The sequence below is a fragment of the Brachycentrus maculatus genome, unplaced genomic scaffold (assembly GCF_059751285.1).
Source record: "Brachycentrus maculatus isolate JH-2025_06_01 unplaced genomic scaffold, ASM5975128v1 h1tg000049l, whole genome shotgun sequence".
NCBI classification, from domain to species: Eukaryota; Metazoa; Arthropoda; class Insecta; order Trichoptera; family Brachycentridae; genus Brachycentrus; species Brachycentrus maculatus.
The window spans coordinates 354,785-415,732 of NW_028280803.1; the positions used below are offsets into that span (position 1 = coordinate 354,785).

General features: G+C 32.9%; 3 protein-coding genes across 4 annotated transcripts; 2 read left to right on the plus strand and 1 right to left on the minus strand.

The window, feature by feature from the left end:
- The first annotated feature begins 4,668 nt into the window (after positions 1-4,668).
- LOC148312148 (heat shock protein beta-1) lies at positions 4,669-24,681 on the plus strand. The gene is made up of 3 exons (XM_088277673.1): positions 4,669-4,996; positions 20,477-20,669; positions 23,927-24,681. The coding sequence occupies exons 1-3, from the start codon at positions 4,809-4,811 to the stop codon at positions 24,119-24,121; spliced, it is 576 nt and encodes a 191-aa protein (XP_088133799.1). The 5' UTR covers positions 4,669-4,808; the 3' UTR covers positions 24,122-24,681.
- A 249-nt stretch (positions 24,682-24,930) lies between these two features.
- Positions 24,931-43,215, minus strand: Gasz (ankyrin repeat, SAM and basic leucine zipper domain-containing protein 1). The gene is made up of 8 exons (XM_088277672.1): positions 42,991-43,215; positions 42,118-42,244; positions 38,243-38,371; positions 35,115-35,338; positions 33,141-33,394; positions 29,544-29,795; positions 28,328-28,535; positions 24,931-26,167 (listed from the first exon to the last, which is right to left on the minus strand). Exons 1-8 carry the CDS (start codon positions 43,060-43,062, stop codon positions 26,024-26,026), a joined length of 1,410 nt encoding a protein of 469 aa, XP_088133798.1. The 5' UTR covers positions 43,063-43,215; the 3' UTR covers positions 24,931-26,023.
- Positions 43,216-46,165: 2,950 nt separating this feature from the next.
- On the plus strand, positions 46,166-60,452 carry LOC148312150 (lysosomal acid glucosylceramidase-like). 2 transcript variants are annotated; one of them, XM_088277675.1, is made up of 13 exons: positions 46,166-46,397; positions 47,861-47,997; positions 49,299-49,395; positions 50,345-50,474; positions 51,397-51,553; positions 53,531-53,691; positions 54,297-54,420; positions 54,850-54,966; positions 56,256-56,400; positions 56,983-57,059; positions 58,448-58,725; positions 58,999-59,094; positions 59,987-60,452. In XM_088277675.1, coding segments are annotated over exons 1-13 (1,581 nt in total). In that variant the 5' UTR covers positions 46,166-46,336; the 3' UTR covers positions 59,988-60,452. The 2 variants fall into 2 exon arrangements, with proteins under 2 accessions (XP_088133801.1, XP_088133800.1); XM_088277674.1 differs by lacking the exon at positions 59,987-60,452 and having other exon boundaries at positions 58,999-59,965.
- The last annotated feature ends 496 nt before the right edge of the window (positions 60,453-60,948 follow it).

Sequence of the window (60,948 nt, forward strand, 5' to 3'; positions counted from 1 at the left end):
TTAAAAATATTGAATATGAACTACTCATTTCTTTTGTCTTTATTTAAGTTTATAAAGTTGTTTATAATCTAAATCTCCAGTCACCATAATGATAGGTATATGTAAGATATATTTTAGAACATTGATATACATAATCTTTTACGAGACAACGGCAATGTTGTTTACTCTTCTGGCCCTTATCTGGTGCTGCATATGGCACTGCACAGGCCAACAGAATGTTTTAACTTTATGCTTAATAAACTTTTTAGTGAAAAATCTCTTACATTTATATTATCCCTGTGGGAATCGAACCTAAAACCCAGGGACTTGCCTCCCATATAGACAGAAAAGCAGTGCTTATCCTAACTCACCCATGTGACATAAAAATGCAACCAGTACCTTCCCTACCTTACTAAGTAATACCAGCTTAGCTTACTACCTACCTCTACTGCCTACCCTAGTAAGAAGTACCAGCTTACCTTACTACCTACCTCTACTGCCTACACTATTTAATTCTCTGTGCACGCCACTGCTGAAACCTACATGAAAGCCAAACCCCCTAGCTATTACACTATGATAGTAGACAGCAGAATGGCACTGCGTCAAAATAATGTAGAGATATTTTGATCATAAATTATATAAAACCAAGGTGATCAGTATTACGCTTCAAGCTCCATCGGGAATCAACTAGACAAAAATCCTTTATGAAAATTAAATTAATACTGGGTAAATAAGATAACGATATTTCTGTTTCTTTTCAATTATTACTTTGCCAATGGTAAATTTTATCTGCTTATATAGTGGAGTCGTTAGCGTGTTTAGCTATCAGGCTGGAGATCCCGGTATCGATTCACAGGTGGACAAAATAAATATAGGAGATTTTTCATTGTGAGATTTAATTGAAACACAGGACTGAACCCCTTGCCTTCATATAATTAACGATGAAATAAATGTGTCAATCTCTTGCAGTGCCCTACATATGATTAGGTCTATCCTACACACTGTAGTAGTGCATAGAATGGACAGTGTTCATTCGATCATGACTATATAGACACAGTGTTATCAATCCTCTGTTCCAGATTCATAAATATAAGATTGGAATATGTTTGTTTGTATGAAGATTATTTTTTTTAGATGGGAGTTGCATTTATAATTTACCTTGCTTATTATAATAATCTTGTCCGCCTCCGTAGGTAATCGTCAGCACGCTCGGCTACCGTTCTGGAGGTCCCGGGTTCGATTCCCAGGGGGGGTCAAATAAATATAAGTGATTTTTTTCACTCTAATATTTATTCAATACTACCCTGGACTGGTACTTGAAGCGGAGGGCTGATCACCTTTCCTTCATGTGTAAACGATAACATCAAGATAACACTGCGTTCATATGAAGCAGTGCCCTATGCATCATTGGGGTGCAAATAAGGGTTTTATTATTATTATTATTAAAATAATTATAAATTTGGATAACCTATATAGTGCCATTTTCGTAGAATACTACATCAAGGGCGCTTATTATGGGCAGTATTATGTACATACAAGGTTTATAGATCAATTTGTGAATTTTTGTTTCTTCTAGCTAAAAACATGTTTTATTTTAATCTACGTTGGGAACAGGAAGGATATACTTGTGTGGGCCAATCAGGAACTTCTCAGCATTTGCTCATTGCTGGGAGGAAACCATGTAAAACTCCTCCGGAGAAGCCGGACTGTTGACTGTCGTCGACAGGTCTTCCTTTCCACTAGTAGAAGGTTCTGCATTTTGTGTCCTAGCTTGGTTTATGGTACCAATACCCTCCACTATTTTTATCACACTATCTGCAGAAAGGGTAATTTTAACGTTTCACTCGACTGGTGGTGTTGGGCGGGAAGGGTAATTTTACCTTTTCACTCGACTCATCGTAAATTGCGTGTAAGTTATTTTTACGCATGACTTTTGTGGCATTTTTTGATCTCATATCGATGTATACAGTATGGTAAAATGTTATCACTTCTTTTCAGAGATGTTAATCTCTATTATGAGCGCGAATCCACCCGCAGATAGTGTGTTTTAACATATATATGATACCAGTTCTTGTGAGAGTTCCTTATAAACTAACACGGATCCGATTTCGGATAGGTCCTCACCCAGGCTCCTGCAATGCGCATCCAGCTGTTTTCTTTGAAAGCTGAAATGAGGCAAAGCATCAACAGGTGAGGGACATCTTGAGGTGACATATTATTTCATCATGTATGCAGATGACTATGGAAAAAAAACAAAAGAGAAATAGTAGGTAGTAAAGAAGAGTAGAGGAGAATAGCAGCATTTCTAGGGCACTTGGGGTTGCCGCAAACCCGTACTCTTACTAGCTTGTAAATTGTGTACTGCTAATATGTACAAGTCCATTTTGGTCATTTCATCATGGTCCATTTTATCATGAATGAGGCACATGGTACCTGAAGGTAGACTTATGCCGTTTACAATTTCTAAATGAAATTATTTAAAAAGTCAGTTACTTATTTATATAGTACGATAAATGGATTATTCATGTTTACATACGTCACTAAAAATGTTTTCTCTTTTTAGACTTAAAAAGCTGAACACAGGTTCATTCCACCTACACACATGTACATATATGTCCAGACAGACCCACACTATACGGTAAATGTGTATGCTGTTTTGTATTCAATGACACCTACACCAACATATTCAAATCAGAAAACCTTATTTGGTCTTCAATCCTGACGTTTTTAATTTTTACATCACACGTGATATTATAAAATTCTCCCAATATGTATTGTTGAAGTACTCCAATTCTAAAATTATTTTTATGATATTCGTACTTGCATATAAATTATTAATCATTTATTCTTGGAAGTTAAAAGTTGTAGGTGAATATAATTACATTGTAGGTAGAATTTTGTGACATTAACAACGGAAATGAAATTATTACTTCTAGATCAAAAGCCAAGTGGTGCATAGGGCACCGCATCGAATGGATAAGGTGTTAGCTTGATTATTGATTATCATCCTTATCCATATTACTCCAATTATTAATATATACTCCAAGGAGTTCAAAACGTTTGTTGGGATGCAGATGATGTGTGTGAAGGAGCTAAAAGCGAAGGACATTACTGCTTTATGGGAAAGAAAATGGAGGACGAATAAAGGTACTACAGGATAAGAGGAAATAAAATACCATCTGTCCACTTTTTCAAACTGGTTTATAATATACCTACCTACAAACCCTGATCAGTATCACGAGTCTGTGTTTGGTTGGTTGTAAGATATTTCTTGCAATGAATTTGGTTTCTAGTATGTAATTAGTAGACAGGCGCCGTGGCGTAGTTGGGTAGACGCTCGACTCCGAAACTGGCGTCGCGGGTTCGATTCCCGCCAAGTGCAAAATAATGAATTGAATGAATTCAAGAAAGATTTATATTCAATTGGTCTGGTTGTTTGTGATGTATTTTTCACATTTACCTTCCCTATCCTTAATATCCTACCTGCAGACAAGCTTCTTATAGAGGCTTTGCGGGTTATCCCTTGAATAATAATAATAATAATAAAAATAATATAAAATCTAATAAACTCAAAGGACCAAGCCATTTCTGCAAGTTTCTTTTTACTTTTGCACAAATATTATTGTTAAATAAAATACGACATATCAAAAAACTTGATTTTTCAGGAGAACGTTTTTAAAGTTTAAGAATAGAATGAAATGTATTAAAAATAAATATCAAGCCACTTTTTGAACTTTTTACTGTGCTACAGATCTTTTTAGGTAAAACCTGATTGTTTTTTCACCATTTGAAAAATATTAAGTATATTTAAAAAAATAATTAAACAACACCTTTTCTTCAAAATGCAAAAACAACTCTTTCTGCCCTGTAGCGGGTGTAAATATTAAGTTAAAAATATCCCGCTTTTGTTAGGATATAGTACATTTTTTGGGCATTCCGAAAATATGCACTGCTGAAATTTTGCGATTTTTGATGTTGTTGTGAGCGATATATATAATATTTGGTCAAAAATTCGCTCCACAGAAAAAAAATTGCGTTCAGAATATGTGATCCGTGACCATTCTTTGGTCGTCGATCCACTTTAACAAAGATATTTTTTTCATTGTTTTGGAAAAGTTATTATTTGTATAAAATATTTTATTAGTTATTCAAAGAAAGTTTTTGCGTCTGATTGCCGCAAACATGATTTTATGTGCAGAATAATTATACCTTGTAATTGCGTACGGGTAACCACGTAATAAAAAACTAATGTATATGAAAAAAAATATCGGGTTTAATTTAGCATTTTTAACATTTTCAAGTATGAGAACGGAGAATGTAAAAGAAGAAGTATAACAAATCCTTAAATGTTGTTATACAAACTATAATACGCTATTAAAAAGTGATCTCATGGCACATTCCGAAACTTTACTCATAGCTGCAAACAGACTGTCGCTTCCTACAAACTTCCTAATCGAATCGTACTAGAATCTACGTAGAAGACTGCAGACGATTCTGGATTAATGTTATGAATCATAGAATGCTGTTGATTCCTAAAGAATCCGATAGATATCCCTGATCCAACATCCGAGACAGCACTCTACAGACGTGGGAAGGTCCCCCCTACTCGGAATGGTGTACGTACTATGTACTAGGAGCCGAGCCAGCTAACATAAAGCTATTTAAAACTGTGCGCAAACTCTGAGCGTCAGACAGCCAGCGACCGAGCTAACGATCGCAGCGCCGCGCATTCATCAGTTGCATTACCCGACAGTGACTGCGTACCCGTGTGTTCGCTACCGGTGGAAATATTTTACCAATTCGTTTTTTTGTGCCAGTGTTGATCGAAAATGGCCGACGGTGGAATTAAAAGAAACGTCCCCATCAAGCTGGGCGACTTCTCCGTCATCGACACGGAGTTCTCGAGCATCAGGGAGAGATTCGACTCCGAAATGAGGAAGATGGAAGAGGAGATGAGCAAGTTCAGATCCGACCTCATGAACAGGGAGACCAACAACTTCTTCAAAAGCACAACAAGGTAGGTGATACTCTCCACGCTATTCTCGTGGGCGTGTAGTTTTGTTTATTTATGTTTCTATAACCGTACTTGGTCATGGTCTCCAACAGAAATATCTTTTGAACGTTTCTTCATATTACCTTTGATCGGTAGCAGACGACATCTAGGATTTAGAATCCAAAATAAATAGTTTTATTGAAATATAGTATTTCTGGATAGTTTTTATTGTAGAAGCAGTCTTCAAAACCATCTGGTTTTCAGATTGCATCCAAGGAGTTATAAAATATGTCATTTTTATTTTCTTATACACGCACAAGTCTCTTCGATATTTTTGTTTTTGGAATATAATAAAATGGCATTAATTGTCGTACGTTTGGCTATCATTCAAAGATCTCACAGGTCATCTGATTTCTGACTGGATAAATGAGGAACGTCGTGTTAAGACAAAAGCGTAAGACTGGTCACTTTGCCTTCGCCTAAGTTATTTCAAACTTCCGAAATGATAATGCACCTATGAGTGGAAGAAAAATAAAAAGAAGGTCGAATTAAGACTATTTTTATTCCGAAGTAAGTTTCTGATGGAATTGTGCAATTTATGTGCATATTGTGTGCAAAAACAGCTGGTTAAACAACAGTCGCGTAAAAATACCTGTAAATGTTGTTTTCAGATAAAGCGAGGCCTTGTTTTATTGTATTTAATTCATGTTTACATAGGTAAACAAGTACATAATATGTGCTTACCGCTTGCTAGATAGGTAATGAGATATTTAAGCCTTACCATAAGCATCTCGGCGGAGAAATGTCCGCAAAGGTTTTAAAAGCCATCTCTCCTTTTCGGGCATCACCTTGAGACTGCAATGCCAACGAGTTTACATACAGGTCATTCAAATCCCCTTTTGGGTTTTTAGGTTAACTGGTTACCCGGCGGCTCGTAACTAAAAACTTGCTTCATTTCAAGTCCTTTTCTTTTTTTATCTCGGAATATACCTATATGGCCAAACAGAGGCACTAAAATCATTTCAACGAATCCCGAACACTGAAATAATCTGAAGTTTTAACTGCATTTTACTGATGCGTTATGTAGACACCGCACAATATAACAAATACTCGACATAGTGGTTGACGAAGAAGTATCAATGTTCTTTTAATTTATCCAATAAAACCTAACTACTTTTGTAAATTGAATTATTAAATGACAACAATCGAATTATTGGATCATTACGAATGCTAAACTATTATTGAAATATATTTGTTCCGATTCTCCAATTTATTCAATCCCTCCTCACTCGCAGAGTGGGTCCAGGGGGTCCCCCTTATCTAGGAAACAATTCTTACGGTAAAAATCATTATACATCCTCATTATACACGTAAATATTTTCGCCAGTCTGCCATCCGGTTTATATTCACAGTGAAGACAAGAAGAAAATTCTGTCTCTGTCGATATTTAACTTAGGTGTTAATTTGTCGGAATTTACACTGTAACAACACAAATAACAACTAAACTTCCTATACTGACACATCGCTCACTCTTTTCAACAACGTCATATATCAAAAATCGTTAATTTTCAGTTGTGCATGTTTTTTTGGAATGCCCAGAAAATGTACTATATCCCAGCAAAAGCGGCATATTTTTTACTCAATATTTACCCGCTATAGGGCAGAAAGTGTGCTGCTTTTGCATTTTGAAGAAAAGGTATTGTATATTTTTTTTTAAAAATAAAGTAAATATTTTTCAAATGAAGAAAAAACATTCACGTTTTACCTAAAAAGATCTGTTGCACAGTAAAAAGTTCAATAAGTGGCTTGATATTTATTTTGAATACATTTGATAATATTTTTAAACTTAAAAAACGATCTCCTGAAAAATCAAGTTTTTTTTTTATATGACGTTGTTGAAAGGAGTGAGCGACATATAGGACTTTCCCGCCACCGGAAATCATAGATGAACCGAATTATCTGCCATTCACTTGTGTCCGTGCGCTATTGGAGAAATTCGCTTGGGTAGTGATATTTCTGGCAAAACAAAGCAATAGGATTGTCGAAGGGAGAAAGTTTCACTGAAATATCCGGTGCACTGGTTTAAGTCGTGCTCTCTACGCCATATTTTGAAATATGTTGTAGTCAAAGCCCGAATATTAGCTGCTATCAGGTTTGACTAGCCAATCCGGATTATTTTAGTCCAGATTCTCCTAGTAAAGCCGAGGAGTACCTACCTAAATAAATTTCTTCGGACTTTGACCCTCCAGAGATCCGTATAGTACGTAGTACCTACCTGATGTTTTATACAACGTAATAAGGGATCGATAATATTTATACAATGTCGTTATATTATTGATTAGGACATTACTCTAAGACTAGCTTAAGTCCGTCTCCGTAGTGTATCCATTTGATCCCAGGGGAGTCACTTTGCCTTCACATAATTGGCGATCAAGATAACACTGCGCCAATGCGATGTGGTGCCCGACGCACCACAGGGTACGGATGAACGGATGGTTAGAAGAAGAATTCTAAGTAGCAAAAACACAGACTGAGCTGATAGTTTTAATTTAATAATATAATAATTGACGAACTTTGATAACACCGTGTAGTAGAAAAATAACGGGTCTTCTGATGCAAAAGTTATTTTTTATTATTTTATTTCAAGAGCTGATGACCTCATGCTTATTTTATACGTACACAGGAGTACGACTTACGAAAAAATATTTATAGTAGTGTCTTGGAGACAACTCAGCGAGTGATAAATACATATTTATTTAATTATTTTAGTATGCATAGTCCGCGATCAGACACCTGTTTATTGAAAAACTTGATATAATAGGAACGTGTAAGTAATTTTAAGAAGACTCGATTGTTTTTTTTTAAATTACTTAACGTCCAAGTGACTCTGAAATCGAGCCACGGCGTATGCAACACCGCTTATCATGACCCTACTCAGGCTTCAACTTTTTAAGTTTTATAGCCTATGCCTACTCGTGAGTGGATTTACTCTTTATGTTTAAAGTTACTATAATTTCATGTAATTCATGATTGAAAATTGTAGGCAAAAACACTCGCTCTCGAGTATTGTTTACGTGTAGACACGCATTTGAGTAACAAAATCATTCCTGTTATCAGTGACACAAAGAATGCGTAACTAACTAGGTCAGTAACTTTCGCACCGCTTCCCCGTAGGGAGTATAGAACGCCACACGATGGTGTCTTTATAAATATTCTTCGACTCTTCCACATTCATGCATCTCTTCATACATACCCGCCGATTAGACTCCTGACCTGACCACTTTAGACGTCGGTACTTTCAAGCATTATGTAAATGTAGGTAGGTACCCAATATTAAGAGGAAATGTTTTATTTTTTATATTTTAAATTTGTCCGCCTCCGTAGTGTAATGGTCAGCACGCTCGGCTACCGTTCTGGAGGTCCCGGGTTCGATTCCCAAGGGAGGTAAAATAAATATAAGTGATTTTTTCACTGTAATATTTATACAATATTACCATGGACTGGTACCTGAAGCGGAGGGCTGATCACCTTTCCTTCATGTGTAAACGATCAAGATAACACTGCGTTTATATGACACAGTGCCCTATGCACCATTGGGGTGCGGATAAGGGTTTTATTATTATTTTTTTAAATTTACCTTGCGTTCAGACATATAAACCATGACAAGCATAAGACAAGCATATAAACTACTATAATACCATAGCACTATTCATACTTACACCCAGACAAAATATTAATCACATGCGTTTGGGGGGCGAAAACCAACATACAATCCACACTAGTAGAGCTGAACTTGTTTTTCTTCAGCCCGACTAATAACGCATGTGATGAGCATTTTGTGAAGGTGTAATGAGCGGATAGTGCAATGGTAGTGGTGTATAGTTTTACTTGAATGCTGGTGTAGTGTTTGACCTTATTAGTCGGGCAAACTAATATTTCGTAAGTGGTTATATAACATACGTTTTGTGATAATTTTTTGTCTATACTTAACTTTGTACCTACGTACCTACTAAATTATTGAATAATGTAAATATAACTCCACTCAAACGCGTACCTTTTATTGTGCGCGGAAGGTGCTATGGCGTAAATACTTGTAGTAGAGATAGGTACCGAGTTGACGTCACTAGGTCATGATCAATATTAATGATGATGACTACACCATAGACACTTTGTTAGGTACCCATTCAAGATGAGTCCGGCGAGATACTCTTTCCAAATTGCTCACTCCTTTCAACAACGTCATATATTTAAAAAAAACTAGATTTTTCAGAAGATCGTTTTTAAAGTTTAAAAATATAATAAAATGTATTAAAAATAAATATAAAGCCACTTATTGAACTTTTTACTGTGCAACAGATCTTTTTAGGTAAAACCTGAATGTTTTTTCTCCATTTGAAAAATATTTAGCATATTTAAAAAAAAATAAACAATACCTTTTCTTCAAAATGCAAAAACAACACTTTCTGCCCTGTAGCGGGTAAATGTTAAGTTAAAAATATGCCGCTTTTGCTGGGATAAAGTACATTTTCTGGGCATTCCGAAAACATGCACAACTGATAATTTACGATTTTGATATATGACGTTGTTGAAAGGAGTGAGCGAAATATCGCAATTATCGTATCGGTGTGTACGTTTTGTCGTGTGGCCGTGCATTGTATGGCACGTTTGCCGAGTTTCATAGTATGATGTCACACGTATAAATAACCACAGATTCTTCTAGAACGGCGACATGGGTCGTTCTAGAGTGGGCGACTTTGCTCGGAACTGCATGTGAAATAAATTATTTACGGCAAGCCGGTAACAATTTGCATAGGCGAATTGACCTGGTTGTTTGATAAATGAGCTGAGTGTGCAGTGGCACGTCAGCAGGCGTTCGTAATTAAACACAATGTGTTTTGAAAAATTACTATTTTTCAATAATTTCAACCTTTTCCACTCTGACCCACTCCTTTTCCATTGTCAAATTTCGGAAAGTCGTATATATTATATCGTGGGTGTAGGAACTGGCAAAAAACGTTAAGTCGAAAATATGCGATTTTGACATAATGATGCAGTATTATAAAGTTTTCAACGGCATAAACTAGCAAAATACACTGAAATGTCATATTTATGTGTTTTTATAAGTAAAGTCAACTTTAAGTTTAAGGGTGTGTATTTTTTTCAGGCTAAAAGCTTTAAATAGCAGGGATTATTCAAAAAGGGGTTTTAAAGTTCAGGGTTTTTGCCACCCACGATACAGACATCGCAAGTAGCAACGTAACATTTTTTGGAGACCAAATTCCATAGGTGACATTTTCGGTCAAAATTTGTAGTTTTTAGCAAATACGACACCTCCTTCAAACTATTACAAGTTTTATTTATTGTTTTCTTCTTCTTCTTCTTCTTCTTTATAATGGATTTTCACCCATCTTGAGCTTTCTAGCCAGTGTCGAGTTATTTACTTATTGTTTTTTATCTTCAGGTTTTTCAAAACATTATTAAAAGATATTTATTGTTTACATGGATTTTGTTGTTTGATTGGAGAAGTATTGTAGAAGAATTTGTATGTAACAGTAACTTCCTAGCAATTATAATGCGAGAATGATAATTCATTATAGCCTTATAAAGTCATCTCAATGTTGACTCCTTTATGTGCAGTGGTAACAGTTAACAGTGTGGGTGCTAGTTACACCCACATATATCTAAAACTGACTCAATGTGTTGATCTTGTCATCTAGAACACGTGATCAATTAATTATGACATTCCCGTATTAGCTATTTCATTACCCGAGGAATGTTCTTTACGCAAGTAAAAGTTTACGCGAATACACATAGTGGACCATCCGGTTATCTTTGATTCCCGGTGCCAGCGAAATCCTACCTCATTCGGAATATCAAATTTAGGTATAAACACAAATACTGAATAAACTTATTATCCTATATTTAAAAGTAAGGACACACGCATGACAGATCATCCGATTTTGACAGATTAGGAGTACATGGAGTAAGTATATGGTATATGTATAGTACTCTTTTGCAATGATAACAGCATTTGGGGCGTTAGTTTCAAAGCGAGTACAAAATGGCTAATGAAATTTTATTATGCAATAGAAGTATGAGGCTTACCACCAAATATTTAAACATCTTTCTAATTAATTCAACAGTCCAACTGACAACCGACGGTACCTAGCAATTTAATAATGCATCGCCGTATAAATTGGCACGGAAAATATATAATGTTATTGTTAGAGTGAGCCAAAATACACAGCGAAAATAATTTAATCACGTATTCACGGCCGAAGCCAATTTTTAAAAATTACACGAACATTTAAAAAAATAGTATAGTTTATTAAGAGTAGAAAGAACATATCGCTCACTCCTTTCAAGAACGTCATAAATCAAAAATCGTCAATTTTCAGTGGTGCACGTTTTCGGAATGCCCAGAAAATTTACTATATCCCAGCAAAAGTGGCATATTTTTAACTTAATATTTACCCGCTACAGGGCAGAAAGTGTTGTTTTTGCATTTTGAAGAAAAGGTATTGTTTAATTATTTTTCTAAACATACTAAATATTTTTCAAATGGAGAAAAAACCTTCAGGTTTTACCTAAAAAGATCTGTTGCACAGTAAAAAGTTCAATAAGTGGCTTGAAATTTATTTTTAATACATTGTATTATATTTTAAAACTTGCTCTCCTGAAAAATGAAGTTTTTTGATTTATGACGTTCTTGAAAGGAGTGAGCGATATGCAATTAAGGTAGGTGACATGGAGTATTCCCTGCATTCCTAGATTACCATTGTTTTATATTTTGAAATAATTCCGAATGTTCTAGAACAGTGCTGCCAGGATTCTGGAAAAGTTTTCAGTATTTTAGTATTTATCTCATAAACATTTGAAATTTGGCGGAGCGAATTCGCGCTATTTCCGATAGTACCTAATAAATTTCTATTTTGATCGTTTATTTATGTTATTCCGACGATCTATGAGGGAAACTCATGGCACCGTTTCGCAACGAAACTTAATCTTATTCATTTTCTACTAAATAATTGTATAAATATAAAAAATAAATGCTTACTTTTTCACAAAGAAAATACGTGAATACTTTGGATATTTTATGCATATAATTTACTTTTCAAAGACTTATCTTTGAAAAGTCTTAACAATATGAACGGTCCTTCGAAAAATTCATTAATTTGTTCGCATGTTCAACAAACAATATTAAGCATATAGTACTAAACATTAATTGCACAGTAATTAACCAAAATGTTATATGAAGAGCACAAACATTTTTGTTAAAGAACAACTCGCCCGCGGCCTAGCGGCAGACATCGAAACTAACTTCAGTATCAAGTTGAAATTTGAGCTTAATTTTGAATTTCCGTTGGTTGAAATATTATTAAAAATGAACCTTAGTGTGTAAAAGACTTTCAATATTCTCAAAAAAATATGTATACTTTTTTTAAGGGCCTTTTTATTCATTTTCGTTAGTTGATTGTCGTTTTGACGCCAATCTCATATAAGGAATCTGAAAATTGCCTACAAATGACCAACCATGACCTATTTTATAAACTTAGCTTAGGTAGGCGCAGAAATGTCTGAACTCATCTACCCACTCGAAATAATGTCGAAATCAGTGCTCGTCCATTTTCAGTTTCTCAGCAGTGCCATTTAGAATTTCAATAGATAATAATAATTAATTCAATAGATAATAATAATTAATCGTTTTAAAACATTACATGGCCGCAGAAAAACCCACTTGAAATGAAAAATAGCTTTTACGAAAAATCATGAACTTATGCAGACGTTTTAACTGTAAAAGTTTCATAATTTATCTCACAGCTAATCCACGGTAGACAGATAAATTCGCGAATTCAATGACCTACTATCCAATTTGTCTATGAAATCCTATATCAACAAGTACAAGAGTTTAGTTATAGTTTTGTCGATAACTGATGGTGCTTTATCTCCGCGTAAATGTTGACAAAAAGAATTAATACAATAAAAGCTGCACATAAAAATACACATATTTCATTATTTTTAATTTAAAAAAGTGGTTTAATATATTTAAAGTAGGTACCTTTTATTTTTATGATAGATATATAGGTGCCATATATCACCATATCGAATCGATGCGGTGTTAACTCAATCGCCAATCACTCGGAGACAAAGTGAACAGTCCAGCTCTCAGATATACTATGGGATACTAATTACGCAATAAGCGAAGAAAATCTGAGTGGAGGAGTGCTATATGACAAAGGAAATGAAGAAAAAATAGTAGACAAGAATAGGAGAATAGTAGTAATGGCTAGGGCACTTGGGATAGCAAACATACACTTATACAAACAATGATGTATTTTTCTGGTCTATAACACGCATAAATTACATGGGGGTTGGTATTCGTGAACTAGTTTGAAGTTATATTTTATCGATAGTTCGAGAGGGTCATAGCGTGTAGAAAGAAAGCAAGGTAGTTACTCGCATAGTAATAATAAAATTGGCACAATCGTGCTTAGCGCCTTAGATCCATTAGATTGATATGATCCAAGTACAAAGTGATCCAAGTAATAAAAGTAATATACCAAAAGTTTTACAATTTTAACTTAAGTTAAAAATAATGCAGCCACGTCCCTTATATCCCACCCCATCCGTTTAAAATCATTGTTTTATTTAACAAATTACTGTCTCTATACCCCATATTATAAAAAAAAACTGAAGCAGGCGCATCATTTTATTGAATGAAGCAACGCAGAAAATGACAGTTGATAAAACTACCCAGAAAGAAATTGTTTATGGTATTTTGAATCAGGGGTAATTTTCCATTGGTCGCGTCAAGATATATCTGTCAAAATGTTAAGTTAGGCCCTAATTTTTTATATTATGTTGATAATAGTATGACCATATTTTTTCGATTTAAGACCAATATGACATGGACATTTATTATACGGTACAGAAAATGACATAACATCATTTGAAGGATGCGTTATGTGAGGAACATGTAATTCGTTAAGTTAAAAATGAATAGTCAAATAAGTTTGCAGAATGCGGTCGTTTTTGTTTGTTTAAACATAGTTTGGATGCAGTTTGAAACACAATGCCTTTCTTATTTTTTATTATCATTCCTCATAGCGTATCATTAGAATTTATCAGAGAAAGACTGTATTGTTGCATTGTACAGTTTTAGTTAGTTTCCGTTCATATTGGCGCCCCAGATTCGGTCGGAAATAGTTCGCCGGGCCGTTATAAGGCCATAAACGCGATCGCACGACCCATCTACTTTCAAATTTCATTGTTCACGAGCATTCTAAGTTCATCTGAAGTTTGATTAAACCTCATTCTTACGCTATTAATTTTCTTGATATCGGATATCCGCGGAATATTTACAGAGATTGCTTCTTCTCTGTGTCCGTTAGTGAGAAGCAAATCAGAGTAAAACGGTCATGGGTATTAATTAATACCTATCCACTAATCGTGCGGCAAGCTTAAGACATAACAGACACACAAGTGGTGTATAGGGCACCGCATTTGATTATATGAAGGCGAAGTGATAAGTCCTGCGCTCTATGTAGATTCTTAGGAACTAGGAGTGAGATACATGTTTATATGATGGAATTTAGTGAAATAAATTAAGGCGAATGACATTAATGCTACGTGTGGGAAAGGTATTGAAGGATGAATAGTTAGTACTATTGTTTTTTTAAGCGCTTCAGGGTGATAAAGTAAACATTCAATATATTTATTTTGACATCTCTGGGAATCAGACCCAGGACCTCCAACATAAAAGCCAAACGCTTTAACTACTACACTACGGAAACGGTCAACTTTAAAAGTATAATTAAGAAATTAATCCTTTTTTACTTGCACCACATCTGACTGCAGTTTTGAGCGTATAAAAGTGTAGCAGGATCATTACCGCGCAACATGTGGGTACATTTTCAGTACAGCGTAGGATACAAGATGATGTTTGTGGAATAGTAGTAGATAATTGAATGGCGAGTTTAAACTTTTAAATAATAATATTATACCTAAACGAATTCACAAAGTATGAAGTAGGAGACTGCGGGTGAAGTGAAGCGTAAAGCCGGCCATACCCAATGCGGTCGTGACAATATAAAAATTGGTGTGAATAATACAATATATAATCTATGTTAGTTATGTGAACTCTATTTTGAGATTCGGTGCATTCCATTTTGAAATTCAAGGCATTATAGAACAAGTCCGTTTTGATTGTTCAAAAAATTATTGCACATTCTCAAAATATAATTCAAATACTAATTAAAACTAATACGGGCATATAATATAACAGTAAAATATGATGTATATGGGTAAAGAAATTATTATAAATTTATTATTATTAAAAATGTAGATACAATATTAAAACCTAACTCTTAAAATAACATTTATTTAATATTTTTGAGGCTTTTATTTTTTCTCGATCTTATCCATGTATAAGGAATTTCAGTAGATAAAAATTGAATTAAAAAATCTAAACCATGAAAAATAATAACGGAGAGATGTTTTTTTTGTCAAAATATGCATTCGCAAAAAAAAACTTTTTAATCATTCAAATCTTTAAACTATTAATTTCCAGATACGAATATGAGAGGATGTGAGTAAAAAATCAACAAATGCTTTTTTAAACCTAATCAATTCGTACTATTGCGATTTTTTTGCTTTTACGTTTAATTTTATATCCCTTTAAAAAAATACAAATTCGTTTGAATCATCAAAGACGTGTGGACCCGTCAATCAGTCTTGATATTTTTTTACTGTGTACATATATTTTTGTTAAATACTGAAATTCCTTGTGTCTGTCAATCAAAATAGCTGTGCTATAATTATAATAAATCTGGACTACGATCTCAGGTGTAATATCCACGTGATTAAGTCGTAAAATAACCCTGTTTCCTGAACCGCACGATTTTATCGGTGAATTTATTTTACTGGCGGGCCTTTATATGCGCCAAGAGTGAAATATATACCCTATGAATGTAAATATACATGCTTTCACAACATGTACTGCATCGCAATGGCAGATCTACGCCTTGGTAACATCAAATGTCAAAAAAAAGTTATGTTTGAAATTACGTTCGCGCGTGCGCAATGAGTAGCTTACATGGTCATGCTGATGATGTTATTTTTTTGACGTTTTGAGATCGGTGCAGTGGTTACGAGATATTCACAATGTCTGGTTAGAGAAAAAATAAATATCCATCTGTGATATACCTATTTTCACCACACTACAAATAATGACTATGATGGAAGCAAACCAATCACATATATTGTGACCCGCAAAGAAGACAGATAATGCGCTTATTCCTACGACTTAACCACGTTGATATACTTGGTATACCAGTACTAATAATGAGATCTTGAGGTAAAAGATCCTTGTAATTTTTTTAATTTGTTTTCGCTTTTATTGATGTATTATTTCTATGTATATGACATTTATATCTTCAATATTATATTATAATACATATTTATATTTGTAACATTAACAAGCTAACAATGCCGTGTTGATTTTTGCATGTCTTACAATTACGAATCAATGTCTTCGGGAGGATCAACATCGGCGAGTAAAACGACTACGAGGTGAGGTGCTTATTAATCTCAATTTTAACATACTGCATTCTGATCAGATCCTGTCTTGCTATATAATTATTTATAACAATTGTTTGGTAGACCTTAATTCACTATTTGATTTTGCATGAATTTCATAAGTTTATTATCATATATCATGTATACATTGTACATAGACTCGTATATGTTGTATGTATGACGTACATATATCGTACGGTTTATTATCACTTAAATGTCACCAAGGTTATGTTAATTTTTTGTATGCTCATTTTAAATGACAGGTATGAAATGTTTATATTATGAGTTTAAAAACCTTTGGAGAAAAAACATATTTAGTAAGATTCCTTACAAAAAAATTGTTACTAATATTGCACTGGATACATAAATTATGCAAAAATAAAGGACAATCTGGAATTTTATATGATATTAATTTTTTTTAAAACCCACTGACCAAATATATTTTTATCTTAAATTCTTTTAAAATATACGCGGAAAATATATATCGTAGCGGATTCCGACAAGAATCTGGTACGTCATTAATATTGGAAATATTGATGAATTCTTTCGTAGCTAGTGATTATAAAGTTATCCATGTGTTCTATTAAGGCGCGTTTACATTTATTGTGTAGCAGATCAGCTTTATAGCCCTACTATATATAGCTCTACTTCAAGTTCTTGAAAGCGCAAACTGCTATGTATCGTTCAGAAAACATTTAGAATGTTAAAATTGTAATCATTATTGTTGTCGACCATAAAAGTAGATATTACGTAATAGGTAATATGAATCGTTACAAGTGATACTCGGCATAATTACAATTTATCATAGGCATGCGCTTATGCATTGTTTACAAATGAGAATGTATCTCAGGAATTTAATAGCCGTGCACCTACACACGTTTTAAGTGAGTACTTCATCTTTAAAATAGTACTTCGTGTGTTGCCTACTCTGCAATTCAAAACTGCCTGATTTACATATATGCAAGAGTGACGCATTCCATTTTACATATAACGATTTATTTTATTTCGGTCTCGCTACATTTTCACCTCTTAACTAAAATTTTTCTTTCCTTCGAATAATAGAAAATTACGTTACTCTAGATATTCACATATAAATTTTCCGAATTCGTTCCGAAAAAAAACGTGTGGGAGCACAGTTTTTGTGTGGGTTTTGTCCAAGTCGGAAATCGAATCCGAAACAACAAAAAAAGACTTTATTTTGGTATGTTTAGTCTCTGAAAAAATCTTTAGACGTGCTGTGATTTTTTAAAGAGTTATTATAAAATTTTCTAACCCACGTTAGTTTTATCGTGAAATTGGGTCCAAATTCTCCATCCAATTAACATTGTCAGCATCAACCATAGAAACATAACCTTTAAAAGGTATAAGAGTTCTAGAATGAAAGTTTATTTATACTGCTATTGGCTCTAAAATCATAATAAGTCGAGAAGAGTTCAATTCGATTTGGTTTAGGTCATATTTTTACATATTTTTACAAGTATAATATAAATCTCAATTGAGACATGCAAATTTTTTTTGAACTTACCCGGAAAATTTCGCATTGACGTGTGTTTTTTAAATTTATTTTAATTATAGCTTTGTAGAAAATCACTAGATGTAGATACTTGAGATAATCATAATGTTAATATAAACTAAATTACGAATCTAGATTTTGTATTTCATCAATTATTTTACGGTATAAAAGTAACTTACATCGTAGGTAGGTACTGAATATAAGAAGGCTTGGCTCAACCAATTATAATCATCATTCTGTGGATACAATCATTTGTAATTTAACGTGTTTTTAATTCTTTGTTTTTGGTCGCTGTACGAACCTATCAATGCGTAACAAACAGGGGAGGTCATAAAAAATGTCATCATTATAATGTACAAATTTTCGATGTGTTTTCTAATATAGTAATTCTATTGTTCAACCGCGTCTAATGAAAGCGTATATTCAAATACAATTATTTATAATCTAATTCAGTAGCCAATAGCCCATGCTGGTTGTGTATTTATAAAAATAATACATACTTGCACAGTTGTAACGTCGGCCATTAGTCTATTTTTCATTATGAGCACCCGGGCCAACAAGAATGCACGCTACAACCATGGATTATCATACTAGCCACAATCCTGCACGTGCGACGCACAACGGAAGTTCAACATTTTTCAATCCATTAGGCGCGTATTAAAAATAAACACACTCCATGGAACATGCTGTGTTGGATATGACTGCATATCTGTTTCAGACATTTTTATTTATTATACCTTTCATACAGAAGTTTTTCTTATGAATGTCCTATGAGTGAGTAGGTAGATACTTAACGATTTGGAGGTATAGCTGTCAAGAAGAGTAAAAATTAAATAATTTTTAACTAAAATGTTGACAATGACATTACCATATTAGGTTCTTGTTATTGCCGTTAAAATTAGAAAATTAAAAAATATACAATGTAGCCTTAGAAATTATGAATATGTAATATTCAAAATTAGAATTCAGTTGAAATACTCATTTTATTTATTTTACTAAATAGATCGGAAATCATTTTAAGAGTATTGAGTCATAAATCTCTGACTCATTTAATTACTCGTCTTTGGGTATATTTAGTTAGCATGCATGTATTTTTATAAAACATTTTGTGATTCATGGAATCACAAAATATTTATGAATCATTTATTACCAGTAGAATATTATAGAAAATCAAACTTATGTTTTAGATATGTAGAATGAGAGTTTGTTCTCGGAAATAAAATTGGTGACGGTTTCGAGCGAATTGTGAGCTTTTCAAATTGATCCAAACATGGATTTTTACGATATTTTCTCACAAAGCAAATATACATAATTCATTGATGTATGCACATAATATTTTCGTAACAAAAATGTAAAGTTCAACGACCATTTTCGACAGAAATGGAATAATTTTGTAGATTGCACGATAAGGTGCTCGCGTGCAGACAACTATTAAAAAAAAGGCTAGAAAAGTACTTACCTACCTATGATTTTATTTCTTTGTTGGCAATGTTCCAGGAATTCAAATTTTGCGTGTTCGTAATTTGCCAATAAAAAATGCCGACAATGAAATATCGGGTACCTACTTTGGTTACCTGTTGTTTAAAATGATTATTATATTTCCACATTTTTTATTTACGTATCGTCCACAATACAGACAGCTGAATAACTAAAATACTATACGTAGATACGTGTTCAAAGTTATGTAACATTTTTTATGACTCATGAAAATATCATCACAGCCCATTATTGGAGAATGTTTGTGAGCTAGAACAAAGTGTCGAGTTGCCAAAAAACATTTGTTTTCATTATCACCGTTTTTTTTTTTAATTGGATGCCTTTTATAAATATATACATCGTTAATTATTTGCATGAGTATCTTAATATAAAAGTAATTAGAACTCTTTTAGAGGTGTCTAGTACCTACCGCGGAATATGTTTATTTTGATTTCAATGTTATTTTTTATCACATACGAGTACATCAAAATAATGTGACCTCACTGGGTTTTTCCCGTTCCAAGGGCACATTTTATTTTTATTATTAGAATTATTTATTAGTTCTTAGTCTCTCACAGGTCATGGAATCATAGATGACGTGGCCGAATGACACAATTTACTTCGTTTATACCCATCTCCATCATTAATTTATAATTAACTCTTTTACAAATACAGCAAATTAATTAATTTAAAAATTTTATGGGTAAAAAATCTTTCCAATTCCAAAATATGCTGTAAAAATCACTGTTTAAAAAGGATACATGCTGTGCCAATTCACAAGGCCGCCAACTGTACTATCCAAATTTACTAGAATAGTAAAGAATTAGAATGCAATAATTGGTTACATTAGTATTAGTAAATATATATTAATGATGCTCAATAAAAAGTTAATGATGAATCTTTGTGATTGTTAATACCTTTTTAATTTGTTTGTTTAGCTCGACAACATCCAGCAATGTGCACAATGACAACAGACAACTGGCAACAGACAGCGGCAACCAATGGATCGACAACATCAACTCCCCGCTGATCCAGGATGAGGGAGATGGCAAGTCACTCAAGCTCAGATTCGACGTCAGCAAATACTCACCCGAAGAAATCGTAGTCAAGACAGTTGACAACAAATTATTGGTAAAGATGAGTTTTATAATACTATACATTACATGTATATGTTTGTCCGCCTCCGTGGTGTAATGTATAGCGTGTTAAGGTGGAGACTGACCGGAGCATTTCGTCGTAACGTAACACGTTACGATGCGAGCATTCAGGCAGTCAGTACAGCGAGCCGAGCGCTCCATCCATAGTTTCAGATGCTCGGTGGTGCTCGCCGCGAGCGATGTTACGACGAAATGCTCCGGTCAGTCTCCACCTTTAAGCTATCGTGCTGGAGGCCCCTGATTCGATTCCCAGGAGGGGTAAAAATAAATATTAGTGATTTTACACTCTATATTTATTTAATATAACCCTGGACTGGTCTCTGAAGCACAGGAGTGATCACCTTACCTTGCCTTCATGTAAGTATCGATCAAGATAACACTGTGTCAGTACGATGCAGTGCCCTATGCACCATTGGGTACGGATAAGGGTTAGGTATACATTACAAATACCCACCTCGTTACCGTACACAAATTCCAGTTCAATTCTAGACAGGTACAAAATAAATTGAAGTAATTTTTTCACTGTAATATTATATCTAGGTCTGGAGGCACCTGTTTAAGTGCAGGACTAATTATCTCGTCTTCTTGTAATAAAAAAATAAAATTGCATCAGCCTACTGTAGTGCCCTATGCACCGATGGGTATGTTTAGCGGTTAGAAGTAGAAGATTATTTAAAGTATTTGTTAGTTTTGTGATTAAACATGTCTGTTTATTACTGACTTTGTTTTATGTAACAGTTTAAAAAATGTAACGGATGATTGATGGATATGTGTTCTCTTCATCGAAACACACTTTATACCAACATATAAATCCGTAATTCAGTACATCAAAACCATAGCACTATTAATATAAAATCACATGCTGTTAATATTAACAATTTTCAAGATACAATGGCTTTGCGTTGAATACAAAAATAAATCTTTAGTTATGTACTAAAAAATTGCTGACATTTTGTTAATTTTTATCCCCAATCTGATTGTCAAGTTAAAACTTCTTTTTAAAAAAAATTCTCATTTTTGAAGTAGGTAATTTAAATTTGCCACCAATTTCCCTATGCATTGCTCATATAGGTTTACAAAAATGTCCCAGTGTCGAGTTACAAAGCTTCTGACTTTTAATAAAAAATTTATATAATAAATAAAATCTAAAATATGCTCGCTCAATTAATTTGATGTCAACTTATCTAGAATTACATCAAGTTTTAAAAATACAACACTCGGCAACATTTTTAAATACACATATTTATTTTACCTGTGCTTATAATAACATTAATTAATTATGTTGATTTAATATTTATCTTGATGAGTTAAAATTAAGTTTCTTGATGTGTTAAGAAAACACACTATTAAATTTAATGTCTTTTTGAATGCTTGTAGCACCGACATAAAATTCATTTTCATATTTATGACAGAAATGAAAAAAAAATGTTTGAGACCACTTTATTTTTTTATAAAGACTCAACTATTTTCAGTATTTTAATTGCTTATTTTCTTTAGGGATATTTATGATTTGTTATAAGGTTTATAAAATCTTTAATGCCAATAGGTTCTTGCAAATAAAATTTTTCTAAATACTTAAAGGAAAGATAAGAAGCGAAATTTTAATTAAACTCAAATATGAATACATATATCGCTCACTCCTTTCAAGAACTTCATAAATCAAAAAACTTGATTTTTCAGAATAACGTTTTTAAAGTTTAAAAATATAATACAATGTATTAAAAATAAATATCAAGCTACTTATTGAACTTTTTACTGTACAACAGATCATTTTAGGAAAAACCTGAAGGTTTTTTCTCCATTTGAAAAATAATTAGTATATTTAAAAAAAATATTAAACAATACCTTTTTTTCAAAACTCAAAAATAACACTTTCCGCCCTGTAGTGGGTAAATATTTAGTTAAAAATATGACTCTTTTGCTGGGATATAGTACATTTTTGGGGCATTCCGAAAACATGAACTGAAAATTCACGATTTTTGATTTATGACGTTCTTGAAAGGAGTGAGCGATATCTGACTATATGATATATAGTCAGATTTGACAGAGAAAAATAAAGTCATCAAAACTATATTAAAAGTGCATTATATAACAATATTTTGTTCTCAATCCTTTAGTATTCATATCAATTCCCTTTCATTGTCTGATTTATAAAGTCGATTTTATTTTTAAAGTCACAATTCAAATAATTGAGGTGAAATGAATTACGTATTGTGTAAGCGGAGTGAAACAAAAATGTTTGTGTTATCCTGTGAAGTTTGAAGGCAACGTAAATCTGTTCATTAAAAAATAGATATAAGAAAAGCTTTGCACTATTAGGCACACCGCCAAGGCAGTTTATCTTTTCCCACTGTTGTTAGGTAGGTTATAAATAAATATAATGCCAGCTTTTTACGTTGTATATAATATTTGCGAGCAAAAAAAACTTTATAGCGGTATCTGATAACATTATGTAATCATAAGTATTTCATTAAAAATTCCAGAATTATGAATTAACACAGAAGTCAAAAGGGCAGAATAAATATTTTGATTGAGAATTAAGAGTACAGTTTTTTTTCTGCATCAAATGCAAATTTGTTTTATGTGATTCATCTAAAATCAATCGACCGTTTATGTGAAGATTAAACAGTTACAACGGAAAATTATTTTTCAGACACTAATGTCAACTTCTTTCAAAATTTACTTAAAATAATGCTGTGGTGTAAAGATCAAAAGCAGTTTAACTGGTGATATTGTTTATTCCACTAGCAACTGTTGATGTAATTTATTCCACTAGTAAAACAGAAAAAGTTCTTTGATTTGAACAAAAAAATATAAAAATATAGTGCCTTCAATGGTTTTTCAATAAAAAAAACTTTGAAGAATTCGGGAATAATATGATAATTTAAAATTTCGATCACTCTTTGGCCAAATTCTCAAAATGATTAAAAAGTGTGAAAAAAACTATTTACTGTGAATAAAAGAATGTACTAATTTAATTCCAGTCATTTTTTGTTGCTTGGTCTCAGTTTTTTACTGTAGTAATAATAATGGCAACCAAAATACTTTTTTTTTAAATTATGCGTACATTGTACATACTTACCATATCAAATTTCTCAGGCTTCATTGAATTCTTGGAAAACATTCAAGCAGCATTGTATAATTTTTGCAACCAATTGTAAAAAATTTAATTTTAGCATCAAAATGGATATACAAATGAGTAAATTAATTTATTATGTTTGATTTTTACAGGTCCATGCAAAACACGAGGAAAATTCAGACAACAAGGCTGTATACAGGGAATACAACAGAGAGTTCTTGTTGCCGAAAGGAACCAATCCGGAAGCGATCAAGTCCTCCTTATCCAAGGACGGAGTCCTCACGGTGGTGGCGCCCCTGCCCGCTCTAGCAATCACCGAACAGAATATTCCAATCAAGCAGAATTAATTTTATCAACTTACCTATTAAAAATTCTAAATTTTCACACGTATTTCAAAATTACTGTGGAAGCATGCCTTAAAATGGTCCTTATTTTTGCTGCATTCTTTGCGTATAACAAGTGATATTTATATATGATCTGTTACCGATGAATCTCATACAGACTCGGCAAAATATTACCGCTTTTTGGCGATCTTGTACTTATTATTAAAAACAAAATGTGCATTAATGTTTGTAATCTGAAATATCTACCAGATATTATTTATTTTGTATACTCGAGTGAATGCTTTTGATATTGTAATTTTATTACTCTCACATTGTTTCTCATGTGTTCTTATCACACCAGAATTAGGGACAGTCACAAATACATAGCTTTTTAGCAAACTTTTGTTAATGTATTTATAAAAAAAGTATATTATAATAAATTAACAGACTAATAAATAAATGAAACGTACGAGGGGAGCCACATATTACTATAAGTTTTATTACTACACAACATATTTTTTTAGAAATTATTACTTTAACATTATTATTTAATGTCAAAATAATAAAAATGTGAATTGTTGTAACATTGTTTTATTATTTTATTTCCCTCCCGTTACCCTTTGAACGATGTTTTCCTTAACCGTTTTAGTGCTGAGATTTTTTTTCTTATACGTATGCTAAAATTGCTGAAGACTTTTTCGCAAAGTGGTCCTTTTTATTAAGGCGTGTACAAAATCAACAAAATATTTGTAAAATATTAACCGATTTTAGAATTTCTTTCTAGTTTCGGTGGAGATCATATATCAAACTACACAAATAATATAAAAACAGCATTTTGTGAACATACTTATACATATATTTAAAAATAAATACAACTTAAGAAAAAAAAGGATTTTTTTCATCCACAAGAACGTGTCATTGGCTCATCCTCGAAGTATCTTGCATAAGCTTTAATTGGTAAACAATTTAAGGCAAATCCAACATTTTAAGGGCGAAAACAATAGGTTTTCAAAAAAAAAGCGTTTATTTGTGAAAATTATTGAAAAATCCAAATATTAGAAAATACACCGCCTCTCAGCTCGACTGCCAAAATATACTGACGTCATCATCGATATATCGATTCTCAGCACTCGTAACGGTTAATAATATAATGCCAATAAAACTTCATAGAAAGAAAAAAAATTAAAAGGTAAAACATTGTTTTTTTATCACAGATCAAATATTACATTATGAGTAGAAAGAAAAAAAAAAAGAAAACAATACTTGTAAAAACTTCCATACAAGTATTATGAAAGTTCAATCATGAATAGAGGTTTATATTATAGTGTAGAAAATGGTAACTTAAACTAGCCAGTGACAGGTTGCAATCCCTGTAAATGCCCAGACTTTGCCAGACGTCTATAATATTTTATATTTATAAATGTTGAAACCTTGAACTTTGTGGTCGGACATTTTGACAAATTGTTAATAATATTAGTATGTATATAACCCGCACATTGCGTTCTTTTGGCAGATGCCTCTCTAGTCCATGTCGGTCTTTCAACAGACTTTAACTCATGTGATTAATATTTTGTGTAGGCGTAAGCGTACAAATACCATTTTATAGTGTTTTTAGCATGCTAGTATGATTGTTTTGACAAAGAGCGGGGTACGTCACAAAACCGGCAGACAAAAATCTTGGTATGTAAGTGGTTACATACCAATATGACTAGCAATCTGTTATAATCCATAATACATTTTGCTAACAATCAGGAGATAAATCCAATATTTGTATACTTACCAATAATTGAGTATATTTTAAGTATTGTTCAACCGAGAACACTTTTTGTTTTGTCAATAAAAATATTCTTTACAATTCATACATCTTTTATACAATATACAATATCGGATCACATATTTTGATTAGTCCCAATTAATTATATTTACTTATTTTTTCAAACTCACAAATATAACACACACCATTACGCTTGATACAATAGAAAATACTATTTTAGTTTTTTTAAATGATTTGGACGAAACTGGATTATTTGGTCTGATTAAGTCCGGAGGAAGATAATTCTTCTTATTTATCTGGAAACAAATATACAGAAAAATTAATTTATAATTGTGATTTAGACAATGAAACTGCGGCCTGAATCGGATAAAAATGGTTCCTCTTCTCCGAATTCAACTGGCAATTGAAAGGAGAGAGAGAATCGTCGAAACGCAACCAGTACCTACCCTACCTTACTAAGTAGTACCAGCTTACCTTACTATCTATTGTAACGGTATATACACGGGTCTACCAAACAATAAAATGACTCGACTGCAATCAGTGTTAAACGCAGCAGCGAGACTAATTTTTGGAATTTCTAAATTCAGTCACATCACCCCACTACTTCACAAACTCCACTGGTTACGCTTTCCCGAAAGGGTTGAGTATAAACTCTGCCTACTCATGTATAAATCAATACACAATATGGCTCCAGAGTATCTTAAGGAGCTGTGTATTCCAGATGAATTGGTTGATAGACGTCTCACGCTTCGATCGGCTACAACATCTGCAATGGGCAAAGTTATCTTACCAGCTCGCAAGCAACGCACTAAATTTGGCGAGCGTGCCTTTGCTGTTGCAGGACCGACGGCGTGGAATGCTCTTCCACCAATGGTTAGAAATAGTGAGAGTGAGATGATCTTTAGAAAAAGACTAAAAACACATTTGTTTGCTAAATCATTTCCACCATAATATTTTCCCCAATTCATTCACCGTGAAGCGCCCTTGAGGTATTTTTTTACGAAAATGGCGCTATATAAGTTATCCAAATTTATTATTATTATTATCTACCTCTACTGCCTACCCCGATGAATTCTTTGTGCACGCCACTGATTCTATGCATCAATGGAAACGGATGAATAAAAAATACAATTTTAATTAAGAGAGATATTCAGCGGGGAACCGAGAAATGCTATCTTTGACCCAGGGTTTTCCTAATATTAATTCGGTTGCCTGTACAGCGTGTCGACTCCCAATCGGTTTATACCGTTTCGGTCGCGTTTAATGTGCGTGTATTCCCATAAGTTTATATATGCACTACAATACTGTTTTGTCATTTTAAAAGCATTAGTATTTGTATATAAAATCACGATAATTGAAAACTGCGTAAAAAAAACAGCAGACATTTGAATAAGGAATTTTTTACTACTTGTTTTATACTGCTGTACCATTGTTATTTGTATATGTAGAAAATTGACACTGCTTAGCACAGATTCGTTTAGCGCGCCATTTTTCTGATGCAGATTACCTACAAAAGGGCAAATTACTGTATTTGGTAGCGTACATATCGCTCACTCCTTTCAAGAACGTCATAAATCAAAAATTGTCAATTTTTAATTGTGCATGTTTTCAGAATGCCCATAAAATGTACTGTATCCCAGCAAAAGCGTTTTTTTTTACTTAATATTTACACGCTATAGGGCAGAAAGTGTTGTTTTTGCATTTTGAAGAAAAGGTATTGTTTAATTATTTTTTTAAATAAGCTAAATATTTTTCAAATGGAGAATAAACCTTCAGGTTTTACCTAAAAAGATCTGTTGCACAGTAAAAAGTTCAATAAGTGGCTTGATATTTATTTTTAATACATTGTATTATATTTTTAAACTTTAAAAACATTCTCCTGAAAAATCAAGTTTTTTGATTTATGACGTTCTTGAAAGGAATGAGCAATATGACATATGTGAAGAGCTCCGGATTGAGGAAATTAAGACTTTGTATGCGGGAAAATAAACGGAAAGGGAAAAGTATGTACCTACTAAATTAAGAAGAGAAGAGTGAAAATAACATAAATAGGTAGGGTTTTCGGGATTGCTAACCCCCACTCTTGCAAGCTTGCATATCGTAGTCATGCAGGAGAGAGAGACCAAGTGCATAGTTTTACAAAAATGTGACAAAATCATTGACTATTTGATATCTTGCTTGCTTAATATTGCCCTGAAAAAATTTCAAAGGATTTTAAACTTGGAAGTATAATATATTGACCTGTTAAAAATGACTAACTGCATTGGTGTTTATTTTCTTGCCAAGCAAACGTGACTTAAATGACCCTCCTGAACATTTTACGTTTTGGTAGTTGGTCACTTTCTCCCATACGACTACAATATGTTGAACGATTGTTACGATACTACGATATGTTGAAGGTTCTTCTTAATATGTACTAAAGGTTAGGAAAAATATTATCAGTAAAATAACATTACCTTGACGAGGGATTCTTTGAAGTATTTTAATTCCATTTTCGTGTCTTTTATTATAGTTAAAAAATCATTACAGAGTTGGAAAAATTCCTTGGTTTCACATGTATTTTTATCATATTTAGTTATTTGGTTAGCATTATAGATTAAATTCGATTTTAAAACTGTTATAATTCTGAAGTGAGATCCTAAATCAGTGAGACACTCGGCAGATCTGGAATAACAATAATGAACGATCTATAGTAAGCAGAAATTTCAATTTATTTATTTCAATTAATATATACATTACAAACTATAAAATTTTTTGATCGTATACATTAAAATAAAATAAATACAATAACTATTGCTAAAGGTGTAGAAGAATCCTGCTTCGGAAAACTCCTTCAGACACATGGAACAGATCAATATCCAATGAGATATTGTGACTAGTACCAGCAAGGTCTTTACCCTTTGGTTTAACTGGTATGTATTTGCGCATTTGTGATCTTGCTACCTTTTCACACATTCAAAATTAGACAAGGCGTGAGAAAAAAATACTACATATTTGGTAAAAACTTTTTGGATTGTTTTACAATCTCGCCATGTCCGCGGTGGACTATTTTTAAAGTTTTTCAGAATGAATGTGAAGTTGTACCCCACTTCAAAACTAGCCCTGCAAAAACCCAGACTTCCATAATTTTTTTCATCTATTTGGAGACGTCAAAAAAATGCATAATTAACTCTTAGAGAGCTTGTGCACTACACGGAATTTTACCGTCCAGCAGTCTGGTTTTGAAAAATGAAAGCGACTACGACAGTTTAGCGTGATCAAATTTACGCACAACGTGATCACGCACCGATCAAGAGCACCGATCCGAAGAAAGATGGACAAAAGCACAAGCCAATCCAAGCTAATCATCCGTTTTATCACGCTAACTAAAGTGCCGGATGGTAACATTCTGTGTTATTCCGTGTAGTGGACAAACGCCCTATTTGTGTGGGTTGTCGAAAATCGAATCCGAAACAAAAAAAAGACTTCATTTTAGTATGTTAAGTCTCTGAAAAAACTTTTATTAATTCACGACGTATAAATACGAGCGTTTGTGCACTATACGATAAAATTCTGTGTAGTGCACAAACGCCCTTAAATAGAGAAAACTCAGATTTGTGAAGTACATATTTGGACACTAAAAATGTTGTGAAAGAAAAAATTAAATATCAAATTATTTATAAAGGTACATACTGAAAACTGATTCTTTTATTGGCTGCGATACCTAATACTGTTTTGGGATCCCAAGGGTGGACGTGAAATTTGAATAAGCCGGAGATAATTTTTTTTCTTTCAAAAGGAAGGATGACCCCCATATTATATAAAGATTCGTCATTGAGAGTTAGGAAAGTTTCCAGGTCGATTTTGCTCTCCGTAAACAAAGGTGACAGCCTATCACAGTTCATCCCGCACAACAAGACTGGAATGTCGAAATAGAAGGCAGGTCTGCAACAGAAGAAGAGACACGGCGAAATAAGAATTAAGTTTTTTTTTTAAATTTATTATTAGATTAAAACCAATATTTTTAGCTTTTCCACTTTTTTATTTGACCCGCGACCGGGTTGCCGACATCCAGTCTGATGATGTCGGCAACGACGTCTGATGATGTCGGCAGTCTGATGATGTCGGCAACGACGAAACCCGGTCGCTGGTCAAATAAAAAAGTGGAAAAGCTAAAAATATTGGTTTTAATCTAATAATAAATTAAAAATGCAATTCCATCACGAAGTGTCAGTGGATAATATAAATCTATTAAGAATTAAGTGACTACACTAAAAGCAGTTGTGGTAGCGTGGTTTACCCATTGCACTGATTACGGGCACCCACGTCCACTATCTCCTCAGAGGTTGCAATTTATATTAAATGAAAACATGAAAAGAATAAATAATCAAACTTACTTGAAATCTGCATTTATTTGCGCAGAAGATTTTGGTTTACAATTCAACTTTAGATTTACAGGTTTTTATTCTAAACTGATATTCACAAAAATACTATTAAAATGTTACAAATTTTTGTCACAATGCGACACAGGTGTAGGATGTGGCGACACTTCAATTGCAGTTTCGGTGACAAAAGAGAGAATGTACTCGGCTCGCTCTCGCTTATAAGGGCTTGGTGACGTCACACTGCTATGTTCGCAATTGCGCGTGACATTCGCCACACAGTCAACTACAGAACAATTAGACAAAATATCATCCTGGAATGGTACCTGAAGCGCAGGTCTGGTCACATTACCTTCATGTAATTAACCTGTCCGGGAGTGAGTTTCTGCGGACAAAACTGTATCTGGGAAGTGAGTTTTTTTTTCAATCTTTTCTTTTACTTTTTATAATTCCTTATCATGTCAATAGTAAAGGCAAAATATTTTCTTAAAAACATTACACAAGTAAACATGTTTTATGACCTTGACAGGACACTGCGGACTGAGGAAGCATATGTCAAAAATTGGACTGTATGATTATTCCGCAGTCTGCAGATTTTATACGGAGGATAGCGAAACACCCGTCCACATTCTGTATAATTGTGATGCAGTCGCCCACAATCAAATTCATATCCTTGGAGGGGACTTCGAGAAGGTGAAGGGCCTATCACCAAGGCAGGTCGTGAATTATATGACTCACGTAGGTGTTGAGAGTGAGACATGACACAGAAGGAGGTCACAATCAATGTTGCCATATGCCAAACCAAATTTTTTAATCAAACAGTCTAAAAATCTGTATAGAATTGATAACCCAAAATTGTGTTGGTGCCTATTTGCCATTGCTTTGAAATTTTGATACAAATAGTACGATCTGATAAAAAGAACTCACAGTATGCATATTCTTCACCCTTTCCATTTGTTTCTAAACAAGTCTTAAAATAATTCTCTTCCAGCCAGCACCGATTAAAACGTTGCATATTACGTGACATGTATAAAAAATGAACACTCGCATGAACAAAATAGACATGTTTTGGGGAATCCTGCAGTACGCTGAGTAAATTGCGTAATGTTCAGTGACAAGACAAAACAGTACCCTACCCAATAATAAATAACGCACTCCAATATAAAACAAATTCTCACCTACTTATTATCAAATGTTAATCACGCTCGAATCTATACATATTTTCATTCTTCTGTTTTATCATATACTATGTCCAATTCCAAAAATCTGTATAAAACTAAAAGTACTACTAAAGAGTTAAATCTGGCATTTGTAACGGCAGCCTAAAATCTGTATCAATACAAATAAATCTGTATATATGGCAACACTGGTTATAATACGCAGCAGCGAGACTAATTTTTGGAATTTCTAAATTCAGTCACATCACCCCACTACTTCACAAACTCCACTGGTTACGCTTTCCCGAAAGGGTTGAGTATAAACTCTGCCTACTCATGTATAAATCAATACACAATATGGCTCCAGAGTATCTTAAGGAGCTGTGTATTCCAGATGAATTGGTTGATAGACGTCTCACGCTCCGATCGGCTACAACATCTGCAATGGGCAAAGTGATCTTACCAGCTCGCAACCAACGCACTAAATTTGGCGAGCGTGCCTTTGCTGTTGCAGGACCGACGGCGTGGAATGCTCTTCCACCAATGGTTAGAAATAGTGAGAGTGAGATGATCTTTAGAAAAAGACTAAAAACACATTTGTTTGCTAAATCATTTCCACCCTAATATTTTCCCCAATTCATTCACAGTGAAGCGCCCTTGAGGTATTTTTTTTACGAAAATGGCGCTATATAAGTTATCCAAACTTATTATTATTATTATTAATAGACCTTATATGGTCGCAGTGACACAAGGAATGAACGATCCCTTGACCTAATCATAATTTGTTCCAGAATCTTACCCGTTAAGCGAAACATTTTTTTCTTTTGACGGAAGTCATTTGTCCTTTCTCTGTAACTCGCTATGCGAAATGTCACTCGTTAAGGAGGCAACTTTTAATTTTTTTTTGCTCATTATGCGAAATATTCGTTATAAGAGTTTCCACTGCATTTATTTTTTCAAATTTATAAAATGTGTCCTATTTTTCAATACTTTATGATTCAATTATTTGATTAGTAATTTGTCATGAGCCATGCCATCATGTATGACGTGACCAAACAATACAATCTATTCCAAATCTACCCGCCTCTAATATCCGATTATGAGTAGGTCTTTTATACACAGTTTAGTTGTTTAACGATTTTATGGATGACAGAAGCATATTATATAGCTTTATTGCGTAGTAATCAAAGTTCCATTGACCAAATGAGGTATGTGTTTGATTTTGTTTGATGTGTTTTGGATCTTGTGGTTCTATGTATGTTTTCATAAAAGTGACTTGTTTTTTTTTTATAGAAGGTGCTTTCTTGTGATATATGAGGGTAGTTCTTAAATGCATGTGTAAGGATTGTTTTAGCGTATAGTTGTTAGTAACTAGTTCTTAGGTTGTCCGCTTCCGTAGTGTAATGGTCAGCACGCTCGGTTACCGTTCTGGAGGTCCCGGGTTCGATTCTCACGGGGGACGGTCAAATAAATATAAGTGATTTATTCACTCCCAATATTTCGATTCCCAAGGGGGGTAAAATAAATATAAGTGATTTTTTCACTGTAATATTTATTCAATATTATTACCCTGGACTGGTACCTGAAGCGGAGGGCTGATCACCTTTCCTTCATGTGTTAACAATCAAGATAACACTGCATTTATATGATCCAGTACCCTATGCACCGTTGGGGTGCGGAAAAGGGTTTGAATGAAATGAATGTTAGTAACTAAAAAATCAAAATATGTGTTTGGTAATGAGATTACATACTTGCTGCTCATTATTCCAGGAAATAAGTCTCTCCAAGTTTCTTGAGTGTTTGTTGCGTTATCGCTGTGGATAAATTGTTCTTCGTCTTCTAATATATACTCATCCAGCACTGCTAAGATTTCAGGATTGTTTAAACTAACAGAGCTAGCTTTGAGCATTTTAAGAGTTTCATTAAACTCTTTATCCAAACTTTCTTTTTCGACCAGTATTTTAAAAATTTCCACTTGCTGTGAATGCATTGCATAATACGTGGCCTGTAATTATAACATAATTAATTAACACATTTTGACATCTCAACATAGATGAAGAAGAATATGGAAGCCTGGGAATTCCCAGGGCTTATGACCCATCATAGGCTGTAAGTGTCTCATTTTACACATGTCGCTCACTCCTTTCAAGAACGTCATATTTCAAAAATCGTCAATTTCCAGTTGTGCATGTTTTAATAATGCGCAGAAAATGTACTATATCCCAGCAAAAGTGGCATATTTTAAACTTAATATTTACCCACTACAGGGCAGAAAGTATTGTTTTTGAAGAAAGGGCATTGTTTAACCTTACCTAAAAAGATCTGTTGCACAATAAAAAGTTCAATAAGTGGCCTGATATTTATTTTTAATACATTGTATTATATTTTTAAACTTTAAAAACGTTCTCCTGAAAAATCTAGTTTTTTTATTTATGACTTTCTTGAAAGGTATGTGTAACATTCACCATTCTACCCATGATTAACCACCACTACGCAAACTACAAAAACTCACACATGTATCATCAATTAAATGAAACTTCATAATTGAGTTCACAACAGCATCAGCAGCAAACAGCAAACGAAAAATGAAATGAGCGACAAGGACAGAGTTTGTCATGTCTAGAATGTCTATATATATATATATATATATATATATATATATATATATATATATATATATATATATATACACATCTTTTTACAGTAAACAAAACATTTATTTTTAAATTCTTTCAGACTCTTTTCATTCTTCATACATTCAGGCATCTCATCATACATTTTCAAACCCTTATACATTAAAAAAAATTGTGACTCGGTTTTTTTCAACAATGGCAGTCTTATTCTATCCTTATTTCTAGTAATATGTTAATGAAAATTTTTGTGAACACTGTTTTATCCTTAAAATATTTGGGTAATTTATAGTTTAAAAAATTATATATAAAGATCAGCATATTTAATTTTAGTCTCTTTTTTATAGATAACCAGTTTTGTTCTTCTCTCATTTTTTCTTTATTATAATATCTATTTTTTTTAGCACCATTCTCATCGCTTTATTTTGTATAATTTTCAATTTATTAAAATTTTCTTCGTTTGCCAAAAATAATATTGTTGAGCAGTAATCTATAAGTGGATAATAATATGGTAATCTATATGTGGATACTAAAATAATAAGAATGAGACAAAATGTGTCATATGTCCGCCTGCATAGTGTAGTGGTTAGTGCGTTTGGCTACCATGCTAAATGTGCCAAAAAGATAAAAATAAATATAAAAGATCTTCAACTCTGATGTTGATAAATTAGAAATTATGTAGCATATTTTATATGCGAACTAGTATTTTTATCTGTGGCTGAGTATAACCTCCGCCATCTGCAGTTGAATATCCACAATGACGGGACCTTAACAAGCTGCTCTCCGGCTTCACCATTACACAGTGAGGCGTCCTGTCCAACATTTTGGCCACGCTCCAGCCTAAGAAGACCGAGAAGAAAGCGCAACAATACGGCGGCTCCACTTTCCTGCCTTCAGACTCAGCCGACGTCATTTTTCACTTATATATTTTTTTAATTTTCTCTCATTATCATTTTCATATCATATTCCATGCCTGTATAAGCGCCCTTGAGGTAGTTTTTTTACGAAAATGGCGCTATATAAATCATCCAAGATTATCATTATTATTATTAACCTGCACATAAAACGAGGAATTATAAACAAAAACAAAATTACCGTTTTAATACTCCGATCTACCATTTTCAAGTTGGCAGTGGGTAACAACAATTGAACAACATCAGTTTTTCCAGTTTTTACGGCTTTCATAAGGGGGGTGACACCAAACCTGTCTCCAACATTAACGATTGCCTTTTTATCAAGCAAAATCTTTACACATTCAAAATTTGAAATTATGTTTACGCTGGAACTTGAACACGCACACATCAAAGGGGTCTCCGAATCTGTTGAATAAATCGAAACATCCATAATTTAACTCATAATTTATATGCAAAGAATTCTGTTCGTCTCCAAAGTCTCATTAGACTGTAGAATGTGCCAACCATTGTTAACCCGATGGTTGCCAGAGACGAGATATCTCGGCAAATGGCGGAGTGCCCGTATTGCCAGAGACGAGATATCTCGTCAGTACTTTTGATGACGTATTACTCCGCAGTTTTAACTCATATTGACAATCTGTCAAAAACGGAACATACATTGCCATGTGTTGAAGTTCTCACAAAATATTTTATAAAGTTTTTAAATACTTTTAAGTGATTTATCGGTATCACTTTCAGCTGACAGTTGACAGATGTCATTAGGGCTACCACTCAAAACACTTGAAATATTGATTATTTCAATCGATTGTTTTGAACGCCAGGGGTTTATATTTTGCTCAATTTTTTTGTGTTTTTCTTATTATTTTAAAATATTATTATGAAAATATTTGTTTATTTATACCTTTCGCGTTATATTTACTCCGATTTTATCAGTGTTTTGCTAGTGATATTGGTTTCTTTTCACAACTTTTTAGTAAATAAATTATTTCTTTGTGCTAAGTTCTTTGTTCTTCTTCGTGCTAAGTGAAAAAGAACAACCCGGTACTTCTCATGGCAGAAAACGGAAGGCAGAATTTCTATCGCGACTTACAGAAAGACATTTTTTGGAAAAACTACCACGGACCGAAAAAAATCATCCCCGACTGCGAAGTGTATTGTGTGTACTAGCAAAAAACTAAGAAAAGAGTCTAGTTATAGGTGTAAACAATGCAAGATGGCTCTTTGTGTTATACCGTGCTTTGAGAAGTACCACACAATGGAAAATTACTAATTTATCACATTTCTAACTATACTTCATTCTAAGATACCTGATAAATAATAGTTGAGTGTTAATATTAAATTTACTATTTTTTTACATTTCAAACTATATTCCATTGATAAATAATAGTTTTGTGTTAATATTAAATTTAATAAAAACTTGCGTGTGCGACTCAGTGTGACAACCCTGTCTGAGATGAAAATTTGAAACTGGTTTAACTTCAAGAATAAAACTCTAACAATCGATGTGGGATATAATATTTGGTAAGTAAATTATAATTCAATAAAAACAACAAAAAAAAAATTCTTTAGACAACTTTTTTTTTTCAAAAAAATACTTGGCCTGTTGAGCACTGCGGCGTAATTTATTTGCGGCTATGAAAAGGTTAACACATTCTACTACCGTACTGAGTCCGATTCCCGAGTACAGAATAGAACGCCACATCACTGTCGTTGCAAACATTCTTCGACTCTTCCACATTCATACACCTTCTTTTACATACCTGTCAATTATTTCGACTCACAACCTGTCTACGCCCAAGTAAAGTAACTTGATCGTGTCAAGTTTTCATTGGTCTTCGTCTGCTATTATCTCTAACTACATTCATCTCATATATTTATTTTGTTGTTCTTTCCCTACTCATTTGTTTCATATATCCATTACAACTTTCTTAATTTTATCAATAATAATTATTTACAACATTTTGAGTGTGTCCAAATACTTGTTCACAAATCTGGATTATCTCTAATTATAGGAGTATTTTTCATATTATTTTTGATATCTCATCAAAGATGAAGAAGAATATGGAAGTCTGGGCATTTAAGGGGCTGACGACCGTCATAGGCTGGTTTAAGTGATCACTTTACACACGTGTAACATTCACAAATTCTACCCATTATTGACAACCACACTACTCAAATTCTTGGAAGTTCTATATATTTATATATGAACCCATTTTTAAACATTGTTCTTGAATTACTAGAATTTCACTAGAGACATCTATTGGTGAGATGAAAAGAACGTCGGGGATGACGGTTGTCAGCCCCTTAAATGAACAGACTTCCATATTATTCTTCATCTTTGATGATATGTCAAAAAATAATAATAATTATTTTAGCTTCACATCCTTCATTTTGCTGGACATTCGTCTGAATGATCATATTTGAATAGAGGTCATGGAGTGATTACATACGATGGGATGATGAATTTCTCAGTTGTGCAGCTCAATGGATAGAGAAGCCGACGTGACATCTGAAGGTGCCAGGTCTGAGACTCAGAGTACGAAGTTACTGTTTTCATTTTTTTAAACAAAAAAAGCTTATTACAATACCAAATTTTATAATTTGGATGAATTATAAAAATATAGATTGTAATTATGTAAGCGCAAACATTGTTTAGTATAGTTGATTTTGAAAATTAAAAAAAATTATATTATCAGTAAAAAAAGGTGCCGGAATGCCGTTCCACCGCATCACATGAAAAAAAAAAGCCCTGGTTATAATTATTTCATATTGTTATAATAACTCTAATGTATGGAATTGAAACATGGAGTTGGCAAAAGAAAGATGAAAGTAGACTGAATGCAGTCGAAATGCGATCTCTCAGAAGAATGTGCGACAAAACGATGTGTGATAGATGTTCGAATAGTGAAATAAGGAAGGAATGCAAAGCTGAGATAAGCATTATCGATAAAATTAAGAAAGGTGTGTTGAGATGGTTTGGACATGTAGAACGAATGAGTGAGGAAAGAACGGTAAAACAAATTTATGAGGCGAATATAATTGGTAAAAGGAGCAGAGAAAGACGGAGAAAAACATGGTACGATCAGGTATGCCAAATACTTGAGTGGTCAGGTTAGGAATCGTAATAATCGGCGGGTATGTATGAGGAGATGCATGAACGTGGAAGAGGCGAAGAATGTTTGCAAAGACAGAGTGGTGTGGCGTTCTATTCTCTCCGCATACCCCAGTGGAGAAGCGGCGTGTTGTTAGCGGCATTAGTGTTATAATTATTTTCTCCATTAAAAATTTGTTTAAATATTTGTTTCTTACCACAATGATAGTTCGGGTTAGCGCCATTTCTCAACAAGTACTCCACAATATGAGATTTTGAATGTAAGGCAGCATACATCAGTACCGTGCGACTTCCGAGAAGAGTCGTATTCAGGTCAAACTCAGGCTCTAGAAACAAGAAGCTCCATATATGTCTCGCAACACCTTCTCTTATCTTTAGAATAATAAGTTCCCTTCACGTCATCGTCTTCAAATTGTAAATAAATTATTTTAATTTTATAGTATTCGGGATGAAAATTCAATAAATCTTCTTCTTTTTAATGGCTTTTCACCCATTTTGGGTGTTACAGCCAGTATCGAGTTATTTTTTATTTACACTTTTTACATTTGACTTTCAAGTGTTGGTATTCCTGTTAGTGGGGTTAGTTTTATTAGTAATGTTAGTTTGTTTAGTGGGTTATTTTAGTGAGTTATCATACACCTTTACAAATTGAAACAATTAATTTTAAGATATTTACAAATTATTTTATAAACAAGCTTGTTAGGGGAGGTTAATAAGGTTAAGATGTTGGTGGGAAATGGAACGTTTATGCTGGAGAGGTCTGAAAGGAAGCTCGGGTAGCCGTCATTCAACGGGCACCCAGAGATGTGATCTAGATCCTCCTCTTCAAGACGACATTCACTCATGGCAGTATCCCGGACATGTCGCTCACTCCTTTCAAGAACGTCATAAATCAAAAAACCTGATTTTTTGGGAAAACGTTTTTAATGTTTAAAAATATAATACAATGTATTAAAAATAAATATCAAGCCACTTAATGAACTTTTTACTGTGCAACAGGTCTTTTTAAGTAAAACCTAAAGGTTTTTTCTGTATTTGAAAAATATTTAGTTTATTTAAAAAAATAATTAAACAATACCTTTTCTTCAAATTGCAAAAACAATAACTGTAGCGGGTAAATATTAAGTTAAAAATATGCCGCTTTGGCTGGGATATAGTACATTTTCTGAGCATTCCGAAAACATGCACAACTGAAAATTTACGATTTTTGATTTATGACGTTCTTGAAAGGAGTGAGCGATGTATTCTAAACAAGTGAGCACTGCAACAGCAGTGGCTTTATCGCATTCTGCATATAGATGTTGTCTCGAACTTGTTTAGAGTAAATTCAATAAATGATAATAAGTATCCATGCTTTAACCAGATTATAGTCTAGTCCAAGCATGACTCAGGCAAGGAGTTGTACTGCATTGCACGCCAAATCGTATTCCGAGTTGTCAGTAGTGATTTGCTCGAGCCAAATATAACAACAAGACTAACCCGAGTGGTGTTTGGGCAGATTTTATGCAAATTTTTATTTACACAATTTAATTTATTACAGTCGTCATGAAACATCGTAGCGCTAGCGCATATTCTGATTTTATATTATTTTTTGACATCCCATCAAAGATGAAGAAGAATATGGAAGTCTGAGCATTTACGGGGCTGACGACTGTCATAGGCTGGTTTAAGTGGTCACTTTACACACGTGTAACATTCACCAATTCTACCCATTATTGACAACCACCCTACTCAAATTCTTGGAAGTTCTATATATATATATATATATATATATATATATATGAACCAATTTTGAAACATTGTTCTTGAATCACTAGAACTTCACTAGAGACATCTATTGGTGAGATGAAAAGCTTTTTTTAAAAGCAGAAACTCTTATATTAGTATCTGAGGTCCGAATCCTGGATTATAATCACACACATGAGAAACGCCAGAAAATATCATTTTCATTTTTATTATTTCAGCTTATAATTTGACCAGATAATTTATTTACAATATTTTGAATGTGTTTGATTTTACATTTATATCATTTTTATTCACTTCTAAATATCAACATAAGATCATAAAATATATTGTTCAACACCTGCCCTTCCGAGGTAAGATACAGAAATACAGCTGGAAATTTTTGGAAGCACTTTCCTGCCAAAATTTAGCTATTAAAAAAGTTGTAAAGACATCATACCACATGTAAAAACGATGAAAGATACCCTCATTATGACCCTGATGTGATATAAATACTTCACCCGGGAACCATTGTGACGATATGGACGTATTTGCTTCCACACCGGATATTTTTTCAATTGTATGACATACAAATCATCGTGTTATCTTTTTATACAAGTACCTGAAAGGCATTAATCTTTTTTTTCATTCAATGTATTAAGTTATCCATCCCTCTAGTGAACGAATTGAGAAAAAAAAAACACTAATGTACTAACTCTTACTGCAGATATAAATTGATCGATATCGGTTAGTTCCAAAGAAAGGTCAGTAAACGTCTTTAAGCTTAGGTGTCAGTTTGTTTAGTGTCGCATGCGATCCCTCAGACGAATGTGTGGCAAATCCATGTTTGATAGATGTTCGAATGACGAAATAAGGAAAGAATGCAAGGCTGAGATAAGCATTATCGATAAAATTAAAAAAGGTGTTGAGATGGTTTGGACATGTAGAACATATAAGTGAGGAAAGAACGGTCAAACAAATTTATGAGACGAATGTAGTTGGGAAAAGAAGCAGAGGAAGACCGGGAAAAACTTGGTACAACCAGGTATGTCAAACACTATGAGGCGAATATAATTGGTAAAAGGAGCAGAGGAAGACCGAGAAAAACATGGCACGATCAGGTATGCCAAATACTTGAAAGTGGTCAGGTCAGGAGTCGTAATAATTTTCGGGAATGTATGAGGAGATGCATGTATGTGGAAGAGGCGAAGAATGTTTGCAAAGACAGAGTGGTGTAGCATTCAATGTCTGCCTACCCCTGCGGAGAGAAGCGGCGTGATGGTTAGTTGGTTAGTTAGTTTTTGTTTAGTGTCGTACAGACAACTTATTATAAACAGAAATTTGACTACTCCAAAAACCTGAGGCCGAAATGTGATGTGAACATTCGTGATAAGGGTTCCCTTGGTCTTTTGTTTTCAATTCGTCCACTAACAAGGGATCACAAGGGATTAACAACATAAAACATTGTATGAAAAAAAGAGATAGACGCTCGTCAGGTGCTTGTATAAAGAAAATAGCATGATGATTAGTACGTTGTATACCTGAAAAAATATAAGGTGCTGAAGCAAATGCGGGCGCTTTTTTCTTGCGACAATACAATCGCGTCTCTGTATATGCAAGATTGATCAATTGAAAAGTTTAATTTACAACATTTTGAGTGTGTCCAAATACTTGTTCACAAAATCTGGATTCTCTCCAATTACAGGAGTTATTTTCATATTATTTTTTGACATTCTGTAATTGGAGAGAATCCAGACTTTGTGAACAAGTATTTGGACACACTCAAAATGTTGTAAGTAAATTGTCTGGTCAAATTATAAGCTTAAATAATAAAAATGAAAATGGTATTTTCTGGCATTTCTCATGTGTGTGATTATAATCCAGGATTCGGACCTCACATACTAATATAAGAGTTTCTGCTTAGTAAAAAGCTTCCTTACATCTCACCAATAGATGTCTCTAGTGAAGTTCTAGTGATTCAAGAAAAAGGTTTCTAAATTGGTTCATATATACAGAACTTCCAAGAATTTGAGTAGTGTGGTTGTCAATAATGGGTAGAATTGGTGAATGTTACACGTGTGTAAAGTGATCACTTAAACCAGCCTATGACGGTCGTCAGCCCCGTAAATGCCAGACTTCCATATTCTTCTTCATCTTTGATGAGATGTCAAAAAATAATATGAAAAGTTTAATATTTTTAAAACTACTTCCTACTATATGTTTTATGTAACTCAGTTTACCTACAGTTTTAGTTACAATATGTTGACATTTTGACAATTTGGTATTTTTGATGCGATAATATTTATATGTCCATTGTTAAAAAGTAAGGAATAAATAAAAATAATTTTACCACTAGAGAGAAATTTTTTGATGGTTTCTAAATCTCCCTCCAAACACGCAGTGTATAAAATTTCATCTTTACTTTTCAAATCAGAAACCTCTTTGTTAGGAGTTATCACAGTTTTCTGAATTTTATCCTGGAAGAAAAATAAACATCATTTTAAATGGAGTATCTGGTCATTATCTTCAATCTGGTTAAAAGTTATAATATTGAAAATAAAAAAATATGGTGACTCAAACCGCATTTTTGGCTGGTTATCTGACTGAAAAGCTTGCCACGTTATTGGAAATATTCCCAAGCTACGGCAACATTTTTTATTAAGTACTTACTTTGGGTAGATGTAATTTATTTTCAATAATGTATCAAATCTCTCTATCTCTCTCTTACTTAACAAAGTTCTGAGCAACAAGGCAATGCAACGGGCATTGAAAGCTGTCCCCCCGCATTCCCAGATCTGATACAGGAGCATCTAGGCTTTCTGACAGGCCTTCGTCTGGCAATGTAACGGGCAGGCTACAATACTGTTGGATGGCATAAACGGAGAACTATCTAAACAGCATTGGAGCCGATGGGGTCAGTGAGGTTGTTTAATAATGGCATTGTCCACAGTAAATGTATTAAGCAGAACAATCAAACCACTTCCATCCCCAGGTATATTCCTATTGTATCTCTTGTCAAAAGTTTTCAATAATAATAATGATAAAAAAACAGGTTATGACAGTGTCATGTTTTAATGTTTCATTTAAACATTGATAAAGGGTTGAGTCCCCCCAATCCCGTATAAAATGAAAATATTTAAACCTAAATAAAGAAATACGAACAGGTTTCAATCATGGACAGTATTTTATTCAATTCTTATTAATGAAAACAATTTTTACTTACGAATGAAGTAGAATATTCATCGACAAAATAATCATCATCGCTTTCATTGTCAGAGTAGCCCACGGAATACATGATGAAAATGAAAGTAAAATCAAAACAATACTGATTTTCAATGGCACAAATACAGTGTTTATGTGTATTAATTAATCATAAATCATATTGAAACAGCCCGGCAAAACGAACGTCAAGAAATGAGACAAATGACCCAAATGACAGTTTGTAGAGAGTAGACAACAAACTAAATAAACAATAGACAATAATAAAATAAAAAAAACACCAATCATGGTATCTGCTTACAATAACTGGGTATTAAAATTCAATAAAAAGCTAAAAATCCGAGAAATTATTATTTAATTGTTGGTATAATAGAGGAGGAAAAATAGAAAACCAGCAACTGATAGGCATTCGGAGTTGCATACCTGTACTCGGTTGTGTGAGTTTACATTATGTTAATTTATGACGTGAGTCCCTTGGGGATAGTAAAATCTACCACTTGCACAAAAGCATTTTCATACTTTGTTCCAAAAATTATTTTTGTCTTAGACAGAATTTTAATACCTTACAATATTCTGTAGGTACATAAAAAAACGCAAATCTTATTTTATGATGGAAAAAAAATTATATTTGTATTTATATTTTGTCTGTAATTGATTTTTGTAATATCAAATTGTAAATAATTATACTATGAGTATAATAAATAAATATAAATATGACAAACAGAAATATGTATATCCTTTTTATAATATGCATGTGAGGTTTGTTAAAGTAAGTAGCTCATAGCGAATTTGGACGCTAGTCCCAGGGAAGTGCATAGTAACGGTTGTGTGTCCACACAATTTGCTGAATTTAAAATGGTCCTTTTAGTACCTGTGTCTTGAGGAAGGATACACACCTCTAGATTGGAGACGGGCAGTTATCATGCCTCTATTCAAGGGAAAGGGGTATCGCACAGAGTGTGGGAATTATAGCGCAATAAGCCTGTTGAGCTCTGTCAGTAAACTCTATAGTAAGATTATAATTGAAAGAGTTAGAATGATGACGAAAGAACGAATTTGGGGTGTGCAAGGTGCTTTTATGAGTGGACAAAGTTGCACAGATCAAATTTTTACACTACAAATGCTGACAGAAAAGTTTTTGGCTAAAAATCAGAAACTGTTCTGTGCCTTTGTGGACCTGCAGAAAGCGTATGATAAGGTTGATAGGATGAAATTATGGAGCGTGCTGGAAAAAAAATGGAGTAGATAACAAACCAATACAAGCAGTTGCTTCCCTCTATGAGGGCAGCACAGCTAGTATAGAAGTGAATGGGGGCATTACATCATGGTTTGCCATATCTAAAGGCGTAAAGCAGGGATATGTAATGTCACCATCGTTGTTTAATCTGTATATGGATCATTGTATGAAAGAGATTGAAAGTATGGGAATCGGAGTGAAAATGATGAATATATCTGATAAATGCTTGCTATATGACACCGTACTGCTAGCGAGCAGCGCGGAATATTTGCAGCTAATAGTGTCAAGAATGTATGATGTATGTATGGAGAATGATCTGGCAATAAATGAAAGTAAGTCAAAGGTCATGGTGTTTGAATGAGAGAAAGATATGACAGAATGCAAGATTATCGTACACAATGAATCCCTGGAACAAGTGCAGGAATTTTTATATTTAGGCAGCATGTTCACAAGGAATGGAAAAGTGGATAAGGATATTGAGAGAAGAGTGAATGCAGGGTATATAATAAATGGTGCATTGAACAAAGTGAATGCAAATAAAAATATGTCCATGGAAGCCAAGCTACCGGTTCACAACGGCGTGCTGGTACCGACACTAATGTATGGAAGCGAAACATGGAACTGGCAAAGAAAGGATGAAAGCAGAGTGAATGCTGTTGAAATGCACTCCCTCAGACGAATGTGTGGAAAATCATTGTATGACAGAATTAAAAACGAAGATATAAGAAAGAAATGTAAGGCTGAACAAAGAATAATTGAAAAGATTAGGAAGAGTTCTTTACGGTGGTATGGACACGTGGAGTGAATGGATAACGAGAAAACGACTAAAAAAATATATGTGGCGAATGTGAGAGGGAAAACAGAACGAGTATGAACGAAAAAGACTTCGACGATCAGATCAATCAGAACCTAAAATCTAGTGGTGTCATAAGTCTGCGTAATCGGAGGGCATGTATGACTAGATGTATGGATGTAAAGGAGGCGAGAAGTTATGTCAGGACAGAAGAGTGTGGCGTTTCATCCTTTCTGCCTACCCCTGCAGTGAAACGGCATGATGGTAGTAGTAGTAGTAGTAGTACATATAGATCTATTATGTTTTCACATATCGCTCACTCCTTTCAAGAACGTCATAAATCAAAAATCGCCAATTTTGAGTTTTGCACGTTTTCGGAATGCCCAGAAAATGTACTATATCCCAGCAAAAGAGGAATATTTTTAACTTAATATTTACCCGCTACAGGGCAGAAAATGTAGTTTTTGCATTTTGAAAGGAGTGAGCGATATGTACTTTATCCTTTGAAACTAGGGTATATACCTACCATATATAAAAAAATCACAATACTTTTTTTACGACTTCAATGAATTAATCGCGTAAGTAGAGGACCTACTGTATATGTATTGACACAACAAAATTTAATTATATGGTATATTTGAATCCCTAAACACTATTTCCACAGGGTCCACTCATGGGTGATTTATTTATTTATAAGCACCCCCACGGCATTTTTATTATTTTATGAAAATATTTTATTATTATAATTTTTTTATTTATTTATAAATATTACTTTGCATGTTAAAATAATGAGAGTTATTATAAATATAATGGAAGGTAGTCTATTCTTCTGGGAAAAAACTCATAATTTTCAAAATTATAACTTATTAGTAAGTTATAATTTTTTATTTAAATATGTGAATGTGTATGTAAAAAAGTTGATGGTGATCCGTGTGATAAGATCTTGTACTGTTTTTTCTAGATAGTGCAATAAATGTCAAATCAGCAACTTACTGAAGATATTTATAATATGAAAGCAAAATGAATTAATATGTCGTCATTCTCAAGAGTAGTTGTTTTTATACAAATAGTTTACCTGCTTCTTTACATTTTTTTTCATGTAATATGTTAATAAACATTTTTCAACACAGTTTATTAAAAACAAAAATCAGTATTGTAATATAAGTGAGATTCGGAGGTACATTTTCATGCTAAAATTATCATATTAAAACTTGGTGTAAATCCACAGCTGAGCAAATCTCAAAATATACAGAGAATTTATATAAAAAAATTATAATAAAAAACTTAACTGGTTGTGGATAAATTTCTCTTAATATAATAATGAATTTCAAAAGTATTTTCACTAGCTTAGGATTCCTAATCATCACTGTAAGCGTTAATGGTGAGTGCTTTGTTATTTTATTATTATTAAAATCAGAAAAATTATTTTATTATTATTATTATCAGGACTTGACAAAAGAATGATAGTGAACCGCAAGTTTTAATTCTTGCAAATATACCTCTGGGCAAGAATTACAGATGAACAAAGTAAGAGTTTATTTTATTTTATTTGCAATCGGTTATAAACTAAAATTTGTTTTTTTAATAGTAATACAAAATTCCTGACACTATATACCGACAATTGGGTTCAGAATGCCCAAACCATTAGAAATAAGTCCGGTAGTGAAGTTGATTTTAATGAGACTTTGCTTTTCAACATAGATAAAGCCTAAAATTTATATTTTAAGTATGAATTATTTAAAAATACATTTTTTTCAATTCAGACAGAAGCCTTTGGAAAAAATATGTAATCACCTTTGGGAACTGTATTTTAGAAGAAAATAAACAATATTAAGCTTTATTCATATTAAAATCTCAACATAGATAAAAAAATGAAAGTCTGTGGATTATATATTGAAATCAATATTATAAAATTGATATATGCACCGATATATTTGAGTAGTGTGGTTGTCAATCATGGGTAGGATGGTGGATGTAACACGTGTATAAAGTGATGACTTCAACCAGCCTTTGACAGGTTATAAGCTCTGTAAATACCAAGACTTTCATATTCTTCACCTATGTTGAGAAATCAATATAAATAATTCCGAAACTAGTTTTTTTTTAAATTTATGTTTAGTTTTAATTTGTGGTACCTATGGGAATATAACGCCCTCCTTATCATTCATCATTCACTTTGTGTAATACAACTTTAATCAAAGTGGTATTACATAAAGTGAACGATAAATGGTGAGGAGAGTGATAGTTTTTTTTTTAAATTATGAAACTAGTTTTATATTAGGAGAAATTATACAAATATAGCAGCATATCAATATAAATAATTCTTAAACCCACATTTGTGAACAACGATTTGGACACACTCAAAATATTGTGAAATTTTTAGCTTCTTTTATTTACTCTTTGATGAAAAAAAGTATAAAGTTGATATTTTGTTATTTTTACAGATAAAAGTCATTAATAATTACATTACCCTTAGTTTCTCCCTCTACCTCCTTCCCTAAACTCCCTTTTTCCTTTGCCTCCCTCATTATCATCAATTTGTGATTTATGTTTTTTTAATGTTCAAGTACTATCTACCCTCTGATCGCAAACAGCTATATGTATATGGTATCAAATGTTTTGATCAATATCACTAGTCTGTTTTTGGTTGGTTAGAAAATATTGCTTTTTAGCAATAAGCCCACCAATTTACTTATTTCTTTTCTGTACATGAAGTTTAAATAAATAAATAAATGATTAAGGAATAGTATGATTTTTCTGCACATGGCACATATTACATTATTGTTCAAAACATGAATTTGTAATTTTCATCCACATTTTGGAATCTAAAAACTTTTTTTGCAGGACTAGATACTCCTTGTCTACAAAGAAAATATAATTTTAGTTCCTTTGTTTGCGTATGTAACGCTGTTTATTGTGATGAAATATCGAAAGTAATACCATTGCTTCCTGGCTCATATCTTCACTATACTTCAAGTCAAGTGAGTAATACCAATTTACTATTAAAAATATTTTGTTAATAAGTAAAATATTTTTAAAAAAGGTGTCTTTTTAAAAAAAAAAAACAATTTATTTTATTTTTAGATAATATACACATTACAAACTTAAATTTAAATCGTATACATTGACAAAAATAGAAAATAAGCAAGAATACTATTGTTAAAGGTGTAGAAGAATCCAACTTCGGAAAACTCCTTCAGACACATGGAACAGATCAATATCCAATGAGATATTGTTCAACATAGCAATAGCTCTTCCTACAGGCATAACCATCAGCAGATTCATCCTGTGTATAGGAATGTGAAACAATCTATGTCGACGCTGTCTTAAGTAACTATCGGGAACATACAGACCAATGTTCCGGATAATTTCAGGATTATCGATCACACTGCGCAACAATCGATAAAAATGCGTAATCAAATACACATTCCTTCTAGTCTCTAAACTATTGTAGCAAAGCATACCCTGGAGAAACTCGGTCGTGCAGAGCCAAGGATAATAGCCGTACTATCTCATGTAGAGATACCTCAGAATCTTCTTTTGGACTTTCTCTACCATAAGAGAATACTTAAGCTCGTGTGGCCCCCAAATCATCGAGCCACTTTTTAATGTGATGTGTAATATAGATATTTTGATAATATTCGTGCTGTACAGATTTATAATCCTACAGTTGTATAAGCGCTTTCCTTCCATGAAAGAAAAATGACAGAAAATTTAAACGGAAATCTAAGTTTGTGATGTCATTGTTTTGTTGATCATTTTTATTTTTACATTTACAGAAATACCGTTATGCTTAAGGCATTCAATGTATTTAAAACATTATTGCCGATGTATGAAAAGACTAATGACTTGGCAGTAACTTTAATTGTTTGTGTAATTAAAAAGAAAAATAGATGTATTAAAGGTCATTGCAAAAAATATGGAACGATTCTTTTTAAAAATATGTATCTGAGTCAGGTTTGCCACATGCAGGAACATGCACAACTGTTGGGCACCGTTTCGATACAGGAAGAGAAAGCTCACCTTCTCTCCCTTTATTGCTTGTTCTGTCACCATTTTAAATTAATATGTGGTACAGTACAGCATCATAGCCAGTCACCCTAAAATCTCTCCTGTTGGGACATATATCTTTTACTTTTTTTTAGGTATCAATTAAATAAACAGTTTAAATTGACTGATAACCTATGACAATAAATTTAAATTAACTTTTATAATAATTTATTAATCAAAACAGATTTCTTGAAAGGTGTTGAATTTTAATATTTTATGGTTTTCATTTCAGGAACAGTATCGTTTATTTAAATCTGTAGGAGAGATTAAACCCTTTGTAAAATCAAGTTTCTTTTCTCGCTTGTGGAAAAATATTTGGAAACACATATGTAAGTTTTATAATTCTTATTGAAATATATTTTATACAAAAAAGAGACACTACAACATATCATATACATTATTCATGATGAATAAGTAGTTATTATCTTATTGAAATAATGTAAAGCTACATACATTCACACTAGCCAATAATTTTAATTTTACTTAGTATATACCACTGTTTCTTAAAATCTATTATTACACGAGTTTCGATGTATTTAGCATCATTATCAAACACTGCAATATGCTAATGCTGAATAAAAATTAGGCAAATTCTGATGCTGACTTGCATCGAAATACGCCACATTGGATTTTAAAATAAAGTGGTATTTACCAAGTTAACTTCAAATTAATTATTAAAAGATATTATCATACGTTTATGAAAGAATTTTAATGATTGGTCATCCGGTTTATCTATGATTTCCAGTGGCAGTAATATCCTTTCTAAATGCAGGAAGTTTGCTTACTATTTTAATCAGTATATACAGGGTGATATTGCATAATTAAGCGATATTGCAACATCAAAGAGATCATAGTGTAGTAGTGAGTGCATTTGGCTACCATGCGTCTTGGATGCGAATCCCAAAACAAACCAATATTAGTGATTTTTTCTTTAATATTAATTTCATATCACCCTGCATTGGTATCTAAAGCCCAAGTCTAATCACTTTACTTTCAAGTAATTAACAACCAAGATAACACTGTTTATGTGATGTAGTCCCTTATGCCGGAGCCACTGAGTTCAGATGAGGGCTAGAAGTAGAAAAACCATCACTGTCGGAAATTTATTCAACCAATGTGGAGTTTCCTTTAGAAAGAAAATTACGTTACATTTTTTGTTGAGGTATAGAAAAACATATATAATGTCGCAATTTTGGTTGCTTAATATTAGTTGCGAAAATATCTTGTATGTTTTCATGTATTTTACAGAGTTATTGCTAAACAGTATATTTATTTTAGGTACCATTGAGATACAAATTGACAGAAAGAAAGTTTACCAAACTGTTAAAGGATTTGGCGGGTCCTTCTCTGATGCAACTGGTATAAATGTTTATTCGTTGAGTAATGCCACGCAGGAAAAATTTTTAAGGTGACAATAGTGATAAATGATAAGTAAACCTAGTGTTTCGATACAACACAAAATCTAAAATAAGTTGGATTTTATGTTGTATCGAAACACTAGTAGCTCATTACAATATTTTGTTCATTTATTGGAAAACTGACAAAAAATATTATATGTTTAAATAAATAAAAACCACAATTTCATTAATTGATTTAGCAGTCATACCATTATTTAAGTTTTACTTAGTAAATACTACTATTTATAAAATCTATTGTGACACATGATTCGATACATTCCCCATCATTTTCAAACACTGTACACGGTGTTTAAAAATTATGCGGAATGCATCGAAATAGGTGTGACAATATATTTCAAGATAGTGGTATTTTTGAAGTAAAGCTTTAATTTAAAACAAAAACAAAATGTTAAAAATAAGGTCTAATTATAAGTCATACATAAAAATTGCCATTAAATAAGGTGAAATAAACTTTTAATTAAAAAAAGTTTGACAACCCCGACCTAAATTATTATCCACAAAAAAAACTTTAATTCAATATCTCACAATACATTGATCAAATATATGAGGAAAAATATAAAATAAAATGAATGATGTCATTGACAATTTGTTGACAGGAATGAAATTCCATTATGGATCGATAAAATATGTTTATTAAATTTAAAAAAAATATGATAGTGAATCATTTTTTTGAGTAAAATAATGTTTTTTTAAAATTTTTTTTCATTTTATGGAGTTTGATCACTTTCCTATTTTATTCTACAATTATTTCTACGTGATGGTTGTGGTGGCAGAGGATATGGTCACAAAACATATTTTTGACACTCTCCGATCGAAAATACCACATGGTTAAAGAATACACAAGTCCAATGTGAAATTGAAGATTTTTTATTCTTGTTTCAAACATTGTAAATGCCTAATTTCCTATTTCAGATCATACTTTAGTGATGTTGGAATTGAATTCAATATGGGAAGAGTTCCTATTGGTGGAACTGACTACTCCACTCGACCATATGCATATAATATGGAACCAGCTGATGACTTGACTCTTTCTAATTTCTCACTCTCTATTGAAGACTTTGATTATAAAGTAAGTTTGTATTTAATTAAATTGTTTTTATTTTTTATTTATGTTTTGTATATTAAAAGCATTGTTAACTTTTTGGTATGGTAATATAACACCCTCCTTATCATTTATCATTCACTTTGTGTAATACAACTTTAATCAAAGTGGTATTACATAAAGTGAACGATAAATGATGAGGAGAGTGATAGTTTTTTTAAAAATTATGAAACTAGTTTTATATTGGGAGAAATATTACAAATATAGCAGCATATCTTATTTTTTTCCATTCATTTTGAGGATATGGATTTTTTAAAACTAGTAAATATTTTGTTTGTTTTGGGGGGGGGGGGGGGATTGGCATTAAAACACCACGCTTGCCTTGCGGGTTGGTGAGTCTTCCATTTTCGTTGGCCTTGAGAGTATTACATCCCACTGGGGTTTTCACCCAATCTTCAACAACAATTCCCAAGTTACCAGGGGACACCATGCGTGGAGGTAAAGATCGGAATTGAGACACAAATCATTCCCAAGATCTAAGTATACTCTACCTTGGTTGGCATGATAAACAATATTTCCCAGAAATTATTTGAATCCCCGTTTGCCCCCCTAACCTATGGCGCGGAAACAATGACTCTGACCAAGCAATCCTCCCATAAGTTGCAAGTTGCACAGAGGAGCATGGAGCGAATTATGCTTGGAATAACATTAAGAGACAAAAAAGGAACGAATGGATCCAACGCCAGACACAGGTCTGTGACGTGGTAGAGCGAATTGCTTGGCTGAAGTGGAAATGGGCCGGTCACATAGCCAGAATGATCGACGACAGATGGACGAAACGCGTTCTGGTGTTGAGACCGAGGAACCAGAGGCCTCTACTAATGAGATGGGTGGACGACATCAGGAAGTTTGCTGGAAGACAGTGGATGGGGACGGCGCAGGATTGGGAGGAGTGGAGGCGGAAGGGGGAGGCCTTTGTCCAGCAGTGGACCTCAATGGGCTGATATGATGAAATATTTTGTTTGATACTGTCTACTAAAAAACATCATGTGTAAGAGCTATGTGTGAAAAGCACTTCCATTCTGAATTTCTATAATTAATACTTCTGGTGTAATTCTCGGTTTTGTCCACTTGCTATTTTCTATCTGATTATTTTATTATTATTTTATCTATCTGTCCATACACAGCCATGTATGTATGTATATGTATGTGTTTATCTATGTGTATGTGTGTGCCTATGTATATAATAAATAAATGAACAAACAATATTTTAAAATGTCATTAATAGCTTACTACTGGAGAGGCTAAGAGTAAAAAAACTGGGTTTCATTTACATTGATTTTCAGCACTTAGGATAAAGAGTGACGTTAATTTATTCATCTTCATTTCTTAATTTTTTTTAGTGCAGTAGAACCCCCTTATCTACTTTTAGGACTAGGGGACTTATGGTCATAACGCAAAAAAGGTTTTAATATCAGAAATGAAGAAAAATATATATTTACAGTAAAATAAACAATCTCTAAACTCAAAAATGACTATGTATTGTTACCAACTTCACAAAAACTGTTATTGAAAAAGGGCATTACAACAATATACACCATAAACAATATTCTTCTTCTTCTTCTAATCCTTAGCCGCATCCAAAGGTGCATAGGGCAGTGCATCATATTTTCGCGGTGTTATCTCGATTGTTTCTTTCACAAAGGCAAGGTGCTCACTCCTGCGCTTCAGAGACCAGTCCAGGGTAGTGTTAAATAAATCCTGGAGTGTAAAATCACTAATATTTATTTTCACCCTCCTGGGAATCGAGCCCAGGACCTCTAGCGCAGTAGCCAAACATGCTAACTATTACACCATGGAGGGGGACATTAATTTAGTAGATAAATAATAGTTTATACTGGAGGATGGTAGGATTTGGTAGGGGGTTGAGGATGGTCTAATTGTTTTTTACATGGGGATTTTTTTAAAGTCAATTGAGAATATATGGATGCATTATTGTTTTAGATTCCGCTTATAAAGCGAGCCCAAGAACTCGCTACGGATGAAATACAAATATTTGCTTCAATTTGGTCGCCTCCAGCTTGGATGAAAACTAATGGAGCAATAGATGGGAAATCCTTCCTGCTCAAGAAATATTATCAGGTGATGGCTGACTACCATCTCAGGTAGTACATTATTGTTTTTAATGTAAACATTTTGTTTCCTTTAGAAAATTATCTAGAATTGACTATTATAATGTTAAGTTGCTAAAAATTTTCAGGAATAATTATGAGAAATGTTTTATTACAAAGGTGTCTTGTATGCTATTAGATCATTATCAAATCAACTAATGAGGTTAATGTACAGGGTATCAACTTTGTACGCACAATAAAATAAGAAACATTTTCAAAAAAACTGAACATTCATTCACAGATCTCGGATATAACAAGGAAACATTCGTTGAAATTTTGGTTTCTGGTTTTCTCCATACATTTATTCACGGTTATAACGAGCAAGTTCTCGGCTATAGCGAGCAAAAAGAGATCGCCTTTTTTTAAATGTTGTAAATATTTGAATGTGTTAAAACGTTTCCTACCTGCAGCAATAAAATCCAACCGGGCAATTAGACCGTTGCCGCCAGGATCAGATTACGTTTATGACTCTGTTGTTAAGTACTAAATTGGTTTGTGTACACCGACAATAAAAAAAGTTTTAAAAAAGGTAGAGGTTCAAAGGTTAAATATAATTGTAATACTTTAATTGGTTACATTTCTGCGCATTAATTTTACAGGTTTCTTGAAGAGTATAAAAAAAACGGTATAAATGTTTGGGCCATTTCTACTGGAAACCAGCCAAGTTTGGGGGTTTTGCCCATTTTCCCAATCAATTCCTTGGGCTGGTTACCTACGGAACAGGTTTGTTATTATTATTTTGGTATTTCTAATCATACTGGATATTTTCTATTTCATTATTTCTACATCTCATTATGATTTTAATGAAGTTTAATCCTGCAGAAACCAGGAGATTGACTGTTCTGGAGAGGGGTTTTGGTTTATTTTTTTTTAGTGTAAGATATAGGCAATTGTATGTATAGATTTATATTATCCACTGACACTTCGTGATGGAATTGCATTTTTAATTTATTATTAGATTAAAACCAATATTTTTAGCTTTTCCACTTTTTTATTTGACCAGCGACCGGGTTTCGTCGTTACCGACATCATCAGACTGGTCTGATGATGTCGGTAACGACGAAACCCGGTCGCTGGTCAAATAAAAAAGTGGAAAAGCTAAAAATATTGGTTTTAATCTAATAATAAATTAATTGTATGTATTGTTTTTAGGGAAAGTGGATTGCAGAAAATTTGGGACCGACAATAAAGAATAACCAAAACTTTTCTCAAGTTCAAATTTTGGCAGTAGATGATTCAAGATACCTTTTCCCTTGGTGGATGAATGTGGTAAATATACATTTTATATCTTAATTTTTTATTTATAAACTTGAATTTTTTAATTTAATAACAAATTAACATTAATTTTTTGTTTACATTCTCTTCTTGTCATTTCATGGTACATGCATTGATTTATATATACATATTTAATACACAATCAGAAAATCCCACATGGGTGTATTCCACTCCATAAAATAATATACACTGTGGTGTGAAGCTAATTATATAAAAAAAAGAAAAATAGGTGTAAAGGATAAGAAACACTTAAATTAAAAACATTAACTGTACAAAATCACCAATTTATGTGAATTTGTATTTCTTCAAGAAATTCATTCATTCACTGAACTATTCATAAAACATATCAATGACCTTTTTTGCAAACTGTAGTGTTGAACTAATACGATAATTGATAAACAAATCAATCCATACTACAAGAAGAAATTGCCGTCATTCACCTGATGTACATAATACAATGCATAATTTTTTTTAAAAGAAAGTAGTCTTGAGCGATAGACGGATACGTCCCCAATCTAATTCTACATTTTCTTTTGTAAAAATAAAGGGGTGGACGGAGGAATATTAAAAATCATATCTGTTAATGCCTGTAAATGCCGCCTATACAATGCCTGCATTGCTCCTGTTCTCTTATACGGCTGTGAAACATGGCACCTTACAAGGGCCCAGAGCAGCCGTGCACTAAGCTTTGAGAATATGTGTTTGCGGAGAATTTTAGGCGTGCGGTGGTTTGACTTTGTGAGGAATGAAGAGATAAGGCGTAGGACGCAGCAAATCTTGGTCACAACTGTCGTCAAGAAAAGGCGATTCAGTTGGCTTGGCCATGTACTCCGCATGCCTTCTGAGAGCCTTAATCAAGCTTGCCTCTTTTACAAGGCATCAGGTTCGCGCCGCCCAGGACGACCACTGCTGACAATTCGCTGGCAGTTCTCGTCAAAACTTCGGGACGCGGATCTGACTTGGGAGGATGCAAGGGAGCTGGCAGCCGACAGAAAAGCCTGGAGACAGTTTGTGGACTCCATATGCTCCACCTAGGGAGCGGATATGGTTTAATTATTAATTATAATTTGGTCCCACTTTTTCACTAAAAATTATCTATGAATCTAAATTATATTCAATGGCATTGAGATGATAAACTATCACTTAGTCTGTAGAAAGTTTTTTCTATTCACATTTATGTACGTAGATGCCAACCAAATTATAAAAAGTTTCTTCTAGATTTCTAAACCAAATTATGTTATTTGTGATGTGTATTTATTTTATAATTTCTATTGTCGTTCTAGATATCTAAAAATAAAGAAGCAATGAAATACATCGATGGAATTTCAGTCCATTGGTATTTTGATTATCTTATTAGCCCTTCAGTTATTGAAAAAACACATAGAAGCTTTCCCGGACTATATATTCTACAAACTGAGTCTTGTACTGGTAAAAAACATTATTATTATCATCCAATATTTTCGTATAATATCTTTAATCACACATAAAAGTTAAAATTTACAAATAATGTGCCCTCACTTGGATTTCTCAAACAGAAAACACATTTTACAATACTGATTTAATAAACTAATTTTTGGTTACTTGTCTCTCAAGTGTACATGAATCATGGATGATGTGGTGTGATGTCCCAACCTATTTATGTCTACATACCTTCATGCTTTATTTATTGATAGTTATTATATACAAAGCTAACTGTCATATGCTATTAATGTTGTTTATAAAAATAAAATAAAAACCCGAATGGTTTAATAATACCTTTAAATTTCAAGAAATGGTTACAACAGACAATTAACTTAATTTTTAATTAAAGTTTTACTCAATAAATACCACTATTTCTTAAAATCTACTGCAACACGTGTTTCGATACATTCCCCATCATTTTCAAACGTAGGTTTTAAGAAATAGTGGTATTCACTAAGTAAAACTTTAATTAAAAATTGATAGATTTTACCACAAAGTGACTTTCAAATCAATTAATGAAATTCATTTTTAATTTAATTTGTATTTAAGATTACTTCGAGTGGCCTGATCGCTCGGCTTTGGGGTCATGGGAAAGAGCTGAATTATACATGGAAGGAATTTTAGAGGTATAGATATTAATTTATTGAATTTAAGCTTTTTACTTGCGTTTCATAACGGATTTTCTGCATTTTGCATGTAAAAAAAACTACTCCATCTAACACTTATTTGTGCCCAATGGTGCATAGAGAACTGCATCATATACTGTATAAGGAGTATTATTTTGATCTTTAAATAAATGAACAAAAGGTGATCAGGCCTGCGGTTCAGATAACAGTCATGGGTTATATTTTGATAAATATTAGAGTTAACGCCCCTGGGAACAAACCCGGATTTTCAGCATGGCACTTAAAGGCGCAGATCACAACACTATGGAGACTAATCATTATCTACCCGTGATAAATCTGTTTCAGGAACATTATACTGTTGGTTACAAAAAAACTAAATAGTTTTTATCCGCTTTTATTTTATAATTAGGAACCAGGTATGGGGTTTGTTGTTAGTTTTTCATTCTTCAGACTAGTTGGAAGCTAGATAAAATTTTATGTATTAGGTATACAAAACAAGGCAAGGGTTAAGAAAAATTATATAATATAAATTTTTTCTGGTGAAACAAATTTCAATTGAGTCATTTAAGTAGTGCATTATAATGATAATTTCATACGAAATATGGTAAGTGTTGATAGATAAATTCAGTTATGAAAACTCATTTTAATAATACAATTATATGATAACCTGGTATCAACTCTGACCATATTTTGTATGTATTATAATATGTACTACACTTAAATTCGAAACTTGGTGTGAAGGAACAAACACATGAGAATAGAAAGTAAAATGAAAATATACAAAACATGTGTTCGACCCATGGCCACTTATGGGATTGAGGCAAGAGCAGATACTTCAAGAACAAAATCTCGACTTCGAACCTCCGAGATGAGGACTCTCCGATCCATAACCGGAAACACATTGCGAGACCGAGTAAGAAATACCGACATCCGGAGCAAGTGTAAGACGGAGGATATCGTGAGGTGGGGACGACAACAAAGGCGATACTGGAATGATCATGTAAACAGAATGCCAGATGAGACTTCCACGTATCGCCCTTCAAGGAATCCTTAAAGGACGCAGACCTCCAAAAAGGTGGAAAGACAGCTGGGAGTCAACATCCCAAAAACTACAAGTGGAGGCACAAACAGATCCTTAGGATCTAGAAAAAGACTTATATTCATTCAATTTGAATTTGTTTCATCAGAAAAAATTATATACTCATTAAATCATGTTTTTAACCCCTACATTGATAATAATATAATATAAAATTTTGTCTAGCCAGTGTGATGATATTGGTAATGATGAAACCTAGTTATTGGTAAAAAAATAAAATATGAAAAAGCTAATCCATTGTAGTTTCATTCTTATATTTTCTTGTAACAGATTGTGTTCGACTGTTTTTTAGAACTTAAATCATTGGGTCGAGGGTTGGATTGATTGGAATATGGCTCTGGATGTCAATTCCAACCCATCTTACATTGAGCGCAAAACAAATTCGCCAGTTGTGGTAATGGTTGAAGATGACGAGTTCTTGAAGCAACCTGCGTTCTACGCTCTCGGACACTTCAGCAAGTTTATACCGAGAGGTTCTAAAAGAGTACATGTGCAGAACATGTTTGGATCTATCAATCATGTAGCCTTTCTGAGACCTGATAACGGAATTACAGTCGTATTTTATAATCCGTAAGTAATTAATGTTTGTGTCACATATACATTACAACATTAATGTGTAAATATAAATATATATTATCAGTATAACATATTATGTTTTATGTATATTAATGTGAAGAATAAGTATTTAGCCATTTCAAATGTTATTATTGCTGTATTTATAAAGCACTTTATAGCGACTTTGAAGCAATTTCTCCTGAAAATTATCCAATAAATGAATATAATATAATGTTTAAAATCATACCTTGAGGTAGCTGACACGATATATTTGTTTTTTTTTTTCAGAAAAAATTATGAAAAGACTGTTGTAATTCAAGAAGAAGGCAAAGGGCAAATCACAATTGAAGTTCCTAAAAGATCAATCCACACTGTGGTCTATTGGTGATTCAAAGACACTAATTTATTTATTATTATTAGTTATGATTTAGAAAAGTGTATGGAAGTAAAATATGAAATTGGCAAAAGAAGGATGAAATAAAAATAAATGCTGTTGAAATGCCACCCAGTAGACGAATGTATGAAAAAAAATGTATGACAGAAATCAAGATATTAGAAATGGATGTCAGGCTAAATTAGGGATAATTGCGGGAATATTCGCCAACACAGAATTTATTCCACCGGAGAGGTCACATGTCGCTCACTCCTTTCAACAACGTCATATATCAAAAAACTTGATTTTTCAGGAGATCATTTTTAAAGTTTAAACATATAATGAAATCTATTAAAAATAAATATCAAGCCACTTATTGAACTTTTTACTGTGCAACAGATCATTTTAGATAAAACCTGAATGCTTTTTCTCCATTTGAAAAATATTAAGTATATTTAAAAAAATAATTAAACACTACCTTATCTTCATAATGCAAAAATGAACACTTTCTGCCCTATAGCGGGTAAATATTAAGTTAAAAATATGCCGCTTTTGCTGGGATATAGTACATTTTCTGGGCATTCCGAAAACATGCACAACTGAAAATTGACGATTTTTTAAATATGATGTTGTTGAAAGGAGTGAGCGATGTCTGTTTACGCGCGATTTTTTTAAAGAATGTTTACGGGAAATTTTTTTGGTTACATATTACAATATATGCAAATAAAGAATTTTTTTTTTTAACTCATTACCTTTCAATAACTCGTTTCTTATCAAAACCATATAATAATTTCGATGAAAAACTTTTTTTTTCAATGCAAAAACGGTGTATTCAATTTTTAAAAAAATTATAAGCAAACATTTAAGAAAAAAAATTAAAAACATATTCAATTTTTTTTGCAGAGTCCCACCAAGCCACCTTGTGTGTCTTGTCGATGGAGTAACATAAATTATCATATAATGAATACTACATAAAAAAGTGTTATTTTATGCACATATTTATACAGAAAAGATTGAATTGAACCATGGAAATAAACCAAAATCCCTTGTTTTACACAAATTGTATGTGCAGAAGCTAGTGTATGTAGTGCAGAAGCTAGTGTATGTAGTTCAGAATTGACATTTTATAGTTATTTTAATGTGTATTTTCAACTGAAAAGGCGACATATTGTTTTATTGAAATCGGTCCTAAACAGCGTTACTTTCACTATGACTGCCTATTATTTTGTTTTACATACACGTAATAACTTCAAATGCCTCATCTGAAAAAAATATAATTCTAATGAACATGTTAATGTTGATGTTGGAGCAAAAATATATAAAAGAGGATGTAAGGCCTCATTACGAATAAAAGAAAACATAAATTGAATGCTGTAAAAATCATTTTATTTTTTTAAAATTAAATATTTTAAGCTGTACATCAAAAAGTATTAAACCATATCGGAAGAATAGATCATAGGTAACCATTATTATTGTAATTATAGAAAAATATTAAGTTGTAATATTGTATGAAACTCTGTTAACATTTTCAGTATTCTATTGATAAAAACAAAGGCCGAAGCAACTACAGGCATACCAATATTTTAGAATTCAAACAATTAATTACTGTTTAAGAATCAGAGTCCTCTTTGACATTCTAAAACAAGGGTGCCAACCTTTAAGCGCTGGGAGTTACTCTTCAAACTCAAGTTTCTTCGCAAACAGTTCTTCACATTTTTTTCTCTTCATGTTTTCACAAAATTATTAATGATTCTACTCACTTTTATACAATGCACATCCTTTTATAGGAGGAATTTTACGATAACAATGTTATATTTTTTATCTTTTTCTGTTTGATTTCTGAATAAATAAATAAATAAATATTT

Coding starts and splice junctions, on each gene's coding strand:
- LOC148312150 (XM_088277674.1), top strand. CDS start 46,337: ATGAATTTCAAAAGTATTTTCACTAGCTTAGGATTCCTAATCATCACT. Junction 53,692..54,296: donor ATGGCTGACTACCATCTCAG/GTAGTACATTAT, acceptor TTAATTTTACAG/GTTTCTTGAAGAGTATAAAA. Junction 56,401..56,982: donor ACAAACTGAGTCTTGTACTG/GTAAAAAACATT, acceptor TTTGTATTTAAG/ATTACTTCGAGTGGCCTGAT.
- Gasz (XM_088277672.1), bottom strand. CDS start 43,062: ATGTATTCCGTGGGCTACTCTGACAATGAAAGCGATGATGATTATTTT. Junction 38,372..42,117: donor CAAAAAATTTCTCTCTAGTG/GTAAAATTATTT, acceptor TCTTGTTTCTAG/AGCCTGAGTTTGACCTGAAT. Junction 29,796..33,140: donor CCTGGAATAATGAGCAGCAA/GTATGTAATCTC, acceptor CTTCTGTTGCAG/ACCTGCCTTCTATTTCGACA.
- LOC148312148 (XM_088277673.1), top strand. CDS start 4,809: ATGGCCGACGGTGGAATTAAAAGAAACGTCCCCATCAAGCTGGGCGAC. Junction 4,997..20,476: donor TTCTTCAAAAGCACAACAAG/GTAGGTGATACT, acceptor TTGTTTGTTTAG/CTCGACAACATCCAGCAATG. Junction 20,670..23,926: donor CAGTTGACAACAAATTATTG/GTAAAGATGAGT, acceptor TGATTTTTACAG/GTCCATGCAAAACACGAGGA.